We start from the raw sequence: 72,089 nt of genomic DNA, 5'->3' as shown, positions 1-72,089 counted from the left end.
ATAAGATTGTAAATAAATAAAAATAAAGCTTAATAAAGAATCTTGGAAATCCCGACACTCTATGACAAGCCTTCCATTTGGGAGTGTAAAGCCACATTATAAAGAGTTTTGCTTGAGGACAAACAAAGATTCAAGTGTGGGGGTATTTGATGTGCACAAAATGCAACATATAAATTACATCAATTGTGGCATAAAACTAACCCTTTTTAGTACTACTGTTGGAAAAAGTGTGTTTTTGTCTTCCTTTTGTATTTTCAGGATTAAATGAGCTCAAATGAACAAAAGAAGCAAAAAGGAAGCTAAATCTAACATAAATACAAGAAAAGGAACAAACGTGGCATGCTCGGCCTCCCGACAGCATCTTCCCAAGCAAAACAAGAAAACAGAATGCTGAACACGCCCCGTGCTCAGCAAGCACGGGGGCATGCCCAAGAGTCAGCAGAAAAGACAAAGCTAAGATTCGCAGAATCTGAGGAAATCTTGATAGTACAGATACGCTTCTGCACACGGGGTCGTGCCCTGCGGACACGGGGGCGTGGTCAACTAATGCAGACAAACTGCAATTAATGAAGAAAGAGAAGAAGGATGGACACGGGGCCGTGCCCAGCGGACACGGGGCCGTGCCCGAGCTACTGTTCAGGCTATAAATAGGGGTGCTTGGCTCATTTGCAAACCATCCCTTGGCACACCACCTCTCTCACACTTCACCCACCACCCACCACCATCACAACACCATCATCCACCACCATCATCCATTGTCCATCATAGAGTGTGTGAGTCGTCTCGGGATCCAAGATTGATCGTAAGAGTTCTTGACAATCAAAGGCCATGCTTGCCTATGTCTCTTACAACACTTGGTGAAGACAAGTGTTTAATGTAATACTTTTTATTTTTAATCTTTTTACACTTTTTATTTGGTTATGTATTAATGACTTTAATAACTAGTTTCTTATGTTGAAGGTGATTCTTCCTTATCGTTTGTCCATGGTGTCTTGGCATTATTTTATTGTCTATATAAAATAAAAGATTTTCACCATTCATATCTCCACGGTCTATATGGAGATATGTTGGCTACCTGGTCGGGGGTTAAGGGAACGAGTTGGTAAGAGTCTTGCCATTGTTCAGTGTATAGATCCTGCAAAGGACCTGGGTCAAATTTAGTAGGACCTCCTTCAATACCCACCGGTATTGGATGGCGGGGGTCCAAACTCTTTGATACCCTCATAAGTAAGCTACTATTAAAACTTTAACCTGGCTACTTAGGACTGTATCCCTGCTGACTCAGACTACTTAGCCGAGGGTAACATCACCTTCAAAAGAGGGGCCTACCACATTATGCATTAATAACATAATTAATTATCTTTCAATAATCCAACCCTTCAGGATTGTATCCTTGCTGACTCAAACTACTGGGTTGAGGGTAACGTCACCTTCAAAAAAGGGGCCTACTACAATAACTAAGATAATCTCTTAAAAAGTGCAAAAGTGCGGAAATAATCAAAGGTTACACTACACACGAGTCGGATCCAAGTGATTCATCTTGTCTATCTGTTTTTACTTTTATTTTTATTTTCAGCATTTTAGTTAGTTTTATTTTTCTAGTTTAAAAACCTTTTTCTAATTTTTGATTTGATTAGACGTTGAGGATGAACCGGTACTAAAAGCTCTTGTGTCCTTGGACGACCTCGGTATCTTACCAACACTATACTACGTCCACGATGGGTGCACTTGCCCATATGTGTGTTTAGTGTTAGTAAATATCGTGTTTTATAAATTTAAAACTTGGCAAAAAAGTGTAAAAGGGCTTAAAAATATACATTAAAAACTATACACACTTACGCACATCAGTAAGTTTGAACATATGTTCGTTAATGTTCCTAACATCTGATTGTGTGTCTTTATACCTAGCATCAACCATATTTCTGATAAATTCCAAATGGGAATTGTGGTTACTTTAAGCCAAATTCCTCTGAGCTTGAAGGATGGGCTGTACAGAATTCTAAAGCTCATTGGCAATTTGCTGAGTGCTAGGTTGACTTTTGGAAAGCTCCATCATCTGCTTTATCAATTCTTTCATTTCAGCAACATCTGTTTCAAAGGTAGAAATTCTAACCGTCAAATCCTTATAACTTAATTCATCACCTACTTTAATAGGACCATCTGAATTCCCACCTGCAGTGTTTGTATTTGTTTTGATAATAGGAGAAGACTCCATATCATCAGAAGCAAATGCCCCATTTTCTTGGTTCTGGGGACTTCCCACGGAAGCAGAGATTACAGTTGTAACCTCAATAGTGGTTGCTTTCAAGTGAGTCTTAATGATGTAACCACTGTCCAACTGATAACCCATGGTTCAATAGTTGTAGTGGCTGCTCCACTTGAACTACCACCAAGAGTTTCGTAAAACTCAACGGGCATAACCTCCTCAAGTGTTTATAGGATAGCAGATTGAATTGGTTTAGACACAACCATTTGTAGGGTTATACTCTCAGTAATGCGTGGATGAGAGGGACTGTTTTGATTCTGAATTTCAGTTGCTTCAAATAGAGGTAATATTATTGATGGAAATTGAGAAGAGGGTTGTGGTGTAGAATGCGAGATTGCCTTGGGAGATGGGCTTTTAAACATACTTTCATATGAAAGGTCTACTTCATGTTGTGGTGTCCCTGTGCTTACAACATGATCCTTTTGTGAGGATACACGAGGAGTTTGGATGGGTTGAACTCTTTCCAACAACTGTGAGGAAGTAGCAGCAATGGTTTCAAGTGACATTTGTGTTGTCACTGGGTTAACCTCTAGGATCTCATCTTCTAGAGGACCCTTTTTATTTTGTTTGGTTTTAGTGGGCTTTTTGGATGTGGCAGGTTTGTTTTTGCGTTTTGCTGGTGTGAGTTTCACAACACCGGTTGTGGTGTCATGATCACTAGGAGCAGTTGGCTCAACAACAGAGGTTTGAGCAACAGATGTGGACGCATCTAAAACAGGCTCGTCCCCCTTTGTTTCTGTTTTTGAAACTCTTGACTCTTTATTCATAAGTCTGGTAAAAGTTTTACTTGTAAGACTATTTATTTGAAAAGCTACACCTTGTTCAAAATCTATTTGTGACACTTGTTTTCGTAGGTAGTAGCTTAGAAGTCTTGGATATAACAGAAAAGCAATATTTCGAGCACCTTTTTTTTCAAATTTTTTCACATTTTTCACATTAGTCAACAAAACAGAAAACAATGCTTCTAATAAATTGTAATCATATTTTGTTAAAATAGCATAACCCAAATACTGAATGTTTAAAGGTATCTCATTAAATGCGGTGATCTTGGCTGAGAGTCAAGTTAAAAGAGTAGAGAGTAGAGTATGGAACAAAAATTTCATTGGCGGAGGGAAGTTTGGTTTGTACATAGTAACTTCCTTTAATTGTGCATCATACCCTCTTTCAATGAACTCTGTATGAAGTTCACGTTTTTCAAAGTTGGTCTTACCTCCCAAGTCATCCAATGCAAATGTAGTGGAAATTGTAGATGGGGAAATTCGAACCAGACTTTTTCCGACCTTAGATGTGATGGCAACCAGATTATTATCTTCAGACTCTATTTCAGCATTAAACCAAAATTGTTGGAGTGTTTCCGTATGAACTAGAGCATCAGCAGTACAGATTGATTTGTATTTTGATGACGTTAAAAGGTCAATTATTGAGTGAAAGCTGGTAGTTTTGCTGGTTTTCTCGAAGATGGGGAGGTAGTTGTGAGGGTTTTTGATGTTCAGAGCCATGATCAGAGAAGAAGGTGATTTGGGGATGAAACAGGGTTTATGTTGGAGGGTATTTTAATATGTTGGAAAGTGCTTTTGAGAATTTTGAATTCGAGACGGCAATGGTAGAAGCTCGATTTAGGGATGAAACAACGTTTATATGGAGAGAAAAAGTGAATGCTGACGTCACCGTAATTACAAATATTTGATGGCTAACATATGTCCACGTCAGAACCTATCTTGTGATTCTGAGTGCATTAATGTCTATCACCCCCGTCAATCGTACATCGTAGATGTTGGGATCTAGGGGCCATCATGATTGTGTTTGTTTGCATAAAAAGAATAAGAGCAGCGGAAATGAGTAGCAAACTTTGTAAACATAATCAAAGGAAAATATAGATTGATAAACAATTGCTATTTCATTGAGTCAAAAGATTTACAATAGAAGGCAAATGATTACAGCAAGCTTACAATCTAAACTCCCCCTCAGCCTGATACGCCAGAGTTGGTTGCACAAGATGAAAGGATGAATTGAGGAGAAGAACTCACTCAAAACGATCAAGTATAACAGTACAAAATACTGTCATATTTATAGGCAAACCAAACTACTGATCTACCTCAGCTGACGTCACCATGATAGTGACATCTAACGACCTAACAAACTACAAATACTGTTCTATACAAACTACTGACATGTACCATCTGATAAGTAATAAAATGTAAAGCTAAGGAAACTACTGCCTCACGTTCCACTGTTGTAGCCTTAGCACAGATGTTGAGTCTTCAGTGCTTTCCTCAAAGGTGATCAGTCTTTGGGAGGGCAGTGCTTGAGTCTTCAGCAGTACTTAAGAAACAGCAGTAGATAGAGCAGCAGAGTTTGTCTTCAGCAATTGTTAAGTAATCATCAGAGTTTGGTTTGTTAGTTGTTGTAGTTGAGCAGCACTTTAAGATCCATCAGCTTGTTAGATAACCACTGTCAAGGGGAGAGCATAGGATAAACTGCTGCTTATTGATGGTCCACTGATGAGATCCGGTTTTGGCTTTTCATTATCTGTTCCTCTGTTAGGGTTCAATCCCAACAATCTCCCCCTGGAACAGATAATGCCAAAACCCTTCCTTATTCAGGACCTTTATTACTCATCAAGAGTGCCTTAGCTTGTTCTTTGAATTCAGCTTCAAAATTCTTTGCACTCTGGTCATCCTCATCCCTGCACAGTGAAAGTTCAAGGAGATCCTGCAAATCTTCCACACTTAGGCCAAGTGCTTCTTTCCTTGGTATATACTTCACCTCACCATTGGCTCTGACCAAGGTCAATACGTGGGTCTTTTGATCAGACATCCACTTTAGTATGTTAAAGCCTAATGGGTTTCTTGGGAGGGATTTATCTTCTGATGAGTTGAGGGATAATGGCCTTGAAAACACATACAAACTTTCAGACATTCTTTTGAAAGCTTCTTCAATGACTTTGTTTGCTGCAGCTATGTCTTCTACAGTTTCTTGTCCAGTAAGCTCTTGTTTCTCCTTGTCTATCATGTCTGTTGCAGTGTTTGAGGATGCAGGACTGTTTAATGCCTTCTTAAAAAGGTTTTGAATTCTTGCTGAGCTATCCTCTTTTAGACCCATTTTCATGATGGTGTCTTTGAGATACTCTGCTTCTTCTTCTTTGACCTCCTTGTCAGACAGCTGTTTACCTTCTTCTTGGTTTGTCACAAGAGTAAGGTTGTCTGCTGATTTTAGCATTGTTTTGAGGCTTTCAATTTGTTGTTCCAGCTTCACCATTTGTTCTCTCTTCTTCCTTTTCTTCAGCCTCTCATAGGCTTCATCAGTTTGCTGCCTAGACCATTTTGATATGGCTTCAGCAGTGTCCACCTTAGCATCCACTAGCTCCTTTTTCTTTCCTTTATATTCAGCAGTGAGATCAGCAATAAGCCTTTTGTATTTACTCCAGTTTGGAGCATTTTTCTTCTTTGAAGGATCATTCTTGATTTTTTGGATCCTTTCAGCCTAATGCTTTAAAGCTACTAAAAGCCATTCTTTAAACTGGGATTCTTCAGCAGGGTAGAACTTTTCTTTCATGATGAAGACTAGAAGTTGTTCTCTCAATTTCTTCTTTTGATCAGCCTTTTCTTTGTCTAGCTCTTGTGCATATTCTTCCATCTGCTTAACCTTTGCAAGGTAGAACTCCAATCTATTAGCAATGCCTTCTTCGCTTAGCCTTTCTTTTTCACTGTCAACCTTAGCTTTAACTTTAGCTTGCCTAGCCTTTATCTTGAGATAATCAGTTATATCTTCTGGAGCGATATAGCCTATTAGTGAGGAGAATTTTCTTTTTGATGGATCTGTTTTTGTATATAACTGCCTCATTTCATTTTTAATGGCTTCAAGCTCCAGTGGATACTTTTCAGCATTCGGATCATGTATCCCTTCATCGGCAGTGATTGGCTTTCTTTTTCTGCTAAAGAGCTTTGGTTGAGATATAGGAAAGGATAGAGCAGTGGTGGATGGTTGACTAACAACTGTTGAAACAACTGGTGTCTCAACTGCTGTTGTCATTACAACTGCTGATGTGTCAGCAGATGTCTTCTGCTTTTGAGCAGGGGATGGAAGATGTGATGGTGGTGGTGACTCATCATCAGGAATGAAAACCCTTCTCCTTTTTAATGGAGGGGAGGCTGGTGATGTATTGGGTGGATCAGTGGTTTGAGACTGTGACTGACTAACAGTAGTTGAAACAACTGGTGTTTCAACCACTGTTGTCATTACAACAAATGTTGTAATATCTGCTGTCTTCTGCTTTATGGCAGGAGGCAGTGGTGGTGATGAAGATGATGATAGTGGTGGTTTTTGTGTTATAGACACAGATGATGATGGTGGTGGAGCAGTAGTTGTGATGGTGTGTGTTGAAACAGTAGTTGTGTGTGTTGGAGGTGTGTGTGTTGATGTAATGGCAGCTGTTTGGCTACTGACAACAGTTTTTGTAACTGCTGTTGTATCAGCTGTTGAAGTTTTTGAGGTTTTGGGTTTTTCTGGTTCAATATATATCCCATCTTCTATAGCTTTCTTTTTCAGCTTGGTTTTCTCCCCCTTTTTGGCATTATCTGCCAGGGGAGTATCCATGAAGAAAATGGTAGATGGACCTTTCTCACTCTGAGCAGTCTTTTGTATGCTAGCGTTTATAGCCTTGATGTCTGCTTGAGTGTCTTTGAACCGAGATTCCACCATGTTGGTCAGCATTTGTACTTGATTAGCATGCTTTTTAGCAGCCATTTGTTGCTATTGTTCAAGCATGGGCTGGAAGATATTCCAAAGCTCATTTGCAGCAAATGCTTGTGGTGCTGGTGCTTGAGCAGGAGGAACAGTTGATTGGGCTTTTTGAGCTTCTAACAGCTGCTGCACCATATCTTTTATTTCGGCAACAGAAGATTCTAGATTTTCAACTCTGGCCGTCAATTCATTGTATGTTGAATCATCACCTGAATTAACAAGATCATCTGAATCCCCACCAGCAGTGGTTGTATCAATGTGTGACTTAGGAGCTGTAGCCCAAAAGTCATCCATTGATGCCCCTTTTTCTTGGTACTGGGGACTTCTTTCTTCAGCACTCGATAATCCTTTGATGTTACCAGTGGTTAAAGATAACTCACTGGTGGTTACCGATGTTGCCATGGAAGAAATTGCCTTCAAGGGAGTCTTAGTTATGTAACAACTGTCCAACTGAAGATCTGTTGATCCATCAGTTGTAGTTGCTGCTCCACTTGAACTACCACCGAGAGTTACTTGTAACTCAGGGGGTGTAACCTCCTCAGCTGTTGCTGGGTTAGCAGAGGCATGAACATCAGACCCAGTCACTTGTGGAGGTATGCTCTCAGTAATAGGTGACAGAGAGGAACTGGTTTGTGTCTGTGCCATATCAACTGCATGCAACAGGGGTATTATTGATTGTGGTAATATGATTGGTGAGGGTATGGGTGTTGAAAGAGACATGTCCTTGGGATCAGGACTGTGGAAGATGGATCCGAGTGGATACAGAGCTTCATAATTTGGTGTCCCTGTGCTTACAACCTGATCCTTTTGTGAGGATGCAGGAGGAGTTTTAGGCTGGGGTTGAGATCTTTCTTCCATCTGCTATGAGGAAGTAGCAGCAGTGGTTTCTTGTGACATTTGTGTTGTCACTGGCATTGACTCTGGGATCTCATCTTCCAGAGTTGCCTTTGGTGTGGGTTTGGTGGGTTTTCTAGATGTTTTTCTTTTGGTCTTTTTGGTGGCTGGTGTTGGTTTCAAAGCAGTGGGTGTGCTACTTTGATCACCTGGAGTAGTGGGCTCAGCAGTGGTTGCTTGAGGATCAGTAGCAGTTTCTAAAACCTGCTCAGCCTCCTTTGTTTTTTATTTTATTGGTGCCATCATTCTCGAAAAGGTTTCGATTGTTAAACAGTTTAATGAGACACCTTGTTTGGGCAATTCTGCATCTTTCTCAACAAATTTTTGTTCAAAATAGTAGCTTAGAAATCTTGGAAAGAGCAGAAATGCTTTATTATCAACGTTCTTTACCAAGTCATCAAATATTACCTGGGAGTAGTTATAGTTTTTATCATTTAAAATTGCATACCCCAGGCATTGGATTTTCGTTGGTATCTCATTAAAAGACGTTGTTTTATTAGAAACACACATGAGCAGTGTGTGGAATAAAAATCTGGGTGCAGAAGGGAAGTAACCCTTTTGTAAGGTATCCCTATTTGGTTGTTCTGCATAGCCCCTGTTCATGAAATCCTTTGCCAACTCGTCTTTTGTAAATGAGGTTTTTCCATTTAAATCATCGAGTTTAAAGGTTTCAGAGATGGATTTTGGTGAGATGTTTACCTTCTTACCCTGTATCGAGGAGTTGATGGCGGCGATGATGTCTCCTTGTTTTTCAAGGGTGGCATTTTTCCAGAACACTCTCTGGGTATCAAGGTAAATAGGAGCGTCTGCTGTTATCAAAGTTTTATACTTTGATGCAGAAAGGATGTCAAGGATGGAGTCGAAAGTGTGGTTATTGGTAGGTTTTGTGAGTATACCTACATAGTTGTGTGGAGCTTTGTAGCGAATGTCCGGTGTTTCAGTGGCCATTTGAGTGGCATCTGCTGTTGTGGATGAAGATGATGGTTTTGATTTTGATTTCGATTTTGGTTTGGTCATTTTGGATGAAGAAGATCGAAGCGGTTTTTGGAGTTATGAGAGGGAAACTGCTATGAGAAGAGAACTTTTGGAATTCAATTCGACAGTAAAACCCTATTTGGATTTAGTCAGGGTTTTATTTAGGGAAAAAGTGATTGCTGATGTGGCAGTGGTTATTTTTTATCTGAAGGCTAAAACTGACCACGTGTCAAACATCTGATGGAATGGTAAATAATGGAGGACAGTTGTTTTGACAACTACTGATGGATCAAGCATCAGTAGTTACAATGGTAATAAAATGAAACAGTGGATGTAACAAAGATTTTAAACATCAGTGTTTTGGAGAACAGAGGTTGACACTTTAGCAGTGGACAGACTTTAGTGAGCAGATGTTAAGGCATAACAGCACTTTAGAAACAACAGTGGTAGAAGATAAATTGGTTCAAACAACTGATATTGCAGCAGTATCTCAACTTTTGACAAACAATGTTAGCATCTGCTTGTTCAGATGTAGAAAATGATTTGTTCTTGTAAAAGCACAATCTCTTGTCTCTCATCTGTTGAGTACCAGAGATGCTATTCTTAACAAGATACATTTTAGATGTATAATATCAAGATTAAATTGTCAGTAGTTATCTTCAGAAATTTTGTTCAAGGTTTTGCTATCTGTCTTTTTTATAGACAGTGGTTTAGCATTCCAGATGATGAAAACATTTCTACATGAGCTGCTCATGTTGTGTCTAATTACATGAACTAGATCATGAGTATCTCAGTAGTCTAAATCAATTTGCAATCAATTTATGATCTGTGAAAATCAAACTTGATCTTAACATGACCTTGATATGTGTGTCATTTCCTTTTGACCAGATTTAAGAATAGTAATTTCACACAAAAATAAGGAAATTACATCCTGACCATAGATGAACTTTTACTATCAAAAAAAATGAGTAAAAGTACACAATATATCATATAAAAATGAAATATATCTGGCTTTATTTAGAGAAAAACACCTTAAGAAAAATTAAAGGAAGTTTTGAAAATAATCAAAAGGATCTGACGATTTTCCAGTAAATTCATGATCATATTATTCTCAAGTTATTTTGACCATTGTTTTGGGGTCATTTACTTGTCAATTGATTGAAAATTTCTTTTAAGCATAATCACTGGAGATGCCATTGTTACCAGAACAATTTCTGCATTGATGAATACACACAGTTGCGTGATGATGACCACTGATGATCTAACTTTTAAATCTCAAAAGTGTTTTATGCTTATACTCTTTTGCTTTTGATTTCAAAAGTTTTTGAGATAGCTACACTTTGAGATTTGTTCATTTTTCTTTTCCCTTTTTACCCTTTTTATTCATATGTTCAGAAATGCTCATTAGGAGATCATATTTTGAACATACTTTGTCCATAATCACTTTGAAGCAATGTTTTGAGAGATCTGACCATTATTTGATCATGCTTAGATCTCACATTTACCTATGATTAGGACAGTTTTGACACCTCATTTTCTCAATGTGTTTTGGACAAAGTTGATTTGGTCCTTTTGAAGGATACTCAACTTGCCTTTGAGCACATGAGAGATTTTGCCTAAAGTTTTATTTCCCCCTTTTCTATGTCAGAAGTATTCTAGTGTTTCGGATGAACACAAGTTTTGCTGAACAGAGGTACATACTTTAGTGTTTATTGAAAACATCACAAATATCGAAACAACAATTGAAATCAATTTTGAAAACATCGAACAATCCCACAATTTATCAGATATTTTACGGATCTGAAAATTATGAGTGACATATGCATGAAAACACTTGTTGTGTGAGATTAGTGTGTCATATGACATCTTGGTTGATTTACAGAGTTTCTAAATAACCACTTTGACCGTGTTTTACTCGTTACTCTGTTTTTTTTCAACTGAATGCAACCAACCTTTAGTATCAATAACTTTTGAGCTGAACTGTTATGTGAAATTGATTGTTCGATCGAATTAGACTATCCAAGCTCTGATACCAATTGTTGGGATCTAGGGGCCATCATGATTGTGTTTGTTTGCATAAAACGAATATGAGCAGCGGAAATGAGTAGCAAACTTTGTAAACATAATCAAAGGAAAATATAGATTGATAAATAATTGCTATTTCATTGAGTCAAAAGATTTACAATAGAAGGCAAATGATTACAGCAAGCTTACAATCTAAACTCCCCCTCAGCCTGATACACCAGAGTTGGTTGCACAAGATGAAAGGATGAATTGAGGAGAAGAACTCACTCAAAACGATCAAGTATAACAGTACAGAATACTGTCATATTTATAGGCAAACCAAACTACTGATCTACCTCAGCTGACATCACCATGATAGTGACATCTAACGACCTAACAAACTACAAATACTGTTCTATACAAACTACTGACATGTACCATCTGATAAGTAATAAAATGTAAAGCTAAGGAAACTACTGCTTCACGTTCCACTGTTGTAGCCTTAGCACAGATGTTGAGTCTTCAGTGCTTTCCTCAAAGGTGATCAGTCTTTGGGAGGGCAATGCTTGAGTCTTCAGCAGTACTTAAGAAACAGCAGTAGATAGAGCAGCAGAGTTTGTCTTCAGCAGTTGTTAAGTAATCATCAGAGTTTGGTTTGTCAGTTGTTGTAGTTGAGTAGCACTTTAAGATCCATCAGCTGTTAGATAACCACTGTCAAGGGGAGAGCATAGGATAAACTACTGCTTATTGATGGTCCACTGATGAGATCCGGTTTTGGCTTTTCATTATCTGTTCCTCTGTTGGGGTTCAATCCCAACAGTAGAAGAAATGGAACAAGTCACGTTTTATGAATGAAGATATTATAGGGAGAAGTCCATCCGAATGGATGGAGCAAGTGTGTTAAAGGAGCCTTCATTAAACCTTCCCTATAAATAGCCCATGTATTGTTTCATTTTAACAACTTTTTGCCATTTCTACATTTTGGAAAGCATTCAAGATCTAGAGAGAGAAAGTAGCAAGAAGGTGATTCAAGGTGTAAACATTGTTAGATCTATAATCGAATCATCATTTATTTTGTTTTTGTGTTTAGTCCACACTCGTGCATGGATTCCGCACGTCGTACGTGTCGTTCGCAATCGTTTGGGAGTCAAATACGATGCTACAACGCGTTCACAGTGATAATGGATGACAGTTGTTTGGAAACCTTTGTTGGCCAACGACAGAGGTTGGGAACAGTGTAAGTCAAACAGTCGTCAGCATAAACAGAAGTTATGAGAACAGATGATACCTTTCAGCAGTGTTTGAATTTTCAGCTAACATCTGTCCACGTCAGAACCTCTCTAGTAATAATGGATGACAATTGTTTGGAATCCTCTGATGGCCAACAACAGAGGTTAGGAACAACGTAAGTCAACAGTTGTTAGCATAAAAAAAGTTATGATTGTTGTGACAGTTAAGATGATCACAATGGAAGAAGATAAAATAGAAATGGAAATATATCCAGCAGAATAACAAACTTTTTTCTCATAAGAATGAGAAGAATGCATTCATCATCATGCTTTTAACCTAAGCACTTCTCATAACGGATGACAAATTGTTTGGAAACCTCTGTTGGGCAACAACAGAGGTTGGAGACAGTAGTAAATCAACAGTCATTAGGGTAAACAGAAGTTATGACAACAGACGATACCTTTCAGCAGTAGATGAATTTTTAGCCAAGTAGAGGTTTCAAAAACAGTTGTTTCAGCAGTGGTAACTCAAAAGTCGTTAGGATAAACAGTTGTTTCATAGATGTCAGCAACATACTTATACAAAGATTGTAATTACAAATGTTCACCTAGTGAGCAACATGTAATAGCCTAACAAACTACCAACTAGCCTAAACACTGTTACTATGAAAACCTCTGTTGAGCAGCATAATTTGAATATCATCTGTTGTTCATTAACATCTCTTGGCCCATAGTAGAACTTTGCATCTTCAGACATTCTTCATTAGTAGATGCTCTCTTTTGCCACACTTTAGCTATAACAGACCTTTTACAACAGCAAATATTGACTCTTTGTAATTTAGATGAGCAATTGAACCTCTGTTGACTTACTAAACATCTGTTTAGACACAATTGAACCTCAACATAATCTAAATCAATCTCAGACACAATTACACATCTACATAAATATCGGTCTGCAATTCTCATATGATATTCAAAACTATATAATAATACCTATGCTTGCTAAAATAAGTAAAACTAAAATGAGACAACAAAGATTAATAGGATTAACATTTATTCATTTATTCAGCAGTGGTAAATCAACAGTCGTTAGGATAAACTGTTGTTTCATAAGAATGAGAAGAATGATGTCAGCAACATGCTTATACAAAGATTGCAATTACAATGTTCACCTAGTTAGCAACATCTAATCTAATAGACTAACAAACTCCCAAAATCTGCTATTAGCCTAACCACTGTTACTATAAAACCACTGTTGAGCAGCATATTTTAAATATCATATGTTGTTCTTTAACATCTATTCACCCATAGCAGACCTTTGCTTCTTCAATCTTTCTTCATCAGCAGATGTTCTCTTTTACCAGACTTTAGCTACAACAGACTTTTTACAACTCCAAATATTGAGTCTTTGTAATTTGGTGGAGCAAATTATTTAAAAACTGTTATTAATGATCAAATTTTATACATTGTTTTGTCTTTGCACTCATCTGTTCACCCTTAAACCAACCTTTAATCCTATTAATCCTCTGTTGACTTACCAAACATCTGTTCACACACAATTCAACATCAAAATAATCTAAATCAAACTCAAATATTAAATAATTAAAAGTAAAATGCGACAACAAAGATTAATAAGATTAAAATTTATTCATGACATTAAAGGATCAACAATTACATAACATACTGAACAACAAAACTTTCAAATCTAACAATAACAACAAAAATTAAGAAATTTTAGCTTTAACTCCATCAATTGCTGAACCTCTCGATGTATATCCTTCAGCATCGCCATGAACTCCATGTCTCTATCACCGCACTCTATATTACTGAAAACACAAAGCTCACAAACGGAAGTTGAAGGCATCCGCATCAGATTTCTGGAAACCTGCTCTCTCGTGATTAGGCCAACGCGCAGTCCATCAAAATAGCTCTTCAGCTCTTGAAAAGTAGCCCTATCCTCATACATCTGTTCCTAAATTTGCCTGATAAAGCGCTACATTAAATCATCAGACTCTACAGAAGTGTATGATGCCATTTTAACTTATATATTACTCAAGTGATGTGAAAGAGTCATATCTTCGTACCAAAACGTGATGAAAAACAGGTGAAGTGGCCTTCAGTTTATATAGTGAAATATCTAACAGCCCAAGAGGTAAGATTAAAACTCATTGTACATTTAATAATCTAATCAAGCAAAACATGTAGATTTAATATAAACATGTAAATTTATATTTCACAACGGCAGCCTTTTAATGCAAAAACCTTTTCAAACGCCAACCTTTATGGGAAAACTAAAAAATTAAATATCAACAAACCCAAGGGAAAAATTTTAAAACTTGAAAGAAAAAACAGGTTATCATAATTAGAATTAACCTCTTCATTTACCATATAGACGCGTTTTAAACACTATAAAAGACCGATGATTAGTTTGATTTAAAACATCAATAAATTGTCTTACAAAAGACAAATCACTGTATGTAAAAAACAAATCAAAATCAACAAATCCAACAAAAATCTATATGGCAAACAGATGCTTCTTGTAGATGCATATGTCTGTAGCTTTTGTCTGTATCGAGGCTATATTTACTAGTTTATGGTCACAGCATGCTAAAGAAATGGAATGTTAAAATGTGATAAACGGTCTCACTGATGATATTCCAGTAGGTTTTTACACGCTTAGTAGATTGACTTCGAGATATAAACCTAAATATCAATATATTTACTTATCTCGTGGGGAACATCTCTCGGATATATGGGTAACCCGTTTGAGAGATTGCCTGATTCGGAGATACTAGGTCTTTATACTGTTTGATATCTGGGGTATTATATCTGGTCTTCTGATATTGTGGAAGCAATGGCCTAGACCTTGTATAATACTTTATGCGCTTAAAGCTTACCCTCTTCATAAAAATTGAAAAAATATCGAAAGGTATGAATCAAGTGCAGTTGTAAGGAAGATCCCTAAGTGGGACACACCTAAAGTCGAGCCTTCGTCTTTTTGACTGAACGGTAGTTCATACCTGAGCTCTCAAGGCCTCGCACTAACCGAGAGTACAGATATCAATATAGTATATTCACCTGTAGGACTGAATCTAGGGAATCTTGATACGAGAGTATATTCTGAGGTGGGATACTTGAATAAGTTAAGTGCTTAAAACACTAATCTCGTATCTCTAATAAGTTGAACTTTGTGTGAAAATTTAAGTGGATCAGTATACTTACAATCTAAGTAAATCGTTTAGAACTTAAAGGGTTTATAAGCTCAACGGTGCTAGTGATTTGTCATAAACTGATATGATCCTCTAACGCAAACATAAACAAAAATATTGTCTGTAAATATTTCTTTATTGCTTTTTGTTTCAGAAAAATACAAAAAGTTTTTGTTTCTATTTTATTTTAGACAACTGATTTCTGAAAGCTGAGTTTCAAAATCTAAGTACGCTGAACATGTTTCTGAAAAATAAACAAGTTCATTAATTTAAAACTTGAAGTCTTATATAAAGTTTGAAAATAATTTGGACTTGGAAGATTATCTGTGAGGTTTTGGATTCTTAAAACTGTCAAATTCATAAAGTCATTTGATAGGGGGAGAGAGCCAAGTTATTCCTAGAAATTACATATTGTTATATTTGTGATTAGAGCCAGGTTCACAAGTTTGAATCTTAAATTGTCAAATTTCTTATAAATGTTTGAGATTTGCAGATGATAGTGCCAGATTACGATCCCGATAGCCAAATCTAAGGGGGAGTCTGAAGACGAGCTCATCGCAAGGGGAAGCTTGTAACCGAGGAACCAGGTGTCGATCCTTAAGCACGGAAGCTTTACAAAATGGGGAGCCTGAGGAAAAGAGTCAACAGAAATGGAGAGCTGATTCAGAAAGCAAAGCTTCATGAAGACTCAGAGAGAAAGAAAAGACAAGATTCTACAAGATTGACTACATCAATATCCAAGGGGGAGTCTGTGAGTGCAATAATGTCAATTGCCTCCGTCAATTGTGCGTCGTAGCGGGAAACATAACAAGTTAGAGTTTAACGAAGATTTATTAAAGAGGAAGTCTGTGACACCCCAGGATAACCGGGAAAACCTTACAACTTGACTAGCTTCCTCAGTGAGTGCCATCAAATTTCGGGACGAAATTTCTTTCAACTTGGGGATGATGTGACAACTCGAAATTTAGAACCTTTCGTTGTAACTTGCTTGTACATTATGCGATTAGCTGAATGATTAAACTTAATGATAACGTGAACCTTTTTATATGATAAGTGCTTTGTTACGTGTGTATTGTATATATGTGTACGTGTTATATGTGAACCGAGAACCCGACACGAAACAACAAAGAACCCGACTCGAGACCAAGAGGTCTCGAGTGACTAGTAATCGGTTTTGGGCCTTGGGCCGAGAACCTTTGGCCGGTTGGGCCATTTGGGCCGTAACCCCCACTCGAAACCCACTAAGGGTGCACACTCTTGGAACTTGACTATATATACCACACCTTAGTTATTTGTTACCATTTGTTGAACATTAGAACACACACACACTTCCATCTTCTCTCCCACTAGAACTCTAGCACACAAACACACCTCCAAGACTCTCGGATCTAATCGGTTAGCACAAGAACTCTCGGGCTTGGAACTTCGGATCGGCACACACACACACATCACCAACCGGTTAGTATTTCTTGTTGGTTATTGTTGAATGCTTAGTGTTAAAATGTTCATATTATGTTTGTATGATGAGATTATGTGACAATATGTTAAGTTGTTGAGTTATACATAATGTTTTGAAAAAGAAATCGGTTCATGAATGTTTCTTGTTATGAGTTGAACTATACATATTTGATGTTGAAAATGGGTTCATGGTATGACAAGAAGGGTGAATGATGATATTGGTTGCACTTGGATTAGATCCGAAAAGTTTGGGTGTTTATACTATGAAAATCGGCTAATGAATATGTTTGTCAAGTAGGATGCATGCTAGAAAAATTATATCTTGATAGTTGTTCATGATTTTGGGTGAATAAGTGGTTAATATGTCATGAACTTGTTGAATATATGTTTAAATATGTGAAGAACACTTTGAATGATAGTTAAGAATGTGAAAACCCTTGTGATTTTGATCCATCTTTGACTAGTAACCTGATTAGGAAATATGTTAGTGGAATTCTATTGGTTATTTCCGGATTTAGGGCCTGATTACATTGTACTATTTGGCTGACTACATCTGCATCAACACGTGAACTTGATAATGACAGCATACCGACTCGCAATCACCCAGTTGCGACTCGCAACCACAGCGTGATGACTCGAGACCACGCGGTTGCGACTCGCAACCATAACAGGACAAGCCGAGACCGCAGGTTACGAGTCCCGTTGCGACTCGAGACCTCAGCATGATGAACCGAAACCATGGTTGCGACACCGGTTGCGACTCGCAACCATCCATGACCAACACACAGCATGACTCGAGACCATGCTTGCGAGTCCGGTTGCGACTCGAGACCACACCTTGGGCCTAAGTTAGTGGGCCGAATCTATGGATTTCTGTGTTACTGTTAACGTGTTATTTGGGCCTGTTATCACGAGCCCAACTGTTTGGGCCTCACACTTAGACTGTGGATTTTGTTTGAATGTTAACTGTGAACTGTTACTGCTAAACGTGCTTGCCAAACGTGTTGAACACTTGTGCACTACTTGGTTCGAATCTGATTATACGTGATATCCGTGATTAGGACGTAACTGACTACTTGCGACTTGACTGATCTTTCTGTGATTAACTGCCGAGCAAACCGAGGTGAGTTCACACCCTTTACAAAGCATGGGATTCCCTGGGTTGGGAACGGGGTTAAGGAACGTGGGTTCCTCGTCTACCTTGGGTAGGACGTCAGTGGTTCAGGAATGTAATTCCTCGTCCGGATGGACGGATATACGTACTAGACTAAAACTCTATCACGAAGTCCCTCCTTTTTGTATCGACTAATCGCCGGGCCAATGGCGAGCGGGTCATTAGTTAGATAGCGCTATTTAGGTCTGACAAGCCTCACACCGTGCCGCAGAGGACGGGCGTGAACTAATGGATCTGTGGCACGTCAATGATGATAGACATTGATGTTTTCAGGGCACATAAACATGACTACAGTCAGCAATCGATACGGTAACGAGTCTAGTATACACATGGGGTAGCCCCCACGGCTGGAGAGCCAGATGATGTACATGGGGTAGCCCCCACGGCCGAAATGCCTGATAACTACATGGGGTAGCCCCCACGGCCGGAGTGCCGGAGTAACTGGGAACGAACATGTCACGTTTTTAAACTATGGGGTAACCCCCACGGCAAGATGCCAGATAAAGTAAACTGTTTTCGAAACAACTAAAACGAACGCCCACCCGTGAACTCACTCAACTAGTTGTTGACTCGTTACTACATGCTTTGCAGGACCATAGGTACTCAACTGGAGCTTGCATGGAGGAGGATCGTTGTGGGACAGGGATTGCTACAAGACTATGTTATAACTTTAAACTTATGCTTCCGCTTGCAACTTAAACTTATTTGTTTTGGAACACCAATCGTATTGGTTAAACTTTTATAATTACTTACATGCTTGTTCAGTATGATTGGTGGCTGGATCCTGGTCAGTCACGCCTCCAAGCGGTAGTACTCCGCAGGTGGGATTTTGGGGGTGTGACAGATTGGTATCAGAGCCATTGGTTATAGTGAACTTGGTTTTAATAAAGGAGAAACGTTTTTGTTAAAACCAGACTATAACCGGTTTAGTGCTCAACGGTCCACAACGACACTTCGCTCCTCATGCAAGGCTCGACGTTCTAGGTAATATGATGTATGTATATTGCCTACTTGTTAGTTGCGTAGTACGTTGCTCATGGTATGCTTGACTAGTATAACTACTGTTGTTTGAACACGTGCGTGCTTACTCTGTCCTACTATCGTGCTTTCGCGAACTTCCCTCACACGTATTACTCTTGTTAAGAAGAACCATGTCTGGACGCGTTAACATGACACAAGCCCAGTTGACGGCTTTGATCAACGAACGAGTTGCCGCAGCGCTCGCAGCTGCACACGCAGGAGGTATATCCTGCAGTCCGAAATTGTTCTAGGATCATTTGGATCCTACTCTCGTGAACCAACCTTTGTGTTAAACTCTGTCTTTTCTTTCACCTACCTTAGGTCAGTATGCTCAGGCACCGGTGTGCACTTTTAAGACCTTTATGGACTGTCGACCCACGACTTTTAGCGGCACTGAAGGAGCAGTAGGTCTCCTACACTGGTTTGAGAAACTGGAGTCTGTGTTCGAAATGTGTGAATGCCCTGAAGCGCGCAGGGTAAAGTATGCTACTGGTACTCTCGAGGGTTTGGCTCTCACGTGGTGGAATGCTCAAGTGCAGATGTTGGGGTTGGTTGCTGCCAACGCCACCCCATGGGAAAACTTCAAGGAAATGATCAGGGAGGAATACTGCAGTCGTGACGACATTCACAAACTGGAAGATGAGTTCTACAATCTTAAGATGTCGGGATCAGAAATTGAGGCATACACTAAGAGATCGCATGAGCTTGCCTTGTTGTGTCCTACTATGGTGGATCCTCCCTACAAGCGAATTGAACTCTATCTCAAGGGCTTGGTGCCAGAAATCCAAAGTCATGTGACTTCAGCGAGGTTGACTACTATCCAGCAGGTTGTACAGTTGGCTCACCGTCTCACTGACCAAGCGGTGGAGCAGAACAAGTTACCGAAGCGTATAGGTGCTGCAACTACTTCTGGTGCTTCTAGTGGGGATAAACGGAAATGGGATGGAACTTCAAGCAGGGGTTCAACTTCAGTGCAAACTCAGTCTCAGCAGAGAAAGACGGATGATCACAAGAGCCCCGGTCAGCAGTCATCTAGTGGTCAAAGTCATGGTGGATACAAGGGGAATCACCCCAAGTGCAATCGTTGTAGCCTACACCACAGTGGGCCATGCACCAGGGGCAACTGTCATCGATGCAACAAGCCTGGTCATGTTGCAAAGGATTGCAGGAGCGCATATCCTGCCAACCAGAATCGTCAGCAACCTCAGCAAAACCAGCGACAGCAGCAGGGTAACAACAAAGGGTGCTTTCAGTGTGGAGTTGAAGGTCATTTCAAGAAGGATTGTCCCCAACTGAACCAGAACAACAACAACAATCAGGGGAATGGTAACAATGGGAACAACAACAACAACAATGGTGCTAGGGGACGAGTGTTCGTGATTGGTCAAGGTGAAGCAAGGAATGATCCCAACGTGGTGACGGGTAAGTTCCTTCTCGACGACTTTTATGTTACAGTCTTATTTGATTCGGGTGCCGATACTAGCTATGTGTCACTAGAAGTTAGTAAGATGCTTAAGCGTATACCTACACCCCTGAGCGACAAGCACACCGTAGAGCTAGCTAATGGTAAAAGTTTGGAAGCCTCACACGTAGTCAAGGGTTGCCAGCTTACTCTCGCTAACCAGACCTTCTCTATTGATCTTATACCTATTGTCTTGGGTAGTTTCGACGTTGTCATTGGGATGGATTGGTTATCCCAACACCGAGCAGAGATTCTTTGTAACGAGAAGATCGTTCGTATTCCTGGTTTAGGTGGTGAACCTCTCATGATTCGTGGCGACAAGAGAAGTGCTGTTGAGAACATCATCTCTCTTCTTAAGGCCCAGAAATGCTTACGAAAGGGCCACACTGCGATTTTGGCTTTAGTTACTGACACCACAGAAAAGGAGAAGAAGCTAGAAGATTATCCAGTTGTACGCGATTATCCTGAGGTATTCCCTGAGGAATTACCTGGTCTTCCGCCCCATCGCCAAGTCGAGTTTCAGATTGATCTAGCTCCTGGAGCCGCGCCTGTAGCCCGTGCACCTTATCGTTTAGCGCCATCAGAATTGGAAGAACTCTCCACGCAACTACAAGAACTCTTGGATAAGGGTTTTATTCGTCCTAGCTCATCGCCTTGGGGAGCTCCAGTACTTTTTGTGAAGAAGAAGGATGGTACCTTCAGAATGTGTATCGACTATCGCGAACTCAACAAGGTGACTGTGAAGAATCGTTATCCTCTACCGCGTATTGACGACTTGTTCGACCAGTTGCAGGGGTCGAGCTACTATTCAAAGATCGATCTGAGATCGGGATATCACCAGCTGAGAGTTCGGGAAGAGGATGTCTCTAAGACGGCTTTTAGGACTCGATATGGGCACTATGAGTTTTTGGTCATGCCGTTTGGGCTGACGAACGCACCGGCAGTTTTTATGGATTTGATGAATCGAGTGTGCAAACCGTACCTGGACAAGTTTGTTATAGTCTTTATCGACGACATCCTGATCTATTCTAAGAGCAAAGAAGAGCACGAACAGCATCTACGACTTATCTTGGAACTTCTCCGGAAGGAACAGCTTTACGCAAAATTCTCGAAATGCGACTTCTGGCTTCGTGAAGTCCATTTCCTAGGGCATGTGGTGAACAAGGATGGGATTCACGTTGATCCATCCAAAGTGGAATCTATTAAGAACTGGCCTGCGCCTCGCACACCAAAGGAAATTCGCCAATTTTTGGGATTGGCAGGTTACTACAGGAGATTCATTAAGGATTTTTCTAAGATCGCGCAGCCTCTCACTTTGTTAACGCAGAAAGGCGTTGTTTATAGTTGGGGAAATGCACAAGAGCTAGCTTTTCAGCATCTAAAGGATAGACTTTGTAGTGCACCTATCCTTTCACTGCCAGAGGGCACAGAAGATTTTGTGGTTTACTGTGATGCATCAATTCAAGGTCTTGGTTGTGTATTGATGCAACGAGATAAAGTCATAGCTTACGCCTCACGACAACTCAAAGTTCACGAGAAGAACTACACGACACATGATTTAGAGCTGGGAGCTGTTGTTTTCGCACTTAAACTATGGCGGCATTACCTGTACGGAACCAAGTGCGCCATCTACACCGACCACAGAAGTTTAGAACACATATTCAAGCAGAAGGAACTGAATATGCGGCAGCGACGATGGGTCGAGCTGCTGAATGACTACGAGTGCTCTATCAGGTATCACCCGGGCAAGGCCAATGTGGTGGCGGACGCCCTCAGTCGAAAGGACACTACGCCTAAGCGTGTAAGAGCTCTACAACTCACGATCCATTCTAGTCTACCTTCGCAGATACGAGCTGCTCAGATAGAAGCACTGAAACCAGAAAATGTTAGAGCAGAAGCTCTACGCGGGACAAGACAACGCTTAGAACAGAAGGAAGACGGCGCTTATTATGTAACAGGACGCAATTGGGTCCCACTCTATGGCGATTTACGAGAGCTTGTGATGGATGAAGCGCACAAATCTCGCTACTCGGTACACCCTGGTTCGGACAAGATGTACCACGATATTAAAACCACGTATTGGTGGCCTAGCATGAAGGCCCACGTAGCAACTTACGTCAGCAAGTGTTTGACTTGTGCGCGAGTCAAGACAGAATATCAGAAACCTTCAGGCCTACTTCAGCAACCAGAGATACCACAATGGAAATGGGAGCAAATTTCCATGGATTTCGTTACTGGCCTACCTAGATCACAGCGCGGAAACGATACTATCTGGGTGATCGTGGATCGACTCACGAAATCCGCACACTTTTTGGCAATCAAGGAAACGGATAAGTTCTCCACTCTAGCGGAGATATACCTCAAGGAAGTTGTTTCGAGGCACGGGGTGCCCACCTCTATTATCTCTGATCGAGATGCACGTTTTACTTCGGAACTGTGGCAGGCAATGCACAAGTCTTTTGGCTCACGTTTAGATATGAGCACAGCATATCACCCACAGACGGACGGGCAGTCCGAACGCACTATCCAGACCTTAGAAGACATGCTTCGCGCTTGTGTAATCGACTTTGGCAACAGCTGGGAAAGACATCTGCCACTCGTGGAATTTTCGTATAATAACAGCTACCACACCAGCATTAAAGCTGCTCCGTTTGAGGCATTGTACGGACGTAAATGCCGGTCACCCCTCTGTTGGGCAGAGGTGGGGGATAGTCAGATCACTGGTCCAGAACATGTGGTAGACACTACTGAGCGGATTGCTCAAAAACGACAACGCATGGCGGCCGCTCGTGACCGTCAGAAGGCATACGCCGATAAGGGCAGGAAACCACTTGAGCTCCAGGTTGGGGAGCGGGTATTACTCAAAGTTTCACCCTGGAAGGGTGTGGTTCGTTTTGGTAAACGCGGCAAACTCAACCCACGGTACGTTGGACCTTTCGAAATCCTTGAGAAAATAGGCAAGGTGGCCTACAGACTGAAATTACCAGCAGAACTCGGGGCAGTTCACAACGTTTTCCATGTGTCAAATCTGAAGAAGTGTCTGTCAGATGAGACGCACGTAGTTCCTCTGAAGGAACTCACAATCGACGAACAGTTGAAATTCGTCGAAGAACCTGTCGAGATCACGGACCGGGATGTTAAGGTCCTCAAGAGCACTAGAATACCTCTTGTTCGAGTTCGTTGGAACTCACGTCGTGGCCCAGAGTTTACCTGGGAGCGCGAAGATCGGATGAAACAAAAGTATCCCCAACTGTTTGAGAACAGTACAAACGCTACTGAGGCTGAAGCTACGGAATTTCGGGACGAAATTCCAGATCAACGGGGGGTGGATGTGACACCCCAGGATAACCGGGAAAACCTTACAACTTGACTAGCTTCCTCAGTGAGTGCCATCAAATTTCGGGACGAAATTTCTTTCAACTTGGGGATGATGTGACAACTCGAAATTTAGAACCTTTCGTTGTAACTTGCTTGTACATTATGCGATTAGCTGAATGATTAAACTTAATGATAACGTGAACCTTTTTATATGATAAGTGCTTTGTTACGTGTGTATTGTATATATGTGTACGTGTTATATGTGAACCGAGAACCCGACACGAAACAACAAAGAACCCGACTCGAGACCAAGAGGTCTCGAGTGACTAGTAATCGGTTTTGGGCCTTGGGCCGAGAACCTTTGGCCGGTTGGGCCATTTGGGCCGTAACCCCCACTCGAAACCCACTAAGGGTGCACACTCTTGGAACTTGACTATATATACCACACCTTAGTTATTTGTTACCATTTGTTGAACATTAGAACACACACACACTTCCATCTTCTCTCCCACTAGAACTCTAGCACACAAACACACCTCCAAGACTCTCGGATCTAATCGGTTAGCACAAGAACTCTCGGGCTTGGAACTTCGGATCGGCACACACACACACATCACCAACCGGTTAGTATTTCTTGTTGGTTATTGTTGAATGCTTAGTGTTAAAATGTTCATATTATGTTTGTATGATGAGATTATGTGACAATATGTTAAGTTGTTGAGTTATACATAATGTTTTGAAAAAGAAATCGGTTCATGAATGTTTCTTGTTATGAGTTGAACTATACATATTTGATGTTGAAAATGGGTTCATGGTATGACAAGAAGGGTGAATGATGATATTGGTTGCACTTGGATTAGATCCGAAAAGTTTGGGTGTTTATACTATGAAAATCGGCTAATGAATATGTTTGTCAAGTAGGATGCATGCTAGAAAAATTATATCTTGATAGTTGTTCATGATTTTGGGTGAATAAGTGGTTAATATGTCATGAACTTGTTGAATATATGTTTGAATATGTGAAGAACACTTTGAATGATAGTTAAGAATGTGAAAACCCTTGTGATTTTGATCCATCTTTGACTAGTAACCTGATTAGGAAATATGTTAGTGGAATTCTATTGGTTATTTCCGGATTTAGGGCCTGATTACATTGTACTATTTGGCTGACTACATCTGCATCAACACGTGAACTTGATAATGACAGCATACCGACTCGCAATCACCCAGTTGCGACTCGCAACCACAGCGTGATGACTCGAGACCACGCGGTTGCGACTCGCAACCATAACAGGACAAGCCGAGACCGCAGGTTACGAGTCCCGTTGCGACTCGAGACCTCAGCATGATGAACCGAAACCATGGTTGCGACACCGGTTGCGACTCGCAACCATCCATGACCAACACACAGCATGACTCGAGACCATGCTTGCGAGTCCGGTTGCGACTCGAGACCACACCTTGGGCCTAAGTTAGTGGGCCGAATCTATGGATTTCTGTGTTACTGTTAACGTGTTATTTGGGCCTGTTATCACGAGCCCAACTGTTTGGGCCTCACACTTAGACTGTGGATTTTGTTTGAATGTTAACTGTGAACTGTTACTGCTAAACGTGCTTGCCAAACGTGTTGAACACTTGTGCACTACTTGGTTCGAATCTGATTATACGTGATATCCGTGATTAGGACGTAACTGACTACTTGCGACTTGACTGATCTTTCTGTGATTAACTGCCGAGCAAACCGAGGTGAGTTCACACCCTTTACAAAGCATGGGATTCCCTGGGTTGGGAACGGGGTTAAGGAACGTGGGTTCCTCGTCTACCTTGGGTAGGACGTCAGTGGTTCAGGAATGTAATTCCTCGTCCGGATGGACGGATATACGTACTAGACTAAAACTCTATCACGAAGTCCCTCCTTTTTGTATCGACTAATCGCCGGGCCAATGGCGAGCGGGTCATTAGTTAGATAGCGCTATTTAGGTCTGACAAGCCTCACACCGTGCCGCAGAGGACGGGCGTGAACTAATGGATCTGTGGCACGTCAATGATGATAGACATTGATGTTTTCAGGGCACATAAACATGACTACAGTCAGCAATCGATACGGTAACGAGTCTAGTATACACATGGGGTAGCCCCCACGGCTGGAGAGCCAGATGATGTACATGGGGTAGCCCCCACGGCCGAAATGCCTGATAACTACATGGGGTAGCCCCCACGGCCGGAGTGCCGGAGTAACTGGGAACGAACATGTCACGTTTTTAAACTATGGGGTAACCCCCACGGCAAGATGCCAGATAAAGTAAACTGTTTTCGAAACAACTAAAACGAACGCCCACCCGTGAACTCACTCAACTAGTTGTTGACTCGTTACTACATGCTTTGCAGGACCATAGGTACTCAACTGGAGCTTGCATGGAGGAGGATCGTTGTGGGACAGGGATTGCTACAAGACTATGTTATAACTTTAAACTTATGCTTCCGCTTGCAACTTAAACTTATTTGTTTTGGAACACCAATCGTATTGGTTAAACTTTTATAATTACTTACATGCTTGTTCAGTATGATTGGTGGCTGGATCCTGGTCAGTCACGCCTCCAAGCGGTAGTACTCCGCAGGTGGGATTTTGGGGGTGTGACAAAGTCCATCTGGACGGATGGATAGCGGCCCATCCGGACGGATGGAGAGATTAAATGAGGAGCCTTCATTAAACCCCTTCCCTATAAATACCCCATGTTATGTTTCATTTAAGAAATTTTGCATCTTTCTACATTTGGAGAGCTTTCAAGTCCTAGAGAAAGAAAGTAAAGTGTGAAAAAAAATCAAGGAGCGATACACGAAAGAGAAAAACGAAGAATCAGATATCATGGCTGAAGAATTCTACAACACATTTTACAAAGCTTATACTTCAGAGTCTTCCGAAACATCGACTGTCAAACCAAAAAGCATTTTGAATGCTATAACCAAAAATATTAGTCATGATAGTTTTTACGGAACTAACTCAAAACCACCTAAACTTGACACTATTGAAGATTATACGTGGTGGAAAGAACGATTTATTAACTGGGCTAAAGCTTATGGGCATGAGAGTTGGTTTTGCATGGAATTCGGTTATAGTAGGCCAGTTGATGATAAAAATGAAGAAATTCCACTTAAAAGCTTATGAGTTGAAGATAAAAAGAAATTCTCATATGAACAACAAATGATTGCCTTGATCCAACAGTCAGTCAGAGATGACATATTTGCATTACTTAATCATGATGGATCATCAAAATTAGTGTGGGAAGCATTACAGGTAAAAGCTGAGGGTGGGAAACAAATACAAAAGAATAAAATAGCATTACTTAAAAAATAATTTGATTTGTTTGACGGTATAAAAGGTGAATCTGTAAGACAAGTGATTGAAAGATTTGTCACCATAAAATTGAACTCGATAGGTTTGGAATAACAAAGACCCGTGAGAAAATCATTGATAAAATCATTGAAGATTTACCACGAGCTGATCAGTGGCAAATGTTTATGTTTATTTTGAAAAATGATGTGTTGTATGATACGATTACTTTGGATGCCTTGATTGAAAAGATCGAGAGTCACGAGCTTGAATTGCAAAAGCAAAGCAAGATGAGCAGCTCATCACATCAACATAATGTGGGTCTTTACTACAGGGGCAGTGCACCTTCGGTGTCAGTCAATGAGTCACCAAAGACTGCCTTCAGTGTTGAAAAGTCAAATTCTCATAAAAGCACATCTAACTACAATCCAGAGTATCATTCGTCTTCAACAGCCTCAAACTCAGAAGAACCAGATGAGATTCTTTGCAACATTGCTCTAATGTTGAAAAATTCTCCAGCTATGAGCATCAATGCGGCTAAACAACAAATGAGTTTCTTGGCATCAATTCTGGAATCATACGAAAGTCTGGTAGCAGGGAGAATCAGAAATACTGAGCTGACAAAGGAAGATTACGACCAGATAGATCCGGAAGAGATGGAACTCATTGATATTAGATGGTGTTTAGCTAGCTGCATTCGTAGAGCTCAATGGTTCATGGAAATAACTAGCAGGCAGGAACTAGGAGGGATGTTAAGCACTAAACTCGGTTTTGACAAGTCAAAAGGGACATGTTTTCGATGCAAGCAGAAGGGTCACTTCAAGAGGGAGTGTGTTAACCAGGAAGTAGCTGATCATGGAAATCATTTCAAGGATCACTACTACAAAAAGGCAATTTATCAGAAAACTGGTGAGCATACTTCTGGAGAGAGTCTAAAGCGGATTGCTGGAAATTCATCAAAGGAGAAATCACAAGCGTCAATGATACGTGACCAGGTCAAACCCAAAATCGAACATGCCAAACACAGAGTTATTCAGGAAGATGAAGTATTTAATAGGAATGATTATCTTGGTGATGATGATGAAACTGCTTTAATCGCTGAAGTGAAACAGAGTGCATTTGTAGCTATTGTGAAAGAGAAAACAAAAGAAGAGATTCAGAAAGAGAAAACATACAGAGAGAGATGTATTGTTGATTATAGAATCCAAGAAATGGAGCAAGAGTACGAAGAAGCGAGGAATTATGGAAGGTACGACAAGAAGCGAGAGTGTTACATCAACAGCAAAGGAGATCCACTTGTTCATCCAAGCAAAGTTGTGTATAACAACGTTCTTGTAGTAATCCCTCTTTCCGGTGAGTACTATTCAAATGTCGCAAAAGATAAAGATTATGTGAAAAAGCTGGATAAAATCATCAGGGATGTCATGACAGCATGTCTAAGACAAAGAGATGAAGAGAGGATGAAGAAGAATGTTGATGATCTGGTGGATGAATTGAAGAAGTTTGCTGAAGAAGAGAAAGTGGAAGGTAAAAAAGAAGAAGAAGCAATTGGTGAAGAAGTTGTTACTAAAAACAACAGAATCAAGATGATCTAAAGAAGAAAGAAGAAGCTGATGTGAAGTTGAAAAGATCGGTTGAAGAAAGTGATGTTAGTGAAGTTGTTTCAGAGGAACAGAGGAACAACAGGAGAAAGAAGTTGACCAGAATCAAACGGCATAAAAAGCTGAGGTGCCAACCACTGAGGTAAAAACTTCAACCGAATCTTCTGAAGTTTTAAATAAAAATGTTGAACAGTGCAAGAAATGCATGAAAACGTGCAGTGCTTGTACTGAAAAAGATGAAAAATTCAGAAGAAGGGATATGGAATTTACTAAAATTGAAAAAGTTTTCAAAGATAAATGGAAAGAAATGTTTGAAAATGAAAAGATTTTAAAAGATAATGATGAAAAGCTGACACTGAAATGTGTAGGATCGAGGATTCATCCAAACGAGTCAATCAGAGTCAGATCTAGTTTCTAGAAAGGCGGAATCAGACTAGAAACCATCAATCAGTGTTAGAACAGGTGTCACACCCCGACCACGTAAAACAACAAAACGTGGCGGAAACGTCGGGGAGTGTTGTAACAGAATCATTGTTTCACAACCATGGATTAAAAAAATTTCGTTTTATTGAATTAAATGAGTTACAATGTCTTAACAATAAAGAAACATAACAAAAATTAACTAGTCTTGCATCTTTTAATGTCACTAAGGTCTCGTCCAATCCTATGTGAGCATGCATCAATATCATCATCAAATATCATCAACTATTGTACCTGAAACACATGTGAAAATACGTCAGCATAAAAATGCCGGCGAGTACATAGGTTTTATGAAAAATAGGATACATGACTTAGGTTTAAGAAAATGTTTAACCAAAAACTTGTCATGAATCCAGTTTAAGTGTTTGCTTTTATAAAACGTTTGAAAATCGATGATAGATATGTTTAGTTAAAAGAATGATGTAAGGTTAAATGAATAACAAAGTAAAAATGAGTTTGTATAAAACAAACTGTTTTGTAAAACAATGTCTTGTGAAAAATATGTTATTTGTGTAAAAATGTATAAATCCAAATGAATGATTTAAATAACGCTACGCCATGTAATATAATACAAGCACTTATATATAGGAAGTACCGGCGGCGTATCCACCATGCTTGTATCACATTACACACGTCTCGTTACTCGAATCACTTACCCACATAAACCACCAATGTAAATTGCCCATGTCTAAACCGTTGTCAAATGTCAATCAAGTATTGTGTAAACAAAATGTCATGTATGGCAAGTGAAATATGTAACAACCAAACCATAGGTAAGAATGCACAAACAATGTACTAAGTATGCGACGGATGGACATACATAGCATGAGACCAAGTATAAGATGTCTTGTAAAACGATGTACTAAGTATGCTGAACATACATAGCATGAAATGTTATGTAAAACGATGTACTAAGTATGCACACAATGGGCATACATAGCATGTGATGTAAAATGTACTAAGTATGATGAACATACATAGCATGAAATGTTATGTAAAACGATGTACTAAGTATGCACACAATGGGCATACATAGCAAAAACATAATGAAATCATGTACTAATAGTGTACTAATGAACATAGCAAGTATATGATATAAAAGCATGAAAGTAACAAGTAGGCACATGTGTTTCACCCCAAAATGTTTGAAAAAAAATAAAAGAGGGGTCTATGTACTCACTTGAGGGTGCTTAGAAGTCTTAGGATAACCACCAAGCAAAGCTAGAAGATCACGGAATCAAACGGCACCTATATAGGTATCTACATTAATAAACGGACCTATCGGAGGATCGGGTAGTACAAGGGTTCGTAAACCAAATAAGTATGGGAACTTATGTAATATGGTTTAACAAAGCCTACGTACTAAAACGAAACCTATCCTAAGTGCTTTTGACCCATTACGACCCGTTTAGGTAGCTTACGCCACTTTAACGCGTCGTTTGCGTAAAACGCGTTTGGAATGCCTAACTAGTCCTTTGGCAAGCAAGATATGAGTTAACATGTTTAATATTGTTGTTAAATCAGTTTAGATGTCAAAAATTTCGTTACATAGACTTAAAATAAATTTATGCGTAAAAAGGGCATTTTGGTAATTTACCTAAGGCATATAAACTACCTATCATATAACTAACTAAACGTCGTGACCATAAGGTATAACCTCGGAAGGTTATTCCCTATACAACTATGGTCACCTAATGTGTTTGGTCGGATCCTAAAGATCGACCAATGGGTCGGGTTCGTAAGCATAAACGATTGATTAGATCGCTTACCTTTACGACCCTAAACAAGCACAAATCTAAAAGCGACGAGCTAAACATGCTAGAACATGTTTAGTAAAGTTAGAAAACAGGTTTGGTATTAAAACAAACGGTTTTAATACCCTAGAGTAGTTTGGTTACAAAATACGCGAGAAAACGCATTTTGGCCGAAACTACGACTCGTCACTGAGCATAGATAACGTGGTAATCAGTAGGTATAGTTACTAGGGACTATAACCATCGTGATTACGCTCACGTTATGAAGTTCAAACGAACTTCGCATTGACCATAAACTGGTTAATGCAGAAAGTCAAACGCAGTTTGACTTTAACGCTAAAACGAATGAAAAACGCGAAAGAATACTTACAGAAGGTCCCCGCAAGATTCGAACCCGATTCACTCTCAGGTAGGAAGCATATACTTCCACTTAGAGAGTCTAGAATCAGATTCAAATGTGAGGAAGAATGAAATGGGTGAAGGGTATTTATAGATTTCCTTGAACCGTTAAGATCGTTCGTCGAAAAACGTGATTTGATCTAGACCTTACATGTGGGCACATGGTTTTCAAAAACCATGGGAGCCCTTAATGTGGACTATGTTCATTGAATACCATCCCATGGTTTTGCAAAACCATGGGTGAAAACCATTAACACTTCAAAATGGACTAGGTTCATTGAATCTGCCAGAAATTTCAAAAATGGTCCCTACACTTGTAAAACTTGATTTTTTTGGCACTTTAAATCCATTTAACCTCATTTCAAGGCTCTAAATGATACTAAAGTATAGGGAACTTAAAATGTGCTCACAGACATCACGGATGTCGGTTCGTTTGGCCGTACGGTTGCGTTATTCGGTTAATTACGACGGAAGTCGTAACGAACGCAAAAACAATCCAAATTAAGCGACGAATGGAATTTTATCATGCCAATCACTAAAATAAAATATTTTAATGATTACATAAATTTTTGGATGTTCGGAAATATTCAGGACGTAAGATATGCGCAAAAATGCAAACTTATGCACTTTTGACGCTTTTAGTCTTTATTGATCAATAAAGTTTATTTTAGCATACCGAACCCTTCAAAACTTATTTCTGAGTTATGTAAGGGTTATTTAAGGTATGTTAAGCCTATTTCACTATTCCGGAGTGTTTGTTGCATTAAAATGGTTATATTTACGAATCAGATCGCGTATAACCTTCCAGAAAGCGATTTAAAACCCGAAATCGAACAAGAATTGATACGTGCAAAAGATACACATATTTATACAGATCCCAAGTATGAAATACAATATTTCATTGGCTTGGTATTTGTTTGATGGTGGTGGTGGCACAGGTGTCACAACAGGAGTAGAAGAGTAGAAAGTCACTTTAAACATGTTCTTCATTGATATTAAACATTTTGGTACAAAGAGAATCCGACACCACTTCGTTACAGAATTCTCCAGAATGTTTTAAATGAAGAACACCACTAGCCTATTTATAGGCTGACCAGATCGCATGGAATAACATGTCCAGACCGCACGAACTGACAAGCTCACTTCGTGCGACCTGAAACATTCAGGTCGTGCGACCTGGCCCAAAATACATATAAAACTTAACATTTCAAACTATTACATATAATTGACACGACATTGACTGATGACGCAGGCGATAGACATTATGCATCAACAAACTCCCCCTTGGATATTGCCGTAGTCTTCAGTCAGTCTGTCTTCAAAACTTTCTTCACAAAGACTTGAAAAATTCTTCTCTTCGCTTTGGCTTTTTCAATAATGCTTTCCTGAGCTGTTCATTCTCTCTAGCAGCTCTCTTTTCTTCCTCAGCTAGCCTTTGAAAACATGTAGCTCGAGCAATCCTGTCTTTCTCTTCATGCTCTTTTCTCCTCTTCTCTGATTTCAGAAATTCTTCTCTTTCAATATCTCTCCAACGTGTTAACCACATATTTTCAGAATTTATACCTTTCTGAAAACATATTGTAGCTACCTTCTGAAACTGTAGAGCTTGATCTCTATCTTCTGCCTTATGACCAATCTTGTTCACAAACAGACATTCAACATCCTTTGCAGAACAATTGACTATCCACATCGGATCGTACAGGTGAATATTTCTGATTTCATTCCCAACTTGTTAGTGCACTTACGTCTGTCGACTACGTCTTACATCGAGTCTTAGAGTTAGACAGATCGGAAATGGCACGGAATCCTAGAAATAGACATTTGTAATAGGTCCGCTTTTATGTACATTCCTAGGTCCGCTTATGTGTCAAGTAGTAATCAGGTTCGCTCATAGGGTAAGTTGTTGGTCCGCTCGTGTGTACCTTATAGATCCACTTATATGAGCATGTTCATATAAGCGGACCATGCTTGTCTATATATATGGTCTTTGGAGCGAACCATAAATACATAGTTGAAGGTGTTTTTGTTCCGGTATGCTGCCGAAGTGCTGTCAGACCTTGTAATTGTGTTCAATATCAATACAACATCAAGTTTAAAGAGAATCTAGCTAGAATTGCACCAAATCATTAGTTTCCGCCTCTTGATTTGGATAGAAACTTCTCTGATCGACTCAAACAGGGCCGAAAACGATCCTACAATTGGTATCAGAGCTCAGGAGGAGGAGTTCTTGCCATTTTAGCTGCATTTCTTCTGATTTTCTACACTTTCTTCATTTTTTTCAAAAATTTTCACGGTAAAATCGGCTCAAAATCACACAGTGCACTCGGAATCATGAACTAATAAATCCTTGAAGTTTCCAGATCTAAAATCGACGTAGAAGTTAGGATTTTAGGTGGTTCGCTCATACGGATTTGCGCAAAAGATGACGTCAGCAAGAACACTGGTTCGCTTTTAGTGTCAATTGTTGACTGGTTCGCTCCAAAATCATTAATCTGGTTCGCTTATACGTACAGATTTGCTGGAAAAGATCAGATTCTGGTTCGCTTATTGATCCAATAGTTAGTTCGCTCGAACGGTCCGCTCTTTAGTCAGTCCATCTGGTCCGCTTATTGGGTAAACTTATTGGTTCGCTCATACAGTCAAAAGTTTTGGTTCGCCTATTAGTCCAACAACCTGGTCCGCTCGTTGGTTAATATTTCTGGTTCGCTCCAAGTGAAAGTGACGGTCTCGCTTTTAGGACACTTGTTGGTTCGCTTTTGGAACAGTTATTGCTTCGCTTTTCTGACAGTGTCACTCATTTGAACAGTTTGCATAAATTTTGAAATTGTTGTAAACGTTGAATATTTGAACAACCGGATACTGATTTCTATAACGCTTTTGCAACTCCGACTTCGATTACTCAAAGTGCTTTGATTGAAAACGAAACCGGAATGTCTCAGAAACCGCCGAAACTCATGGATATTGATGATTATAATGTGTGGTCTGAACGTTTTGGAAATTGGGTTGAAGCTTATCATCTTGATGCGTCGGAACACACCGAGGAACCATATGTTAAGCCCACAAAGAACAATGTTGTGAATGGTACTCCGTTAACACTTAGAGAAATGAGTACGGCTGATAAAAAGAAATATCGGGATGAAAAATTGATGGTGAGTCTGCTTCAGCAAGCTATAAAAGAAGATATTTTGATACTGCTTTAACATGATGGAACTGCACATTCGATTTGGACAGAGCTGGAAGCAAAGTTTACTGGAAGTGACGATATGCTCAGGAATAAGATATCTCTCATGAAAAAGGAATTTGATTTATTTAGGGGATTGAAAAATGAAAATACCAAGCAAATAATTGATAGATATTGTAACTTGGTGAGAAATATGACGAAACTTGGTGTTAAGAAAGATACTGATGAATTGATTGAAAAACTTGCAGATGCACTACCACATGAAACATGGGGAACATTTCTGATGATGTCGCGGTCAAACAAAACAAGTTATAAAAACATGACACTGGGAGATTTTATCAAGCATCTGGAAGCTCAGGAGATGGAGTAGAGGAAGATTGCTAGGATGAAGAACTATGATGGAGAAAAGGATATCAGTTTGTACTACAAGAGTGGTGCTACTGATTCTACAAAGTATTCTCCAAAGATCGAAACTGCTTACAGTGTTAAAGATTCTCCTGAGAAGAAGGCATCTCCAGGATCAAACAGCACAAGATTTTCATCATACGATCCTAACATCTCTGTAACAAAGAATGGTAGAAAACTTCAGTGTAACATTGTGTTAAGCCTTGAAAATGATCACGACTACACTGAAGATATTGCAAAAAACCAAATGTCTTTGTTAGGGATGATTTTAGAGTCTTATAGTTGCTTTGTTGCAGGAAAGATCGGAAATCCAATGCTCACAAAAGAGGATTACGATCAAATTGATGCTGAGGAAATGGAATTGATGGATATAAAATGGTGTATGGCGAGTGTGATGAGACGTGCTGAAAAGTTTAAACAAATTACTGGCCGTGATGATTTTTGTGATGCAAACGTTTCAGCTTTGGGTTTTGATAAATCTAAAGTTACGTGTTTTTGTTGTAGGGAGAAGGGGCATTTCAAGAGGGAGTGCAAAAACCGTGAAGCTACCGGTGCCCAAAATCCTTTCGGAAACAATGACTATCACAAGAAGGCCATTTATCATCAAATCACACCACCAGCACAGCAGCAGGCACAAACAGCTCATGGGAGAGATGTGATGGATAATTCGAAAAGAGCATGTGTTGTTAGTCAGGGAAAATATGATAATTTTACCTGGGATAAGTATCTTCCAAAAGACAGCAAAGTGTGTTTGGCTGAACAAGATGATGAGAAGTTGGCAGAAGGTGTTACTTGGGATGATTTTTGTCCAGATCAAGATCTTATGACCAAAGAGATGTCTGAAAACACTTCTCATGCTTTCTTTGCTAATGCTTTTGATTTGAAATGTGCAGAAAGGTGCAGAAAAGTCATGGAAGCTGCTGAAGAAAGACGAAGGAAGAATAAAGAAGAGGAAGAAGAGGAAGAGCGATTAAAAGCTGAAGCTAAAGCTGAGAAAAGGAGAAGAGCTGAATTCTTACAGCATAACAGGACAGTCAATGAGGTTCCTGAATTTGAAGTGAAAATTGACGCTGAACCAGTCATAGTCCCGGAAAAGTGCATGAACTGTGATTCGCTGATCAAGCAGAACAATGAGTTGTTGCACAGTATTCACAAATTGAAAGAATCGTATGACACGATGAACAGAGAAATCAACAAGTATACATATTCAAGTGGTGAACAAGCTGTGGCAATGAACACATTGAAAATAGCATATCTTAGACAGCTTGATGATGCAAACTTTCATATTAAGAAATGTGCTGATCTCGAGTTGGAGCTAGCAACACAAAAGATAGAAACTGAGAAAGTTGTTAGACAGTTACTCATCTGAAGAAGAGAAATCTGTGACAAAAGATGAAGAAAAAATGAAAACTTCTGGTAAGAAATCAAGTGTGGTCTATAACAGATGTCCGCCCCCGGTCAAAAATGGATATTCACCCCGAAATCCAAATTCTGAAAGAGTCAATAAGGCAATCAATTTACAATGGGAGTCTGGGCCGTCGGATAACTTGCCAGAGAGTATCGATGTCACGTATACGTCATCCGACACTGATCATGAGTCAAAGTTAATAAAAAGTGTGATAGATCAGGTGTTAGAAAAAGATGACAGTGAGGTGTCAAAACCGGAATCCAAACCCGAGTCAAAGTCTGGGTCAAATGCGTCAAAGCCGACATTCAATAAGGACAAACGGGTTTATGATAAAGAGTTTTTACTTTCAAAATCTAATTTGAATGATGAATCGGTCAAAGTGGCATATACTTTGAAAGGTTCTGACAAATTATATTCAGATGAAAGTTTTCCAATAAGAAGTGTCAGACTTGAAATGATTCAAAAGGTTTTCAAAATAACAGAAATTAATATTTCTGAAATAAAAGATTTTAATCTTAATGGAAAACCTAAATCATACACTTCAAGAGATCAACAAAGAATCAACAAGAAAATGGGTTACAATTGTGGTTATAGTTTCCGACAGAAACCAAACCATAATCATAATTTCAAAAAGAAAGGTCTTGGTTTTGTCCCACTGAAAAGCTATAAAAATGAGAAAATGTATAAACCAAAAACTATGTTTGTTTCAGGGAAAACGTCAGAGGCTGAAAAAGAACAATCATTCAGAAAGCAGACAAATCAGGAATTCCTTGCCAAGAAGCAAGAAGAACTAAAGAAGAATGAAGTTCCGAAGAAGATTGAAAAGGGAACTTGTTTTCAGTGCAAGATTGCTGGTCATGTGGCAAAGGATTGTCCGAAGATTTTCAAGCCAAAACAGGAAGTCTCTGGGAAAATGAAAGAAAAAGTTGTTGAAAAGACTGAACTGTCAACCCGGAAGTTTACTGGCTTTGAAAATTCAACTTTTGAAAAAGGAGAATGTTCAAAGAGTGCTTCAAAAAGGAAAGAAAATGTGCCAAATCAGAAATGGGTTGTGAAAGGTTCAGGTAATAGTTCTGGTGAGGAATCTGATTCCATACAATCAGAGGAGCCACGTGTTGAGAAAAAGGTTGAAAAGAAAATTCCGATAGTGGACGATGTGAATTTTCCGCCACTAAATGCTAAAAATTACAAATCTTAAATCGGAAAAGTTGAAATTTCAAATCAATTTTATTCTGACAAGAAGAAATTTGATGTTGAAAAAACTTTCAACGGAAATGTAAAACGTATCTTTGTAAAAATGGTCAATGGTAAGGCCAAAAGCATCGAAGAGTTTTATGTTTCCAAAGGACGTGTTTACAAGCCTGTTGAAAATAAAGATAAAGAAGATGTTGTTACACCCAAGGAAGGTCAGGCTTGGGTGGATATATTTTTCAAAGAATAAAAACCTGACTTGCCGGAGATCCCAAGTTGGTATCGTGGATCATGAATCGACATCCTTCTTAATCTGTGTTTGAAGTTTTGCAGGACTTGCTGGAACTCCCAGGTTTGTAAGCGAGGAGTAGGAATCGGCACCTTGAGAATTCAACCAAAAGATGGTAATTGGTTGAAAAAAAGGTTTGAATAGCTTAATTGCTAAATCTACAAGTGGTTGTATGTTTGTGGATGTTATAAGTGGTTCAGAATGATAACTAGTTGATCGTACAAGTGGTTAAATCAAGGTCATTAATTTGAACTTGAGTTAACTATCATTCATTAGATTGGTAAAACAATATGATGATTTGAACCCCAATTTTACAAAAGGTAAAAACAACTAAACTTATTTTCCGGAAAAACCATTCTGATTAAAACAAACTTGAGTGTTTTGAAATCATTATGGGAAATAGTTTGTTGTGAGGGGGAGTTCTGATTGTTTAAGCCAAACGGATGGAGAATTGAAGTGTTTCGATATCAGTTGTCATGTTTTGTACAGTTTGTTGTCAATTTTCTTTAGATGTATTTGAATTTTAGGGGGAGTAAGAATTTTTAGAAAATCCAAAAACATCAGAAAATTTGAAAAAGCCAAAAACATGATAAAATTGAAAAATGAGTTTTTGTTGCATAAAAGAGGAAATGATAGTACATCAGTGGACTATCACAGCACGCTAAAGAATTGTAAAGCCAAAATGTGATAAACAATCTTACTGCGGATGTGTCAGTAGATTTTCGCACATTTAGTAAATTGAAACGAGATATAAACCTAAATCAAACTTTCTTAATTCGTGGGTAACTATTCTTGGATATATGGGTAACCCCCGAAATCTTGTTTGAAAGGTCCCGTATTCTGAGATACTAGGTCTTTATACTCAGTGATATCTGGGGTATTATTCCGGGACTTCTGCTGTATGGAAATACTGACCTAGTCCCCGAATAATACTTTCTGCAAAAAGCTTTGAAATACAAGCTCGCCCTCAGCAATCTGATTAAACAATAAAATTGATAATCTTTGCTGTTGTAATAAAAGATCCTCTAAAGGGGACCCACCAAAAGTCGAGCCGTCATCTATCTGCTGAACGGAAGTTCTGACCTGAGCTCTCACGGTTTCGCATCTACCCCTTTACAGATATCATCTGTGGTATACTCACCTCTAAGACTGAATATTTGGGATCTGGATACGGGAGTATATTAAAGTGGAGTGATACACAATTAAGTTTTAGTTTCTAAAACATTAATATCGTATCTCGAATCAATTGAAGTCTGTGTGAAAATTTAAGTGGACAAACATACTGACAATCTAGGTAAATTGTTTAGAACTTAATATGTAATCAAGCTTAATGGTGTTTGTGATATGTTTCATAACTGATATGATCTTCTTGCACAAACTCACAAAAATATTATTTGTAAATAGTTGTTTTCTGTTTTTATTTTCATTCAGAAAATTCAAAAAAAAATTTGGTATGTTTTAGCATAAGTTTTGAAAAAGTCAAAAAGTTTTTCGACATCTGATGTTGAGATACTGATTTTCAAAATTCAAAGTGCTAAACTTGAAGAACTGGTTTGGGAGAGTGTATGTGAAGCTGCTAAATTTGTTTGAAAAGAGCTAGTAATTGATTCTGAATGCAAAATTTTTATTATGGATTATCAACATAGTTTCTGAATTGTTGAAAAGTTTTAATCTTTGAAGAAACTTATGGTTAGGTAGAGATTGTGCAGGATTTGTGTCAGATCTTGATCCTGAGAGAGAATGGAGTCAGGTATTGATCTGGAACTTGATGGGAGCCTGTTAATGATCTTGATTTGAAAAATGAAGATGTGAATTCCAGACTACGATCCCTGCTGTGTGAGAGGGGGAGTCTGAAGACACCGTGTCAACAGTTAACAGAGAAAAGGTTGTTGATGACAAAGATAGAGATCAAGGATTCTTGAAATGACAGATATTTCAGAGACAGTTTGACGACTGATGAAGATTGTAGATTGACATGTGCGAAGACTCTATGAAGACTCCGTCAACATCCGAGGGGGAGTATGTTAGTGCATTTACGTCTGTCGACTACGTCTTACATCGAGTCTTAGAGTTAGACAGATCGGAAATGGCACGGAATCCTAGAAATAGACATTTGTAATAGGTCCGCTTTTATGTACATTCCTAGGTCCGCTTATGTGTCAAGTAGTAATCAGGTTCGCTCATAGGGTAAGTTGTTGGTCCGCTCGTGTGTACGTTATAGATCCGCTTATATGAGCATGTTCATATAAGCGGACCATGCTTGTCTATATATATGGTCTTTGGAGCGAACCATAAATACATAGTTGAAGGTGTTTTTGTTCCGGTATGCTGCCGAAGTGCTGTCAGACCTTGTAATTGTGTTCAATATCAATACAACAGCAAGTTTAAAGTGAATCTAGCTAGAATTGCACCAAATCATTAGTTTCCGCCTCTTGATTTGGATAGAAACATCTCTGATCGACTCAAACAGGGCCGAAAACGATCCTACACAACTCTGTACACAATCACTGCTTCAGTTCTCATGCAGCTATAAACCCAGCATACAAACCCTTCATGAAAATTTTGTTCCATTTTTGGCAATGGAATATTCTTCATAACCCTGGGCTTCTTGATCTTCAGAATTGTTTCCTCAATACCTGTAACTGGATCCATCCTCTTGACTTTGTTAGGATAATGTGGCTTCCAGTGTTTAAAATTCACTGAATGCTTCAAACTTCATCAAGCCCCATGTTGGCATATCATGAACTCTGACAAGATATGATAATGTTCTGACCTTGGACAACTCTTCAACATCCCACCAAGGTAGACACATTATATCTTGAATATATTGAAAATATTTAACACCAAATTCTCTTCGAATAGCATAAGCGTTGACATGTGGCAAATACCCCCAGCTTATGATATCACCAAAAGAAACATCTCTATCCCTTCTGTAATACTGTAGTGGTCTTTTGAATTTTCTTTCTGCATCCTTCCTGAACCACTTCTTTCGTTCTTCACGGTGTTCTTCTTTAGACATTTCTTTAAAACTCTTATTCTTAACACTTTCAGCAACTTTTCTTCTCAATTCATCCTCATTTGCTTGACTAAACAACTCGGCAAGAGTTGGAAAGCTAGAAGTATCAACATTCTCAAACTGATCATCGTCGCTCCAGTCTTCTACTTCAACTTTATCATAATTATCAGCTTCTTCAACATACTTGTACTGATATGCAGGTTGATGATTGATATCAAACTTGTTCAACTCCTCTTCAAAATCGAAGTTAAACTCACTTTCTTCAATAACCATCATTTTTACAATCTCAGCTCTAGTGTAAGTATGCAATATTTCACCTTCCTCTATATCATGTTCAAGACGTAGAATCAAACCTGCACCCTGACCAACAGTCTCATCAACATTTTCAGAATCACCATGCTCCCCCTCTCCTCCTGCATTTTCTGGTTCTTCGTTTGCATTGTCTTGAAGATATTCATCAATATTTTCTTCTTGTGACGCTTCAGTAACTTTTATACCAGAATTACCTTGATCAACATCATCATTTCCATCATCATCATCATCGCTATGAATAGAATATACTTCATCTGCATCATCTTTCAGATTATCCTCTTCATCTTCTTCATCATCTTCGATCTTATTCTCACCAGGTACTGAAGTTAACAGACAAGGAGTTGGAATAGATGATTATAGAACTTTTGTCGGGGATTTTGGCTCAGTCAGAACAATTGCCCTTTTCAGTCACTTGAACAACATTTTCAACTTGAACATCTTTACCCTTATCTTTCATTCCAGCTTCTATTTCAGCTTCACGTCTTGCTCTTACTTCCGCAAGTTCTATCTCTTCAAACCTTTGTTCAATCGGCTTACCAATCAAATCTTCCAACACTTTCTTTAACATATACTCTTCATGTTCTTTTTTAGCGTTCTTGGCTTCTAACTCTTTGTTTTTCAACTTGAAGTACTCATTCTGCTCATCCCTTCGAGACTTTTCTTCTTCCAAGTCAACTATTCGAACTTTCAGAATGTCAATGTCGACTTGATCAGCTTCAACCTTTTTCAACAAAGATGAATTCTCAGATTCAACAGACTTGACACATTCTTCTAACTTCTTTTTCTCACTTAACACCTCATTCACCTTCTTTTGCAACTTCTTCACCAGATCGTCATTCACAAAATTAAAATCATCAAGCTTTTCAAGAACTATATCCTCTGGAATATTTGGAAAATTTTCAAAACTAGATGATCCAGGAGTAGTATGAACTGGTGGTTGTGTGGTTGGTGGTGTTTATTGGATGTGAGGTAATGTTATTGGAGGTTCATGAATGGGTAATGAAGTATGATGTTGTGATGGTGATTGTGGTGATTGTAAAGGTTCTGATAATGGTTGTTGTGGTGGTGGTGATGGTGATGGTGGTGGTTTATTTTGTGGTGATGATGGTGGTTGATTTATTTTCAACTTTAATTTTAACTTTCGCGCTGCGGGAGTTGCGACACGTTTTCTTGATGTTGATTTCTTTCTACCTCCTGAAGATGGTGATTTTACAACCTGAACATTCTCTGGTGGAACATATGTTTCATCATTCTTCACCCGAACTCCTCTTTCTCCTTTTTTGTTTCTCTCTATCTTTCGGATCATAGTTTTCTCTAATCCAACGTTCAACTTCAGCATCCGTATCAGTTTCTGAACCAGATGAACTCTCATCTTTATCATCAACTACCATCTTACTAGCTGATTTCCCAGCTTCCAAAGTATCATCAATATCTTTCATCAACTGCTCAGTTTCAGGAGATAACTGCTCTTGATCTTTTTCAACATTAGCTTCTGTCTCATCTTCTCTTCTGATTCATCAACCAGCAATGTTTCAACCGCTTTCTTTTTACGTTTCTTCTATGGTTGAGAAGATGATCCTTCTTCAGCTTGGACTTTTGATGTAGGAGTTCTCTTTCCACCTTTTTTCTTCTTTTCTTTTTCTTCTTTTGTTTACCAATCATTTCGAGTTTCACATAAATATTCTAACTTCTTTAACTCATCAATTGCACTCTTTTCTTTCATCTCAGCATCATTCCTCCACTTTAAATGATTTATTGGATCTGGATCCTCATACTTATCACTTTTGATGAACCCGAAAAACTCTGTCTTATTCGGTTCAGGCCAATTCTTTGTATACTTGGATAATAGGATTAACATTTCATTATCCATGTGATGCAACAGCATGAGATCATTTTGTTCCTCTTTCACCATATTTGGATAGGCATGATCCAGCATCATCTGCACAAATCTTGGATACACCCAACTTCGACTACCAGAAGTAATATTATCTTTCATGTAGTGAAAAATGATTCTTGAAAAATTGTATTTCTTGTTCAGTACCAATGACGTCATCATACATATTTGATAGTATTTCATCACATCGTATCCACCTTTCCAGTAACTTAGTGCATGAATCACTGAGTGAATAAAGAATTTGTACGGCTTCATAAAACAGGATTTCAAATAATTTGCTTTATTCAACGGACCGTTATAACCCATTCTAAGCATACAACCTTTGACCATCCTTTCTGGAAACCCTGTTGGCGAATTATCATCATCTCGAAACTCTAATACTTCTCGTACAAGCTGTTCTGTGATTATGATTTATTTATTTTCACCATCTATACTAACACTTCAATTAATAACATCATTCACTTCATCATACTTAGCATTCTTCCAAAAATGACCAACATGAGATTTAAAAACTTTGTGCTGATCCGTTATAGCTTTTTTCAATTGGTAAACGCTTCATAAATTCCAAAATCTCTTTAAACACAACCATCTTTGGTAGAGTTTCATCGTAAACACAACAAATATTGTGCGATGGTTCAAACACCACATTAGATGCCTGAAACACAACCAGAAACAAACAAGTTAAACAAGTTGCACAATTTTCAAGACAAACTAACATTCACACGATCTGGCCCCATACGAAGTGGCCATTTCATGCGACCTCGTGCCAAACTGATTAAACATTTTCAAACGAACTGGTTTCATACGATCTGACCAAACCATACGGACTGGTGGTCAAACGAACTGATCAATCCCAAACGATCTGGAACTTGAAACGAGTTGGCTATTTTCAAACGGTGTGGAACATTCAAACGATTTGAACAGTCTTAAATGATATGAACCTCAAACGAGTTGGCCAATTTCAAACGGTCTGAAATATTCAAACGGTATGGCCATCTCGTGCGATCTGGGTCATCACCTCATTTAAACAAACATTCTTGAACAGTAAAATTGCAGGTTTTTAAATCTTGTTTCTTTTATGAAATTGAAACCCTAGATCTGTTCTACATCAAAATCCGGTCACATTGATTGATTTTTATTCAATTTAATCCACAGAATAAGCCTAGATCTAAGTTCAAAGAGTCTGTTCGTTCGAGTTCGTACGAGTTCAAGTGATTTGGTTCAATTAATCAGTAATCTATACCTTTCCCATGATATAAGTTGTGTAAACCAACTTATACAAGATCACCAGATTAAAGCTTGATAATCACTGAAATTACTCAATTCTCTCAAATCGCTTGAAAGGTGTGACAGTGATGCGGTGTGACAACTGAAAAGGTTTCACGCGATCTGGACTCCCCTTTATATAGAGGGTGCCAGGTCGCATGAGTTGAATATTGAAGCGGTTTGGCCAACTCGCACGAGTTGACATTTTTGAAACGATCTAGCCAAGATGAAACACTCTGGCCAGCTCGTGCGAGTTGGTCACCTCGTGTGAAACTTTTATTTTTTCAAATTTTAAATTTTGAATTTTTTTAACTTTTTGCCAACACACTCAGTTAACCAAGTCCAATTTAATGACCCTGGTCAACTGTTTAGCCTGCCAAGTCCAAGTTAATGACCTTGGCTGACCAAATTCTGATCTCGCTGACATTTTGAAACATATTTAAGTTCAAATTAATGAACTTTGATACATTTTGAGCAATTACCAACATTTTTCTCAAACATTTTCTTAACCAACCCAAATGATCCAACTTGTTTAGCACTGTGAACTTTGATCATCAGATCCCCAACGTATGTTGTCGAAAATAAGATGAAGTGACAAATCTTTTTGAATTTTACAACATTTTGACTAAACAAACAAAAGATTTTTGGATTTGAAGAAACAGAAAACTGTACAAACATATATACATACAACTTTTTGTGAGTTTGTGTAAGAGGATCATATCAGTTTTGAAACTTATCACTAACACCGTTGATCTTGATTTAACTTTAAATCTTAAACAAATTCACTTCTGATTGTCAGTATTGTTGTCCACTTAAACTTCTACACAAGTTTCAATTGATTCAAGATACGGATTAGTGTTTTAAAGACTTAACTTATTCGCGTGTCCCACCTCAGAATATACTCCTGTATCAAAATTCCCTAGATTCAGTCTTATAGGTGAGTATACCAATTTGATATCTGTATCTGGGTTAGTGCGAGACCTTCAGAGCTCAGGTATGAACTACCGTTCAATCAACGAGATGAAGGCTCGACTTTAGGTATGTTCCCCTTGGGAATCTTCTTACAACTGCACTTAATTTGTATCTTTCGATATCTTATCAATTTTTATGCAGAGGGTAAACTTTTAAAAGCGTGTAAAGTATTATACTAGGTCTAGGCCATTGCTTCCGCAATATCAGAAGACTAGGTATAATACCCCAGATATCAAACAGTATAAAGACCTAGTATCTCAGAATCAGGCAATCTCTCAAACAAGATTTTGGGGGTTACCCATATATCCGAGAAATATTCCCCACGAGATAAGCAAGTATTGATATTTAGGTTTATATCTCGAATTCAAAATCTACTAGTCGTGTGAAGTCTACTGACACATCATCAGTGAGACTTGTTTAAAATCATTTTGACTTTCCATTTCTTTATCATGTTGTGATAGCCCACTGATGTACTATCATTTCCTCTTTTTTACAACAAAACTCATTTTTGATTTTTCAATGTTTTTTTATTTTTAGAATTTTATCATGGTATTGTATTTTCTATAAACTTTCTCCCCCCTAAAATCAAAAAAATATTTTTGTGTTTTTGGTTTTATCAAAAGCAGTAAAGAAACTATACAGAAAACATGACAACTAGACACAGATCACTTCTGATCGTCGTCCGCCTCGGCCACACACTCTACCACCCTCCCAGAAAACAAATTCTTTAACCCGTTCAATTTTAAAAGATAATTAAATCTTGTTTTATCAAAGGGTTTAGTGTAAAAATCAGCTCTCTGATCATCGGTGTGAATATAATCAATTCGAATCAATTTTTTCTCGTAGCAATCACAAATAAAATGATGTCGAATCTCAATATGTTTTGTTTTAGAGTGTTGTACCGGATTTTTAGTAATATTAATGGTTGCCTCATTGTCCACAAAAATTGGCGTGTCTAAGAATTGCAGACCATAGTCCCTCATTTGCTGTTGGATCCAGAGGATATGAGAACAACAGCTGGAAGCCGAAACATATTCGGCCTCACAAGTTGAGAGAGCGACTGTGGTTTGTTTCTTACACTGCCAAGTGACTAGCCGAGTTCCGAAGAACTGGCAACCAGCAGTTGTGGACTTAGCGTTTAACTTACAGCACCCAAAGTCAGAGTCAGAATATCCAGTTAGAGAGAAGTCACCGGATCGGGGATACCACAAGCCGGTGCTTGGGCAACCTTTAAGATACCGTAAGATTCTCTTCAATATCATCATGTGCGATGCTCTGGGACTTGACTGGTACCGGGCGCAGAGGCAAGTTGGATACATGATGTCCAGTCGTGATGCTGTCAGATACATTAGCGATCCTATGATTGACCGATATTGCGTTTCCTCCACTTTCTCACCACTTTCATCCGGACAAATGCCATGATTCGTAACTAGGGGGTTGATATGGGAGATGATTTGGACATATTGAATTTGTCCAACACATCATTCACATACTTGGTCTGGTGTAGGAAGATTCCATCGGGCAGTTGCTCAACATGAAGCCCGAGAAAGAACTTCATCTCCCCCATTGAACTCAATTCAAACTTCTTTTTCATGACCTTCTTAAATTCCTTACACAACTCATCGTTCGTTAATCCAAAAATTATATCATCAACATATATTTGCACGATCAGAAGATGTCCTGCAAACTCTTTAGTGAACAGGGTACTATCGACAGTCCCTCTGGTGAACCCGTTGCACAGCAGATTCTGGGAAAGCGTCTCATACCAGGCTCTCGGGGCCTGGTGTAATCCGTATAACGCCTTGTCTGTCACACCCCGAAATATTAGAGCTGGCGTGACTGGACCGGTATCTTCATTGCACAGTGGAAGCAAATAAGCTAAGACTTCTAGAAAGTGAACGCCGCTAAGTACTCGAATTCCCATGGGTTCTCCTATTCCAACCGTTCCATAGTTTTTGAAAATGCAACCTGAGAAAGAACATGCGAAAAAGTCAACATAAAGTTGAGCGAGTTCATAGTTTGTTTGAAAAGATTTAAAAGAAATATTTTTGATAACCGGTTTTAAAGTTATTGAGAAAATATAGTAAAATCATTTTCTTGGCATGATATATGAGAACTGTGAGTCTAGCCCACGAGAGTGTTTGTGCATTGCATGAGAGAGAATGGGCCAAGCCCAAACGAACCTTTGTAAGCAGGATCAGTGCTTCCTCTTACTTAGGTATAACTTGAAAAACGTTACCAAAGTTTGTAATTCATGTATTTTTGAGTTTCCATCAAATTAATCTTATGAATATATGAAAGTTTTAGTGTTGTAAATGGGTATGTAAAGCGTCTATAAACAGGTTGATCGTTAATGTTTCGCGAGGACATTAACGTATGCAGCGACATAGGAAGTACTCAACCTGTGTAGACGGATTTTTTTAGTGTCGAATCACCTCGACTGTGTCGAATCACCTCGACTCTGTGAATCACTTCGACTGTGTCGAATCACCTAGACTGTGTGAATCACCTCGACTGTGTCGAATAACCTCGACTGTGTCGAATCCCCTCGACTGTGTCGAATCACCTCGACTGTGTCGAATCACCTCGACTGTGTCGAATCACCTCGACTGTGTCGCCCGTACCCATTAGAAAATCATGCACGTTTCGTAAAACCGGTATGTTTGTATAAATTGTTCGTAAACCATTCGAGTTTCCTTGAAATCCCTTCGCAACATGGTTGAGAAATATGAGTTTTCGTTCATCGAAAAGTTATTTACATTTGCAAAAACTTGCATGTCTTTCCACCCCCGAAAACATTTATAAAATTGTAAAACAGTAAAAAGTGGGGGTTATGAACTCACCTTGATGTTCCTGTGTAAGGCTAGCTTAGTGTGATTCCGTGGTGTCATTCCAAGAACGTGAAGTAGCTAGCGTGCAACTATAGCATTCCTAATAGGGTTGAATTTATCAGTTTCTAATTAAACAACTTAGTTAAACTACGTGTCCGAGCTCTACCGCGTCGTTAATAAAATGACCCTACAAATGTGTTCTTATTATGGTTTAAAATAATCAACTATGGTTATTTGATCCCGTTTATATTCGGGATAAAACTAAGTCTCGAAAACGACTTAGTTTCCGAGTGTTTAGGATATATATTTATATATATTAATATAAATATATTTATATTGTCACGAATAGAAATACGTGTACGGATAAAGGCGCGTCTTGTTGTGTCGTATATAATGCGGTAATATACCATTGTTTTTGTATGATGGAAATAAATATATATATATATATATATCTATTCGAATACTTGACGTTGAAACGAATATAACAAATATATTCTTTTTTTTTTAAAACTGTTCGAACTCTAAATAGTTGAGATAAAAATAAACAATTATATTTATATATATGATTTTCGAATGCTAAACGTTTGAAGTGTAAATCCCGAATCGCTGACGTTTGGAATAAATATAAAACATTATATTTATTTTATAAAATATTTTAGAGTTTTGGGCGTTTGAAATAAATATAAACATTATGTTTATTTATAAAAGCGTTTGGGATATCGATGTTTGAAATATAAGCATCATATTTATTTTAACTAGGTATCGGTTTCAAAATCTCATAACATCATCATATAATAAATATACTTCTATATTTATTTTTATAAGAAAACTTGTATCTCAATAAGTGTCGTCTTTAATCAAAACGCAACAATTTTCAACAATATTTCATTAACATAACACTATATATGTATAATTTTCATTAAAAACGCAAAGAACGTAATAAGCCGCAAATGTATAAGCGTAAACTAATCGGGTCGAGCTCGGTTTCACGTAATCTAAAATCTAAAATCTAGCTGACGTATAATAACTAGCTTCGATTTTGTTACTGGTTCTTCGAGTTGACTGCGTTTTGACCGATGTTGATTGAGTTGACTCGGTTTGACCGAGTCAACCGAGTTGAACCACACCAAAACAAGTCCGAACCAAAACTGATGTGTCTCGAACGGAGACTCGAACCCGCTGACCAGTTGTCTTGGTTGACCTGAACATACTGAACTTTGACCAAGTTTGACCAACCCGAAACTTTGACCCGAATATAAGTGGTTGACCCGGAGAACCCGAACACAAATCTGAACCGATGCCCGCTTCTGACCCGAGACTAAATGAAAGACCCGAATTAAATCAAAACCCGGCTAAATCTTAACCAAACATAATCTGAATCTGCAACATCTTTACTCGAACTCGAACCGACTGAATCTAAAACCCGAACTCCTTGAAAACCCAAACCAAAACCAACTCGAACCTGATGTTGAACCCGTCTGGAGCTGAACGAACCGAACATCATCAGCGTCACATTCATCAGCCGAAAAGAAAAAAAAAGTAAATAAATGAGGCAGGGGCGAGAGAGATGAGTGACACTGGGATTTACAGGAATCCTTGTTGATTACAGACCGCCGTCGTGAGCCTCCACAGTCGCCGTCGTGAGCGGCGGCGCCGCTCTCTCTCTCTTCCGCTACATTTCTCTCTTTCTCTCTGCTTTTATTGCTCGAGCCGTCCTTCACCACCACCGACCACAGCGCCACCGCCTGTGGTGGTGGTGTGGTTGGGGCTGATGTCCGCCGCCACCAAAACGATGGTGGTGGCCGGCGGTATAAGAGAAGACGGGGTGGGGGTGGGTGTGTGAGCAGCTAGGGTTCACCTTTGGGAAGCTGACATCTCTGTGTTTGCATATTATAACCGAGAGAGAACATAATGAGGATGATGTTTGTCTGTGTAGTATTTGTTTTGTTGAGGAAATAAGGTCAGGGTTTTCATTTGTGGGTGCTAGGGTTTTCTTTGAAGGGAATGAAGAAGGAGAGCAGATGAGGAGATCGTGGTGTGCGCAGTATCACAAATGACATCTAGGGTTTCACTAGATTTATATAGTACGTTTGTTTAATGGGCCTTGGGTTTGGGGCTCAAGGCCCACAAGCCCATCTCATGTGTTTAAACTGGCGCGTCAGTATCTACGAAACCCGGTATCAAAACCCGAATGTTGTAAAAATGTCGTAAAATAAAATTTTAGAGTCTAAACACTCAAAGTTATGTCGGAAATCAATATTCGATGCGTATTTTGTCGGTCGAGAAAAAAAACACGTAAAATTGACTTGATCGTCGTTCTACACTCGTTTTTTTGATGCGATTTATCCGCAGATATTAAAATTCGAAAACGTAGCCAAATATGTCATAATACATTAATATCGAGACGAAATTCAAGTCCGGTGCTTTTGTTTCGTCGTTGATTGTCGTTGCGTTACCGTTTCCGCGTTTCCCATTCAAGTTTGCGTTTTGTGTCGTTCGAAAGCATAATATTTTCGCAAACCACCATTCATATGTTTAAATTATACGTATAAACGTTGTATTTGTCGGTGCTGTCAAAAGTTTGTACGGTGTCCGTTAGTTATCGCGTAATGTCCAGCATATTTCCCGAAAATCCTTATACGCGCACTGTAACGTCAGATAAGCGTTCCTAGGCATAACAAGGGCCTAATTAAGTTAATTCATGTTTTAAACACTATTTATTATCGTCTAAAACGTTTGTTAATCGCGTAATTAAGAGGCGTTAATTACCGGTTATCACATTCTCCCCCTGTTGCAGAAATTTCGTCCTCGAAATTTAGTCTATGTTATCTCCTCGGAGTTGTGTCGTTCCTAGGTAAGTCCGATCATACGAAAGTGAATGATCGCGTAATCGAATCGAGACTTATTCGGATCACAAGAATGTAAGGACATTTTGCATCAATAAGAACCCAATTGTTCAACTAAGGTTGTTTCAGAAATCGATGTTAAGTGAACGAGGCGTAGTGATACTATCACCAATGTGAGTAAGTTTACAGGGTTCACAAAAGAGGAATTTCGACCAATAGAATTCCAAATGAACGTTCACAATATGCAAATTAATTTTTGAAACAATAGAATTCACTACTAACGGGAACTTGTGTTGATTGTTGTATAAATGAAACTCGAATTCAACAAACTCAAATAAATAAAATCGTAAAGATGATTCATCAACTATCTCGAACCAATGAATGAATAAAAATCAATGTGTTGCAAGGATACACTGAAATGAAATACAGCCGAACCTGGTGTATCATCGTCTTAATACATAGTTGCATTAAGACTATTTAAGTGATTAGTCAAACAAAAGCATACGTAGTTTCGCATGAAGCGATTGATCGTGATTAGCACAAGCTACAAGTTTTTACCGACGCCACAAGGTGTCGTAGTGAATGAAATAATTCAACAATAGCGGTGACCGAACAAGCATCACCGTGTTTTGCATGAAACGATCGATCATGATTAGCTCAAGCTACAAGTTCATACCGACACCACAAGGTGTCGTAGTGAATGAAATAATTCAACAATAGCGGTGACCGAACAAGTTCACCGTGTTTGAAATATGATGAAAGATTTAATGAAGTACATCTGAATATTCGGTTCAAACAAATCTAATAGGATTTTCGATTGATACTGAAACAAATAAATAATGTTTTCGAGCGAAGATGAAAAGCAATAAATACCACAAAAAGTTTGCTCGATGGTGAAAGAACTGCTAAGAGGTACACCAGAATATTCAACACGAACTTGTGTACCATTATCCTAACACACAATTGCATTAAGACTGATTTAATACAACAAATCCAACAAGCAGATTTAATATCAATAAACAAATAAATAATTAAATCCATACATGAGGTGAGCAACGAGATTAGCGCAAGCTTTAAACTTGTGAAAAACGCCAGCACAAGGTGATCGTGATCAATGAAACGATTCAATGAGGTCGAAGACCAAACAAGCATGTTATGGTTCAAAGCAAATGAAGTGCTTGTTGGGATTATTTCGAATATGATGGCCTCATTCCATCATATGGAATCTTGAATCGAATATATTACGAGCAAGTTCAAACAATTGAACTTGGTTTAAACACAATCCAACAATGGATTCATGTATCAATACGAAGGTTTCAACATGGTTACAATGAACAAACCATGTTATGTACTCAAAAGAAATGAATTTCAACTAGTTCGTTGACTCGATATCAAAGAGTCAACATTACGGAATAATGTGGTTTATCTAGAATACAATGCGAGGATTTAGTATAGCGAAATAATATATACGATTTTGATAAAACAACCATTCGAAGTGAAACCACATGCGTAGCAAACAATGCATGTGCAACGTACAAATTTGTCAAGAAACAAGCAAATGAGTGTTCGCTATCATGAAATAAAATTTTCGTGATGCAATGACCATTAGGGGGGAATAGAAAAAACGAAAATCTACTCACTATATGCAGAAGTCGAAATTTCAACAAAAGAAATTTAAGGACTTTACCTGGCAGTTCTTGTGATGTTCAGGTGTTAGATGACATTACCATGGAATACCGTACATAGTGTAATCGCCATTAGTGGAGTAGGGGGAATGCGGAGACATGTGACTTCTTTTGCAGCGCCAACAACTTTGAGTCTCTTTAGACTAAGTATCGACTGTTGTGAAATCTTGTTCTAACGTACCTCAGCATGACTCGTGTCATTTGCAGGATCACGTGGCAAAGTACCGCATTTCGGTTGTTGTTTCTCCCGCTGACAGGATTAGCATCATTGTTGTCGTAACCATTTGTGGTTTCCCCAAGGCCTTGCCTCGAAAGTCGTGTGTGATGTACTCCGACGTCCGCTGACGTATAGTTTAAGTTTCATGTATACTTGTGCACTAGCATTTTGTTCCACGAAGAATGTGATGTGCTCCGACATCCGTTGGCGTATAATTTGAGTTTCATATATTCTTGTGCACTAGCGTTTCGTTCCGCGTAGGTTAACTGCTCGGGCAAGTAAGATAGCCTAGACGACATAATATAATGGCACTTGCCCGAGTTGTTAGTCATGGTTTCTAAGTGAGGACCTTTAATGAGTTTCGACATAAGCTTTACAAAGGTCCTAAATGCATGTTATCCAAAAATCTCAAATTTTTTCTTAATGTATGAATCTATTCCATGAACCGTGTATCAACACAACACTTATGTTTGTTTAAAACCAAAATTGTTGACTCATTGTTCTTTGCAACGGTTGGAACCCATGTTCGAGTACTGGGCGTTCTGTATGAGTTCAAGTCTTAATATCTAAGTCCCCAGAGGATAGTGAGGTTAGACCCTAGGTATCTCTACAGAAACCTAATTCGCTGAAACCTATAGCTCTGATACCAATCTGTCACACCCCGAAATATCAGAGCTGGCGTGACTGGACCGGTATCTTCATTGCACAGCGGAAGCAAATAAGCTAAGACTTCTAGAAAGTGAACGCTGCTAAGTACTCGAATTCCCATGGGTTCTCCTATTCCAACTGTTCCATAGTTTTTGAAAATGCAACCTGAGAAAGAACATGCGAAAAATCAACATAAAGTTGAGCGAGTTCATAGTTTGTTTGAAAAGATTTAAAAGAAATCTTTTTGATAACCGGTTTTAAAGTTGTTGAGAAAATATAGTAAAATCATTTTCTTGGCATGATATATGAGAACTGTGAGTCTAGCCCACGAGAGTGTTTGTGCATTGCACGAGAGAGAATGGGCCGAGCCCAAACGAACCTTTGTAAGCAGGATCAGCGCTTCCTCTTACTTAGGTATAACTTGAAAAACGTTACCAAAGTTTGTAATTCATGTATTTTTGAGTTTCCATCAAATGAATCTTATGAATATATGAAAGTTTTAGTGTTGTAAATGGGTATGTAAAGCGTCTATGAATAGGTTGATCGTTAATGTTTCGCAAGGACATTAACGTATGCAGCGACATAGGAAGTACTCAACCTTTGTAGACGGTTTTTTTAGTGTCGAATCACCTCGACTGTGTCGATTCACCTCGACTGTGTGAATCACCTCGACTGTGTCGAATAACCTCGACTGTGTCGAATCCCCTCGACTGTGTCGAATCACCTCGATTGTGTCGAATAACCTTGACTGTGTCAAATCCCCTCGACTGTGTCGAATCACCTCGACTGTGTCGAATCACCTCGACTGTGTCGCCCGTACCCATTAGAAAATTATGCACGTTTTGTAAAACCGGTATGTTTGTATAAATTGTTCGTAAACCATTCGAGTTTCCTTTTAATCCCTTCGCAACATGGTTGAGAAATATGAGTTTTCGTTCATCGAAAAGTTATTTACTTTTGCAAAAACTTGCATGTCTTTCCACCCCCGAAAACATTTATAAAAATGTAAAACAGTAAAAAGTGGGGGTTATGAACTCACCTTGATATTCCTGTGTAAGGCTAGCTTAGTGTGATTCCGGGGTGTCGTTCCAAGAACGTGAAGTAGCTAGCGTGCAACTATAGCATTCCTAACAGGGATGAATTTATCGGTTTCTAATTAAACAACTTAGTTAAACTACGTGTCCGAGCTCTACCGCGTCGTTAATAAAATGACCCTACGAATGTGCTCTTATTATGGTTTGAAATAATCAACTATGGTTATTTGATCCCGTTTATATTCGGGATAATACTAAGTCTCGAAAACGACTTAGTTTCCGAGTGTTTAGGTTATATATTTATATATATTAATATAAATATATTTATGAACTCGTGTTAGTTGTCACGAATAGAAATACGTGTACGACTAAAGGCGCGTCTTGTTGTGTCGTATATAATGCGGTAATATACCGTTGTTTTCGTATGATGGAAATAAATAAATATATACATATATATATGTATATATATATATATATAATCGAATACTTGACGTTGAAACCAATATAACAAATATATTCTTTTTTTAAAACTGTTCGAACTCTAAATAGTTGAGATAAAAATAAACAATTACGCTAAACGTTTGAAGTGTAAATCCCGAATCGCTGACGTTTGGAATAAATATAAAATATTATATTTATTTTACAAAATATTTTAGAGTTTTGGGCGTTTGAAATAAATATAAACATTATGTTTATTTATAAAAGCGTTCGGGATATCGATGTATGAAATAAATATAAGCATCATATTTATTTTAACTAGGTATCGGTTTCAAAATCTCATAACATAGTCATATAATAAATATACTTCTATATTTATTTTTATAAGAAAACTTGTGTCTCGATAAGTGTCGTCTTTATAACAATATATGTTTCGTAAACCGAGTTTTTAACGAAAATCGGACAGAGTTTTCTCTGTTTTTAGGATAACCTCGACATCCAAAGTGTCGATATTTTAATCAAAACGCAACAATTTTCAACAATATTTCATTAACATAACACTATATATGTATAATTTTCATTAAAAACGCAAAGAACGTAATAAGCCGCAAATGTATAAGCGTAAACTAATCGGGGAGCTCGGTTTCACGTAATCTAAAATCTAAAATCTAGCTGACGTATAATAACTAGCTTCGATTTTGTTACCGGTTCTTCAAGTTGACTGCGTTTTGACCGATGTTAATTGAGTTGACTCGGTTTGACCGAGTCAACCGAGTTGAACCACACCAAAACAAGTCCGAACCAAAACTGATGTGTCTCGAACCGAGACTCGAACCCGCTGACCAGTGGTCTTGGTTGACCCGAACCTGCTGAACTTTGACCAAGTTTGACCAACCCGAAACTTTGACCCGAATATAAGTGGTTGACCCGGAGAACCCGAACACAAATCTGAACCGATGCCCGCTTCTGACCCGAGACTAAACGAAAACCCGAATTAAATCAAAACCCGGCTAAATCTTAACCAAACATAATCCGAATCTGCAACATCTTTACTCGAACTCGAACCGACTGAATCTAAAACCCGAACTCCTTGAAAACCCAAACCAAAACCAACTCGAACCTGAAGTTGAACCTGTCTGGAGCTGAACGAACCGAACATCATCAGCGTCACATTCATCAGCCGAAAAGAAAAAAAAAAGTAAATAAATGAGGCAGGGGCGAGAGAGATGAGTGAGACTGGGATTTACCGAAATCCTTGTTGATTACAGACCGCCGTCGTGAGCCTCCACAGTCGCCGTCGTGAGCGGCGACGCCGCTCTCTCTCTCTTCGGCTACATTTCTCTCTTTCTCTCTGCTTTTATTGCTCGAGCCGTCCTTCACCACCACCGACCACAACGCCACCGCCTGTGGTGGTGGTGTGGTTGCTGCTGATGTCCGCCGCCACCAAAACGATGGTGGTGGCCGGCGGTATAAGAGAAGACGGGGTGGGAGGTGGGTGTGTGAGCAGCTAGGGTTCATCTTTGGGAAGCTGACATCTCTGTGTTTGCATATTATAACCGAGAGAGAACATAATGAGGATGATGTTTGTCTGTGTAGTATTTGTTTTGTTGAGGAAATAAGGTCAGGGTTTTCATTTGTGGGTGCTAGGGTTTTCTTTGAAGGGAATGAAGAAGGAGAGCAGATGAGGAGATCGTGGTGTGCGCAGTATCACAAATGACATCTAGGGTTTCACTAGATTATATAGTACGTTTGTTTAATGGGCCTTGGGTTTGGGGCCCAAGGCCCACAAGCCCATCTCGTGTGTTTAAACTGGCCTGTCAGTATCTACGAAACCCAGTATCAAAACCCGAACGTTGTAAAAATGTCGTAAAATAAAATTTTAGAGTCTAAACACTCAAAGTTACGTCGAAAATCAATATTCGACGCGTATTTTGTCGGTCGAGAAAACAAACGCGTAAAATTGACTCGATCGTCGTTCTTCACTCGTTTTTTTTATGCGATTTCATCCGCAGATATTAAAATTCGAAAATGTAGCCAAATATGTCATAATACATTAATATCAAGACGAAATTCAAGTCTGGTGCTTCTGTTTCGTCGTTGATTGTCGTTGCGTTACTATTTCCGCGTTTCCCATTCAAGTTTGCGTTTTGTGTCGTTCGAAAGCATAATATTTTCGCAAACCACCATTCATATGTTTAAATTATACATATGAACGTTGTATTTGTCGATGCTGTCAACAGTTTGTACGGTGTCTGTTAGTTATCGCGTAATGTCCAGCATATTTCCCGAAAATCCTTATACGCGCACTGTAACGTCAGATAAGCGTTCCTAGGCATAACAAGGGCCTAATTAAGTTAATTCATGTTTTAAACACTATTCATTATCGTCTAAAACGTTTATTAATCGCGTAATTATGAGGCGCTAATTACCGGTTGTCACATTGTCGAGTAGATACACCTTGTCTTTGTGTACAGGATCGGTAAACCCTGGTGGTTGACCGACATACACTTCTTCTTTAATCTTGCTTTAGAGAAATGCAGATTTGACATCCAGTTGGTATACCTTGAATCCCTTCCATGACGCGAACGCTAAGAAGATTCTGATTGCCTCAAGTCGAGCAACGGGAGCATATACTTCAGTAAAGTCAATCCCTTCTTGCAGACTATGTCACACCCCCAAAATACCACATAGGGAATGTCCCTGCTAGGCGTGTGACATACCATTAACGAGCCACTAAATACATTGAACCCATACAAGTTTGTAAATAAAATCCCCATTATTAATAAAATACCATCAACAAGTTTAAATGAAAACCAACATGTTCAGCGGAAGCAAATAGTAAACCAAGTTAAACTGTTTCAAAACCAAAGTATAGTATCAATAATCCAATCACATGAATCCTTCCAGTCGACCCATGACCACTCCAGCTACTCCAGCTACTCCAGACAGCAAGCTCCCAAATCCAAGATACCTAACGACCTGCGAGCATGTAACAAGTGTGTCAGACAACACTGGTGAGTTCATAGTTTTACGAAAACATTAGTTACCAAGTGATTAGTTAATCCATTGAATTTAATTCCAAAAGTAATGTTGAAAACAATGGTGATAATACCCCAATACAAGACGACTTCTGATTTACATTGCCCTTTCTCCAATGCTCCTATCAAAGCATTGGTCATGACTAGGTCATTAGTTCAACACCCGTCCTCCCAGGTACGGGGTGAGGTTGCCAAACGTAAGTAGCACTACTAACTAATACCATGTTACCTCCCAGGTAACCAAACAACACGGAGGGACTTTAAAGGTCATAGGAAGAGTATATTATCCAACATTCCCGTTTTTACCCAAAAGACTTATCCCTCCCCGGGATACCCACTGACTGTCCCAACCACCGGGACGCATGCTCAAGAGATGAACTCACCTTTGATTTGCTCGGTAAGATTGTCTACTTAATTACCAGTTGATCAAATGCGTCCTAACATGGTTATCAGTAACGATCAGTTTTTTTTATGTACGCATAGATTGCACATCTTATAAACAATTAATCCTCGCATTTCCTTTTTCACATAGCACACAACTACTGTACAAGTATTTCACACAGATAGTTCAAATAATAAAAATCAATCCATTAATTGAATATCAATAAGTAATCATCCAGCATGTATTCGATTTCTACCAGGTTCACGTAATGATCTCATGTTCACACACATACAACCCTTTAGTATTCAACACAAGTATATGCAATATAACCAAATTGATAGCTTAGTTGGGTTTGATATGATCTGGGATAGTTTTATGCCAATTATGACTAATTTATGGCCCATTACCTAATCACGTGAACATATCAGTACACCAATATATCGGTCCAATCAAAGTGAAGCATGCAAATAGTGTTGGACATTTACATGTGAACTCATTAAATAGTTGCATGTGATTGTCAGCCTTTTCAAGATTTAGAATCCATTAACATAAAGGGCCACGTGAATCATATAGATATTCATATCTTGTAGAGGTGCTGGTTTAAAACAAGTCATTTATTGTGATATATCAAGTGAATAAGCTGGTCGGCCCATCAAATATCATGTTGAGGTCTAACTCTCGAACGGCAATCCGAACAGATTGCCATCCAACCAGCCCCAACTAGCATTGGTAACAAACTCATCTCATGCATTAACAAACCATTAACTAAACTAAATCATGAAAACTTTACACGTTACTTATTCAAACTAATATCAATACATAACAAGGATTTATCCAACTCATAATGTCATGTTATGTATTTAAACATCACAGATTACACATACCCTAGTATATTACATCATTCCCTATATCACATTACAACAACCCATATATGCGAGCCCGCCAACAGGAGTGTGTGTGGCCCGGTGATTAAACAAGCCCAGCACTATACGATTGGGTTTAATTCTGATTTATTGGTCCACCTCATCCAACCCTAACACTAACTACGCAATTACATTATCAATCAACAACATGGATTTAATGTTCAAAGACGTCACATTATCAATCAGCAACATGGATTTAATGTTCAAAGACGTCACTCCCTAATCATGCATTAAATACAGTTTACAAACTATGTTATGTATTTACCCTTACATCACGTATACATTAAACAGTAAACATACCACAACTAAGTATAATCAAAACATATACCAAGTAGGGACGGGTGATACTAACCAAGATAAGATACGATACGGAATCAACACAAGAACCTCCAGATGAAGAGAAGGGTCGACGCCAAGAACAAGATGAGGGTAGGAAAGTATGAGGGCCTTCTGATTAGCGTAATTGTTAGCTAAAGATAATTCACAATACATTAAATATTGTATGCCGCCTACAAGATGTGCTTTGGGCTTAACCTTGGGCTTTTAAGAGAAGTTGGGCCATGTTTTCGGGCTCAACGAAATGCAAAATCAGGTTACATGTGGGGAGTTCTAATTCGGCCCAAATGTGTAACGAAGCCCACCAACATTTATTAATTTTATTACGTACATACAAACACACCATGCAACATAAGAAATCAAGCACATATAATACGTTTAACGGTTTCACGTTTAGTTAACAAGCACACGTAAATATTTAGTGATGTACGAGCGTAACTCACTAAGTCTCATATGATCGTAATATATGAACAATTGGACGTAAAAATACACGCCAAAGATTGTGGAGTTTATGTAGTGCTAAACTCAAGTATTCGGGTTGTCACATCATCCCCAACTTGAAATAAATTTCGTCCCGAAATTTGACAAGTAAACACAGAGGAGTGAAGTGAGAAATCAAGATTGTTGCGGATTTTCCTCAGGTGCCACATCATCCCCAACTTGAAGAGGAATTTCGTCCCGAAATTCACCAGTAGTACCAGGATTAGATTGATCATCAGGGAAAAGTTGAGGGTACTTGAGTTTCATCTGATCCTCGCGCTCCCACGTGAACTCCGGTCCACGTCTTGAGTTCCAACGAACACTCATGATTGGAATTCGACTAAGTTAACGAACCTTGACTTCCTGGTCCATGTATTCGATAAATTCCTCCAATAAAGGTATCGCACGTGTTTTCATCAGATAACCACTGCCTTAGACCCGAAACATAATTGACATCGGCTACCGATTCTTCCCAGACTGTTGAATGGTCCATCGTGACGTCAGTTAAGTTTGCCATGCTTCCCAAGCATTCCACACCCTTCCAGGGTGAGACTTTCAACAAGATACGATCCCCTACAACGATCTTCCAGCGTTTCCCAAGATTATCAGCTTTCCTGACGGTCACGCGTTGCCGCCAATCGACTCCCGATCCAAACAACCTTCCCAAGAGTTTTGAGTACCAGTCCTGGACCAATAATTAAGTAGTCCACCATCTCAATCTAACAAGAAGGTTGACATTATTGTCTAGGTAATGCCTCAACAGAGTTGGCTGGTTACCAAGATGATAACTGCCGCAATAATACTCAACCATAGCGCTCGTTTTCCCTGATCGTTTGCCCAACGGCAATAAACAATGCTTTGGTCCTGACCTGAGCCAAGGGTGCTGTGTATTGCCTGACATTCATCATGCATAGATCAAATTCAAAGGCAACAGGAGTTGGCACCTCGTACCTAAAAGCCGCCTCTCTCAGAGGAGCATTCACAACTGTGTGCTGGTAACTTGAGTCCATCAATGATCATCCAGGGGATAATGTTTCCGTTTCGAGTTGTAAGTAGACTAGTGACCAAATCCATGATAGTTTGTTCTCATTTCCATATATGTGTTTCCGATTGCTAATATCCCACCTTGACTTTGTTCTCATGCGTGGCTATGTGGGCCTTCAGGCCCGGTCACCCGTACATGGTCTTTAGGTTTTAATACATCCTATCAAACCTCTGATGAGTAGGATATCGAGGCCCGTGTGCTTCTCCTGCACCATTTCCCTAAGGTTGCTGTATTGTGAGGTCCATATTCGTTCCATGAAGTAGCAAATATCGTCCGACCTACCAAAGGTTGCTTCCCCATGCCCCGCATGGGTTAATCTTGAGAACTCTCTTCCTTCGAAACAAGGGTATACGGGAGGCCCTTATGATCGGTCTAGGTAGTGCATCTGGTACCATCCAAGTAATGCCTCCAACTTAAATCCAAAGACCATGGCTTCCATCGTAGGTCGTGACTCGTGCAATTCTTCCTGTAAGTCCACCACGTGGGCCATCTCCTTCTCGTGCTGCATTGATGTGTAACTGGGACTCTGATTCGAACCATCATGGTATACCGCCAGATCATCAGTACCCTTGGATAGAAGTGATGCTCAATGCGTTGCAGGGTTGGGTTGCAAAAGCTGAAAAGACATTCCCATGTTTTATTTTCCCATGAATTCACAGCCCCCCGCTATGCTAAGGAGGTTGAAGTTACGCAATCTCAAAAATTCCATGATGAATCTGCGATAGTATCCAGCGAACCCAGGGGATTGTTGTATCCCAGAAGAAATCTGAAATTGCATAAGGTCAATCTGAAATTCCACCTGACGATGTGGGGGTAAATCAGGTAACTCTTCAGTAAACACGTCAGAAAATTCACGAACAACTGGGAGATACTCGATCTTCCTTTCTTCAGGTTGCGAATCGGTGACGAGAGCTAGAATAGCAGAGTAACCCTTCCGTACACACTTCTGGGCTTCATGGCTGAGATGATGCCAACCATGGCACCACTAAGATGATTTTGAACAGATAAGGATTCCCCACTAGGGAGAGGGATACCCACGATTTTCTCTTTACAGAGAATTTCCGCTTGACGCATAGATAACCAAATCCATGTCAATGACCACGTCAAAACTTACAAGAGTATCGGGAAGTAGGTCAATGTCAAACACTTGACCCATGAGATCAAGTTTGCAACCAAAAAGAACATGAGAAGCTTCTATCGATCTACTATCAGCTAATTCTACTACATGTTTATTTACAAGAGGTGTGGGATTCAATCCTAACTGACAACTGAACCCCAAAGACACATAACTCCAACCGGCACCAAAGTCGAATAAAACAGAAACAAAAATATCATTCAAAGAAGACGTACCAGTCTCAACATTGCCCTTCATTGCGAGCTTCCCTAGCGCCAATAGTAATTACTCTTCCACATGCCCGTTCCCACCGTTGTTCCCATTGTTGTTTTCCCTGCGTTGTTGTTGTTTCCAGCATCCTGGTTAAGCTGAGGGCAATCCTTCTTAAAATGACCCTCTTCACCACACTGAAAGCACCCCTTTTGATTTCCCTGATTCTGTTGGGGTTGCTGCCTCTCCTGTTGCTGCGGCGGCTTTGGGAGCCAGGCCCTACAATCGTTAGCCATATGGCCCACCTTGTTGCACCTATGACATACCCGGGTGCATGGTCCGCGATGGTGGAACATACACTTATCACACTTTGTTAGCTTTCCCGCGTAAGAACCCTAATTTGAATTGTTGCTCTGATTCTGATTCACAGAAGACAACATGCTAAAACTATGGTGGATGCTGTTGTCTGCCCTTTTCTGAGATTGGCTGGCACTGGTTGCTTTGTCACTATCGTTCCATTTTCGCTTGTGATCACTAGCAGGTGCGGTAGTTGTAGCAGTCGAGGTAGTAGCAGAAACACGTGGCGACAAGTTGCCACGTTCGACCTCTTGGTTAGTAATCTTATGTGCCAAACGGACGATACGGGGCAGATTGTCTAGGTTTGCAGCAGTAATGTACCCCTTAACAGCTGGTGCTAAACCCTTGAGATACAACTCAATTCTCCGATGTGGGGGTCGAGACATGTTAGGGCACAAAGTTGCTAAATCATTAGACCTTCTAGTGAAGGCTTCAATCTCAGATCCCTCCATTTTCAGATTATAGTACTCGTCTCCAGTTTCTGAACCTCATCTTAAGGACAATACTCCTCCCTCATCAATTCCTTAAAGTCTTCCCAAGTGGTGGCATTTGCCATTTCGATATCCAACATCTGAACCTGGGCATTCCACCATATCAGGGTACCATCCTCGAGTGTGCCCGTAGCATACTTCACTCTGTCCCCAGCAGGACAGTTACACATTGCAAATACCGATTCTGCCTTCTCGAACCATCGCAGGAGTCCTACAGCCCCTTCAGTCCCACTGAAGGTCTGTGGCTTACAATTCATGAACAACTTGTACGTACAAGCAGGTGGAGTGGGTAGATTGTTTTGATTCGCTGGTTAACCTAAAACGAAAGAATATACAACGCACAAGTAAGATTCGAGTATACGACATAAGGATAGAAAAATAATTGGCACATATCGTACCAGCCTGGTAAGCCGCTAGGGCTTCAGCTACACGAGTGTTGATCAAGTTGGTTAATTCGGCCTGCGTCATAGCAATGTGGCCACGTCCATGGCCTCGTCCGCTCATGTTTCTATACAAGAAGAGGAAGGATTTAAAATGCAAGTTCGAGTAGGAGTCAAGTATTACTATGACCTCTATAGACTACTGAGTTCTAACATAACACCAATTAGCCGAGCGGAACCCTTTCCACACTCGTTAAGCCTCATTGGGACTCACATGCACCTCACAGGTTATTTGCACCCATAATAATAAGGTGATTTGCATGCTTATCTCAGTGCCTCTTAACTCGCGCTAAAAGGTTCCCCACATTCAAATAGCAAACAAAAGGTTTTACAGGATCATGAATCACAATAGTCGAAGGGTAGTGTCACACTAATAGTTCACATAACAGGGGTTGATAACATAAGGACTCATATTGCAGTGTCAGGTGTGCATTCACGTGTAATGTCATACATAAGGGTACGCTAGATATGCTATGCAATAGTAAACGAGAAACGAACCTTGCAGTCTGGAGCTGAGTGTCATGGTCGATTTCAGATCTATTCGGTTATAGTCTGGTTTTAAGAAACGTTTTAAAACCAAGTTCACTATAACCAGTGGCTCTGATACCAAACTGTCACACCCCCAAAATAACAGATAGGGAATGTCCCTGCTAGGCTGTGACGTACCATTAACGAGCCACTAATTACATTGAACCCATACAAGTTTGTAAATAAAATCCCCATTATTAATAAAATACCATCAACAAGTTTAAATGAAAACCAACATGTTCAGCGGAAGCAAATAGTAAACCAAGTTAAACTGTTTCAAAACCAAAGTATAGTATCAATAATCCAATCACATGAATCCTTCCAGTTGACCCATGACCACTCCAGCTACTCCAGCTACTCCAGACAGCAAGTTCCCAAATCCAAGATACCTAACGACCTGCAAGCATGTAACAAGTGTGTCAGACAACGCTGGTGAGTTCATAGTTTTACAAAAACGTTAGTTACCAAGTGATTAGTTAATCCATTGAATTTAATTCCAAAAGTAATGTTGAAAACAATGTTGATAATACCCCAATACAAGATGGCTTCTGATTTACATTGCCCTTTCTCCAATGCTCCTATCAAAGCATTGGTCATGACTAGGTCATTAGTTCAACACCCGTCCTCCCAGGTACGGGGTGAGGTTGCCAAACCTAAGTAGCGCTACTAACTAATACCATGTTACCTACCAGGTAAACAAACAACACGGAGGGACTTTAAAGGTGATAGGAAGAGTATATTATCCAACATTCCCGTTTTTACCCAAAAGACTTATCCCTCCCCGGGATACCCACTGACTGTCCTAACCACCGGGACGCATGCTCAAGAGATGAACTCACCTTTGATTTGCTCGGTAAGATTGTCTACTTAATTACCAGTTGATCAAATGCGTCCTAACATGGTTATCGGTAACGATCAGTTTTTTTATGTACGCATAGATTGCACATCTTATATACAATTAATCCTCGCATTTCCTTTTTCACATAACACACAACTACTGTACAAGTATTTCGCACAAAAAGTTCAAATCATAAAAATCAATCCATTAATTGAATATCAATAAGTAATCATCCAGCATGTATTCGATTTCTACCAGGTTCACGTAATGATCTCATGTTCACACACATACAACCCTTTAGTATTCAACACAAGTATATGCAATATAACCAAATTGATAGCTTAGTTGGGTTTGATATGATCTGGGATAGTTTTATGCCAATTATGACTAATTTATGGCCCATTACCTAATCACGTGAACATATCAGTACACCAATATATCGGTCCAATCAAAGTGAAGCATGCAAATAGTGTTGGACATTTACATGTGAACTCATTAAATAGTTGCATGTGATTGTCAGCCTTTTCAAGATTTAGAATCCATTAACATAAAGAGCCACGTGAATCATATAGATATTCATATCTTGTAGAGGTGCTGATTTAAAGGAAGTCATTTATTGTGATATATCAAGTGAATAAGCTGGTCGGCCCATCAAATATCATGTTGAGTTCTAACTCTCGAACGGCAATCCGAACAGATTGCCATCCAACCAGCCCAACTAGCATTGGCAATAAACTCATCTCATGCATTAACAAACCATTAACTAAACTAAATCATGAAAACTTTACACGTTACTTATTTAAACTAATATCAATACATAACAAGAATTTATCCAACTCATAATGTCATGTTATGTATTTAAACTTCACAGATTACACATACCCTAGTATATTACATCATTCCCTATATCACATTACAACAACCCATATATGCGAGCCCACCAACAGGAGTGTGTGTGGCCCGGTGACTAAACAAGCCCAGCACTATACGATTGGGTTTAATTCTGATTTATTGGTCCACCTCATCTAACCCTAACATTAACTAGGCAATTACATTATCAATCAACAACATGGATTTAATGTTCAAAGACATCACATTATCAATCAGCAACATGGATTTAATGTTCAAAGACGTCACTCCCTAATCATGCATCTAATACAGTTTACAAACTATGTTATGTATTTACCCTTACATCATGTATACATTAAACAATAGACATACCACAACTAAGTATAATCAAAACATATACCAAGTAGGGACGGGTGATACTAACCAAGATAAGATACTATACGGAATCAACACAAGAACCTCCAGATGAAGAGAAGGTTCGACGCCAAGTACAAGATGAGGGAAGGAAAGTATGAGGGCCTTCTGATTAGCGTAATTGTTAGCTAAAGATAATTCGCAATACATTAAATATTGTATGCCGCCTACAAGATGTGCTTTGGTCTTAACCTTGGGCTTTTAAGAGAAGTTGGGCCATGTTTTCGGGCTCAACGAAATGCACAATCAGGTTACATGTGGGGAGTTCTAATTCGGCCCAAATGTGTAACGAAGCCCACCAACATTTATTAATTCTATTACGTACATACAAACACACCATGCAACATAAGAAATCAAGCACATATAATACGTTTAACGGTTTCACGTTTAGTTAACAAGCACATGTAAATATTTATTGATGTACGAGCGTAACTCAATAAGTCTCATATGATCGTAATATATGAACAATTGGATGTAAAAATACACGCCAAAGATTGTGGAGTTTAAGTAGTTCTAAACTCAAGTATTCGGGTTGTCACAGACTAAATCCTTGGACTACCAACCGTACTTTGTTCCTTACTATAACCCCTCTATCATCTCTTTTACATTTGAAGACCCACTTGGTCTTGATCAACTTCTGATCTTCTGGGAGATCAACCAACCTCCACACTCCAAGCTTTTCAAATTGTTGTAGCTCCTCTTGCATTGCATTTACCCAACTCTCTTCGGTTAATGCTTCTTTGTAAGATTTCGGCTCTACCTGTGAGATAAAACATTTTAATGAGAACTCTTCTTGTAAAGGTGCTACAGAGGAATAAAAACATGTAAGCCCTTTGTTTATTTGTTCGCGGGTTTTCAAGCAGCTTTGAAGGTCACCAATAATTTGCGCTGACGGATGGTAAGATAACGTTCTTGGCATGACCGTATCTGGTACGCTTAATTCTGATTGCAAATTTGTTATATTATGATCACCCGCGTGATCAACAACATTTGAAGTCGCAATATTTGGTTCCTCGTCATAAATCGGATCGGTTTTTGATTCTGAGTCATCAGATTGGTCAAATAATGGAGTTGTTTCTTCTGGGGGTATATGTGCAGTTCCACTAGGACCAGCCTCATGATCATTTGAACCCACGGTGGGCGAAGAAACCACCAACGGTCTTGGTACTTGCTCTTGTGAAAGAGACTGCTGTTGTTGGTATAAGAACGCCAATTCCTCCTCATTCGGCTCTGTCGGTAAATGGACTGACTCCCAAAGATTGTCGTAATCAAATAGCAAACTGTTTCCGGGAAGTTGAGTTGGAGCGGTAAACTGTTGACAATCAACGTGTTGAACTTGTATGATCTTCCCCAAACTCGGAACAAAATCTCTCTTCAACGGACTAGCATATCCTACAAAAAAAACCTTCATTAGCTTTCGAACCAAATTTACCGTCTGGATCAATGAATGTGCATGGTGATCCGAATGGTTCTAAGTACTTCAGATTCGGTTTATAAAGATGAAGCAATTCAAAACAAGTTTTCTTGTACTTCTTCACCGTAAGAACGCGATTGAGCGTGTAACATGCCGTGGCAATTGCTTCACTCCAAAAATATACCGGTAATTTCAAATCTGCTAACATGGTACAAGCTGTTTCGATCAACGTACGATTTTTTCTTTCTGCGACACCATTTTGTTGAGGAGTATACGGTGCGCTGAACTCATGAAGAATGCCCTTATCGTTGCAGAATTCGAGCATACGGTTGTTGTTGAATTCTATGCCATTGTCGCTTTGAATATGTCTAATCGGCAGTTTGTAAAGATTCTCCATCTTTTTGAATAGCCTCATCAAAGAATCAAACGTTTCGGCTTTTCTCTCTAGAAACATCACCCAGGAGAATCTTGTAAAGTCCTCAGTAACAACTAAACAATATATATCTCCACTTATGCTTTTCACATTTACCGGTCCGAAAAGATCCATATGGAGTCTTTCGAGCGGTAATCTGATGGAGTTCAAGAGCTTTTTCGGGTGCGATTTCTTCGTCTGCTTCCCTTTCTTACATTCAATACAGTCATCGTTAAGATGGAAGGTTTTCAAATTAACACCGTCTACAAGATCATTATGAACTAAAAAGTTCATCTTTATCAAGTGAATATGACCCATTTTACGATGCCACATGATGGATTCTTTTTCCGTCGCCTTCGTCTTGCTTACAAAGCATTGTGCCTTTTTATCTGTCGTTGTTGCAACGCTCATGTCTAGTACATAAAGATCGTTTTCACGAGGAGCGCGCATCAACACCATTTCTGCGGGTATTTTAAACCCTGGTTTAAGAATCAGACATTCATCTTTTGTAAAATGAACAGTAAATGACTTATCACAAATCTGAGAGATGCTCCACAGATTGTTTTCTAACTCAGCAATGTAGTTCACTTTATCGAATGTTACGACCCCATTAGTAAGTATTCCTTCTCCAACAATTCTACCACCTTGAGTTCCAGCAAACCCGACATAACCTCCATTAATTGACTTGACATCGTATAGCAGTACTAACATCCCTGTCATGTGCCCTGAGGCGCCGCTATCCATTATCCACTTAGAAATAATAGACCTTGGAAGCCCCTACACACATCAAAAGACATTACTTAAACAATGATACCCAAGAGTTTTCAACATTTGGTATACTACCAAAGACAATATCATGAGCTACTTTGTCAACTTTTGAAATGTTAAAAACAACATTTGGAACATCAGATTCTTGTTTTGATTTAAGAGATCCTTCCTTGATAGGTGGGAATTCTTTAATCAACTTATCTAACTCAAACTCAATTTTCTTATCGGTGGTTACACAAATTTTTGGTTCAAATTTTACAACTTTTTCCATTTTCTTCACCCATGATTGACTTTGGGAAGTCTTTGTTTTAAAATAAACCTTTGAAGTCTTTTGAAATTTTGAAGATTCACCAATTTCAAAAGTTGATTTTGGTTTGTCCTCTGACTTCAATGATTCACCGCGTTTAAGAATACGCACGGGGGATAGCATAGGTGATTTTCCTTAACATCCTTTGAAATTTTTGATTTTGGTTTATGGAAAACTGGTTTTATTATCTTTTTGACACATTGTTTGGCCATGTGACCGATTTCATTGCATCGATAACAGATTCTTTTGTCATATTCAACAAAAGTGGATCTGTTTGCCTCGTCTCTTATCTTTTTGGCCGCAAAAAAATCGTCAATTGCTTGCTTACTAAAGATATAATCCTTTTCGACTTCTGTATTATTACCAGCCACAAACACTTCACTCAATTTTTCTTTTGGCTTAACTTCTTTCTTAGCCATTTGCTTCTCAAACCAACACCCTTTTTGTAATTATTACCATGTCTCTTGTTATTCTCATTGTTACCTACCCATTCATTTTTCTTTCCCGTGTTGTTTGTCGGTTGTTGTTTAACAAAAGATTTTTTCGGTTTCGATAGAAACTAATTGTTATTAACTTCTGAGATATCAATTTCCACGAGTTTAAAAACTTTTTCAACTTTTTCCAGGTTCGCATTCTGAATCGGGTACTCAAAATCAGTATATAGTTTGTCAGTTCCGGTCATCGTATAAACCACAATGATCGAATCGTCATCTAAAACTTTATCTGACTTTGGTATAAACTTATCAAGAAAGTTTTTGTCATCTTCAGAATCTGAACTGGAATTCTCAAAATGAGTTTTAACCGTTTCGAAATCAGTGTTATCACTCTCTTCATCCAACACTTAGTCTACAATTGTTTTAACCAATTGTGACTCGTTGTCGATGTCAGATAGAGAGAATGTAACATCTATGTTTTCCGATAACTCATTCTCTTCTGTTCTCAGTTTGAGATTCAATGCCTTCTCCACCCCGTGTGGATATTTCTGAGTATAATGATTCCACATTGGGGTGGAACATTTTTGTAAGCTGGTTTAGCTTTAGTTTGTTGAGGAACGATCTGATCAATCACATATGAAGATGAAAGATAACTGATCAACTTTTTGTCGACTCTTTCTGTCTCAATGTGCATCAGTTCAAGTTCCTTCTTTAGAGATGCGATTGTGTCCAGATGGATGTTAATCGACATTTTCTTTTCCATGACCGTAGCTTTGAGCAAATTAGCAATTTTATCATTTTCTTTACTTTCAGTGTGAATCATTTTAATTGATCATGACAGAGTGTCATAAGCTTCTTTAACATCATTCAAATCAAATTTTAATTTGTTGTTAAACTTTATCAACTCCTGAAACTGTTTGTCTTTTTCAAGACAATCCATGCATGGTTTCAAACAGTCTTCGCATGGTTTTTCAAGAATTGGATAAACTTTTTCAAAAACATTTTCTTGTTTATCATTTTTACTTTCCGATTTACCAAACTCTCTGGACTCGGACTCAGATTTCTCTCCGGATTCGGACTTCACATTTTCTGATTTGTCATCGGACTCGGACTTCTCTCCTGACTCATACGTATCACAAGTCTCGATAATTGACTCCTTTTCAACTGACACTGACTCTTGAGTTGCATCTTTGGTCTCATTGTTATCAGAAGGCGTTTTAGTTTGTTCTACCTCTTGCAGCTTGACCATAAGAGCTCTGTCTGCTATTTCTTTCAAAGTCTCTTCATTCATTTCCTTTGAGACATCAATGATCCTTGAACCGGAGTTTGTTCAGCCTCGTACTGTGGGCAAAAACCCGTAGCCGGTTCACTAAAGAAACCTGCAAAAGAATCAAACACATTAGCTGGCATTATAGATTTAAATGCGTTATTAATTACCTCCTGTTCAGACTGATAATAGTAGACCGCTGCTGCTTCCTCTTATAGATCTGCACAACTTTCTTCATTCACCACTTCACTGACTTCTTCAATTTCAGGAACACATTCCTCCATTTCCGGTTCCGGCTCTTCAATAATTTCGGCCATCATTGCAAGACCATCTCCTGGAATGTATTCTTGAATCTTTTCATCATCTTGATTCACCAAAAGAGCTTTTTTTGTTTGTTTGGATTGACTGTTTTCGATTTGAGGTCGTGGATTGAATGGTTGTTGATTGTTTTTATTATAGATAGCCTGTCGGTAATAATCGTTGGTGAAAAACGCATTGTAAAACTCGTTCTCCATAATCACCTTCTGGGCTATACTTGCTGGAGTTTGAACAGTCATACCTCCTCTGAAAAACGCATTGTAAAACTCTTGATTGTCCATTTTTATACTTTGAAAAATGTTTCAAAAAATTTCAAAGTTTTGAAAAATTACAATTTCAAGCGACCTGGACTTTCAAACGATCTGGACTTTCAGACGACATGAACTTTTCAAACGACCTGAACTGTTTCAAATTACTTGAGCTTTCAAACGACTTGAAGTTTTAAGCGACCTGGACTATTTCAAATGACCTGGATTGCCAAACCGTGCGAGGTGAGTTAAAAAAATTTTCAATTCGTGCGATCTGAAACAACTTCACACGATCTGATCAGTTCGTGCGATCTGGTCACATAGTTTCACATGATGTGGTCTAATCCGTGGGATCTTGACAAAAAATTTCATACGATCTGACAAAAATTCTAACGGTCTAATCAATTTAACACGATTTGGACATCATTTTCATACGATTTGGACAGTTTCACCTCGTTTGAAGACTTAGTTTATCAAAATTTCAAGTTTTTGACATTTTTGGATCAGTTGTAGTTTGATTTATGGT

Source organism: Helianthus annuus, chromosome 12 (assembly GCF_002127325.2).
Source record: "Helianthus annuus cultivar XRQ/B chromosome 12, HanXRQr2.0-SUNRISE, whole genome shotgun sequence".
Classification (NCBI taxonomy): domain Eukaryota; kingdom Viridiplantae; phylum Streptophyta; class Magnoliopsida; order Asterales; family Asteraceae; genus Helianthus; species Helianthus annuus.
This window is presented reverse-complemented; position numbering follows the sequence as displayed.